The 72,089-nt window shown below is 35.8% G+C and overlaps 3 protein-coding genes and 2 long non-coding RNA genes across 5 annotated transcripts in view; 2 read left to right on the top strand and 3 right to left on the bottom strand.

Moving 5' to 3' along the window:
- The window catches only part of LOC139902528 (xyloglucan galactosyltransferase MUR3-like), a 1,605-nt gene extending 153 nt beyond the window's left edge, over window positions 1-1,452 (top strand). The window contains exon 1 of the mRNA XM_071885140.1: window positions 1-1,452. This exon is cut by the window's left edge and continues 153 nt beyond it. Coding sequence (XP_071741241.1) covers window positions 1-1,452 — 1,452 coding nt within the window.
- Window positions 1,453-13,735: 12,283 nt separating this feature from the next.
- Window positions 13,736-16,517, top strand: LOC139902529 (uncharacterized). Its single transcript, XM_071885141.1, has 4 exons — window positions 13,736-14,651; window positions 14,935-15,213; window positions 15,493-16,262; window positions 16,512-16,517. Exons 1-4 carry the CDS (start codon window positions 13,736-13,738, stop codon window positions 16,515-16,517), a joined length of 1,971 nt encoding a protein of 656 aa, XP_071741242.1.
- A 735-nt stretch (window positions 16,518-17,252) lies between these two features.
- On the bottom strand, window positions 17,253-18,333 carry LOC139899217 (uncharacterized). The gene is made up of 3 exons (XR_011777368.1): window positions 18,200-18,333; window positions 17,529-17,811; window positions 17,253-17,437 (listed from the first exon to the last, which is right to left on the bottom strand). It is a non-coding gene; the product is annotated as an uncharacterized lncRNA (long non-coding RNA).
- A 94-nt stretch (window positions 18,334-18,427) lies between these two features.
- Window positions 18,428-52,079, bottom strand: LOC139899218 (uncharacterized). Its single transcript, XR_011777369.1, has 3 exons — window positions 51,007-52,079; window positions 50,512-50,615; window positions 18,428-18,500 (listed from the first exon to the last, which is right to left on the bottom strand). It is a non-coding gene; the product is annotated as an uncharacterized lncRNA (long non-coding RNA).
- A 985-nt stretch (window positions 52,080-53,064) lies between these two features.
- Window positions 53,065-55,047, bottom strand: LOC139902530 (uncharacterized). The gene is made up of 2 exons (XM_071885142.1): window positions 54,337-55,047; window positions 53,065-53,649 (listed from the first exon to the last, which is right to left on the bottom strand). Exons 1-2 carry the CDS (start codon window positions 55,045-55,047, stop codon window positions 53,065-53,067), a joined length of 1,296 nt encoding a protein of 431 aa, XP_071741243.1.
- Window positions 55,048-72,089: the final 17,042 nt, after the last annotated feature.

The following is a 72,089-nucleotide window of genomic DNA, read 5'->3' on the forward strand; positions in this document are numbered from 1 at the left end:
TCTCGATCCGAAAACATGAAAACCGATAAGGTGTTTCCGTTCATGAAGGCAATGAAAAGTGCAGGGAATAAAAATGATCCATGTGGTGGAAAATATATTTATGTTTATGATCTTCCTTCAAGGTTTAATGATGATATGATGAAAGAATGTGGAAATATTAACAAATGGTTTGATATGTGTAAGTTTGTTAAGAATAATGGGCTTGGGCCCAAACTAGAAAGTAGTGATCTAGGTGTGTTTTCAGATAATGGTTGGTATGCCACAAATCAATTTACACTTGATGTTATTTTCAACAATCGAATGAAACAGTACGAATGCTTGACGAACGATTCGTCAATGGCTGCTGCAATTTTTGTCCCGTTTTACGCAGGGTTTGATGTTGCAAGGTATCTTTGGGGGTATAATATTTCTGTTAGAGACGCTGCGCCTCATGATCTTGTCGATTGGTTGCAAAAAAGAGACGAATGGAAGATAATGAACGGCCATGATCATTTTCTCGTTGGAGGACGAATCACTTGGGATTTTATAAGATTAACTGAAAACGAATCGGATTGGGGGAATAAGTTTTTGTTCTTACCGGCTGCAAGAAATATGTCGATGCTTCTTATTGAATCGAGCCCATGGCATTCAAACGATTTCGCTATTCCATATCCGACTTATTTTCATCCGTCTAAAGATTATGATGTTTTCGATTGGCAAGATAAAATGACGAAAATGGAGCGAAAATTGTTGTTTTGTTTCGCAGGTGCACCACGCCCAGGTAACCCTAAATCTATTAGATCACGTTTAATCAAGCAATGCAATAATTCACGTGTCGCGAAGTTACTAGAATGTGGAGTTGGGGAAACTAAGTGTCATTCGCCTAGCAGTATTATGAAAATGTTTCAAAGTTCGGTTTTTTGTTTACAACCTCAAGGTGATTCGTATGCACGAAGATCAGCTTTTGATTCGATTTTGGATGGTTGTATACCCGTATTCTTTCATCCAGGTTCTTTTTACACGCAATACACTTGGCATATACCGAAAAACTATACAAAATATTCGGTTTTTATTCCAGAGGATGATATTCGTAAGAATGTAAGTATAGAACAACGTTTAAGTCAAATTGATCCCGAGAAGGTTAACTTGATGAGAATGGAGGTTATAAATTTGATACCGAGATTGATATATGCTGATCCACGTTCCAAATTGGAGAGTTTAAAAGATGCATTTGATGTATCGGTGGAAGCAATTATCGACAAGGTGACGAAAATGAGACAAGATATGATTGATGGCCGCACGAATGATGAGTTTGTTGAAGAGCTTAGTTGGAAGTATTCGTTATTAGAGGAAGGCGAGTATTTAGGAGTTCACGAATGGGATCCGTTTTTCGCTAAAGAAAAACCGAACAATGGTGATGCAAGTTCGGATATGTTAACAGCAAACACAACAAAGAATACTACGATCAACTAGCAAAAAGATCAGCCTTAACAAACATGAATGGAGGTTAATTTGTGTATTTTTTATTTTATTTTATTTTTTAAAAATTTTTTATTATAGTTTTAGCTGTAGAATATTCATGATTATATTATATTCTTGAGTTATTTAGGGTTGATTTTGGGATATAAATTTACTTATACTCAGATAATTATGGTTCACAGTTCCCACTTGCATCAATTTATCTTCCAAATTTGAGAAGGTAAAAGATGAGAGTTTCAATGTTCACTTTTCTGGTTAACCAAGGAAACCCTCCTATGAATGAATACATTGGCTCCCCATAGAAGGTAAAACCTCGGGTAATCAAGCCTCCTGAGTGTAACATCCCGCCTTTTTCCGTTAAATTTATTTTTAACACCGTCTTTTTTTAAATAATACCTTTCGTTATTTAAATTCGTAGTTTCCGTTGACTAACGTTCATAATAATTCCGTCATTTAATTACAACATCTCTCGTTAACTTGCGTTTTAAAAATATTCGATCGGTTAAATCCCGCACCCGCTTTGAAACTCGAGGGACCGGAGTTGCCAAATGGGCAAACTAGTTGACTAGGTCAACTAGTCAACCCATTTTTCCACCATTCATTCATTCCATCATCTCCCTCATCTCTTTTCTCTCCATCTCAAGAACACACACACAAACCCATTCCATTCATTCATCATCTAAATTCAATCTTGGAAGCTCACAACAAATCCGATTACATATTTGGAATCCTCTCTTCATCCTCTACAATTTGATACCAACTTCATCTCGTTTGGGTAACATTTCTAAAACTCTAGATTTCTCTAAATTCGTGTTTTTGATTTGAAATGGTGTTAATTAGTGTCTATGGCTCGTGTCTAGCATGAATATATGATTTACTTGCTCGATTTGTTGTTTTGAGTAACTAGTTTGAACATTTGAAATGGGTTTGCTTAATCTTGCATTTTGGAAGATTAAATGTTGTTTGATTGTTAAAGTTCATGTTTTAATTGTGTTACTAGTATCACTAGCTTCGTTTTGATGCGTAGGTTGATTAAGAAAACTTCAAACACATGATTATTGATTTTTGTGAATTTTGGTTAGGGTTTGATAGACTTTGAAATGAACTTTTGATGCGTTGAATGCTTGTTAATGTTGTTAGTAAGTGTTTAGATGCATTGTATGCTTAATTACCTTCGGAACGGCATATCGTATGTGTAAATTGGATTCCCGAATCATAAAATACGTTTTACGAACTTGAAACTTTGAAAATAAACCCTTCTTGATCAATTGACGAGTTTTCGGTTATTGTAATTGATGTTTTTGCTTGTGAAAGGTAGTTAATTGTATTCCTTGTCAAAAGAGCTTTCCAATGATATAAGATGCGTATTCTAAGTGTTTACGGTTTGCGTTTTGTGCTAAATTGAATTTTGGATCAAGACTTGAACTTTTGAAACTGACCAGGCACCAGACCACGTTATTTGTCGCGGCGCGACACCTCTGGCCGCGGCGCGGCAATAGCCGTGTTTGGGTTCTGACCTACTTTGTCAAATTTCGAAAAATGTTTGCTATGCTACGCACCTCCGATTAACATGTAACTTGGCCAACATGCTCATATATGACTTCTAAGCTTAGAAAAATAGTTTGGGACCCGACCCGAACGTGTTGACTTTTTCGTTGACTTTGACCAAGTTTGACTTTTAGTCAAACTTAACAAAACACTTATACAATCGTTCTAATCTTATTTTATACTTGATTCTTGCATGAAACTTGACAACGTGATTCACATGCTATACTATTCGAGTCATAACGAGCCATAGGACTAATTGAACACATTTCACCCGACCTTGTGTCGTAACCGGTTAATTGACACAACTTACTTGTTTAGGTCAAGGCTAAGCAACTTTCATGCATACGTTACTTTGTGAAGTACTTTTATACTCGTGCACTCGAGGTGAGATCATAGTTCCACCTTTTCAACAACTTTTTATACTTTAAATTGTGGGCTGAGAAACATATACTTTGTCGCATTTTGTACTACTTACTTTTATACTTTGAACACAAGTACGATGAAACAAACATTCCACAGCGAGTTAGAACAAAAATCCTCAATTCGATTATCATTAGTTACACTTGCAGGGTGTAAGCGAGAACTTATATTGTGTGGCCATACGGGTTTGACAAACCCTCATTACGGACGGTTCGCTACCGTCTACGGATGAAATATATTTTCGAGAAACAGTGTATGTTCTAACACTATTGTGATGGGGTTCTATGGAAGGAAACGTTAAGTCTTGATAATTGGGTGCTCGCGAACAATACTTTTGGAATGCAAACGATTTTGAAAATCAACTATGGGAATACTAAATCTTGTGGTTCAAAAACAACGTTTACAAATACACCTATGATTTCACCAACGTTTTTCGTTGACAGTTTTCTATATGTTTCTCAGGTTCATACTCGGCTACTTGATACATGCTTCCGCACTCTTTGATTACTTGATTGGAGTCAACCATGCATGCATACGCTAGGGATAGCACTTTTGGATTCAAACTTTTGTTTACATACTTACGCTATTTATAGCAACTGTATTTTTAAACTAATTATGTCGCAAGTTATTTCATTTATACTTTATGACCTTTGTAAACTTAGACTTGTTGTCGAACGGTTTTGTAAACTAAACTTGCAAGTCTTGTACCTTTCAAATGAATGCGACATAATTTTGGTCAAACGAGTCTCATATAGGGACTACGACCACGCAACGGGACCTAAGTTAACGGCGCCGTCAATAACGGTTTTGGTCGGGTCGTTACAAGTGGTATCAGAGCGTTGGTTGTAGGGAACTAGGATATGCATTAGTGTGTCTGACAGAGTCGTTAGGACGCATTAGTGAATCTGGACTACAACCGGATAGTTAGCCATTGCATTCTGACATACATTTGCTATAGATAGCACTTACTTGACTACTTGTGCATTATACTTGAATCATTCTTAGGCAAACTTCTTAATGGTACCAAGTTTTCATCTTACGAACTCGTATTCCGCCACTTTTTGGTAACACACGTAAATTCATGATTCATACACGTATGGATGACGACGACTTCATTAGTCACACTTGTTCGGGAACTCTGTCTCCCGGATTGTTATTTGCCACCGTTTCAACTTACTATCGGTTTCCCACTGGTGTTTCTTACTATCTACTTTTTGGTGTTACTACCATCACTACTCTAGGTGAGTATCGTCATCAACATTTATCACTACGGTTGTGTACTATTCGTTATCATGATTCGTTACACTTCTCGTACCGAAATACATTATCGTTTGGCTTACACTGCATTGACGTGAACAATCATTTATACACTTCCCTCGGGAAACGCACCTTCAGAGTTGCACTAATTCTTTCGATTAAATACGAGTCATGTTGGTGATGTCACTAAGCTTTGTTCATTTTAAAACTTCACGATTACACGAACCTGAATCTATGGAGTGATGTGGGGATTGAGGTATGAGTTATCGTAATATAACGACACTCGATCAACGTGGTTATATTATGGTAAGTCATACCAAAGTTCTAATGACACGTGATGGTGGTTGGACTCGATCAACCTAATCACCACCATGTGCCATGTACATGACTTCATCCTTTCATGTTTGGACATCTGAAAACTCCGAAAGTACTGACAACAACCATACCGGGGACACACCTTCGAATATTGTCGAACCATATTTATGCTTCCGAATGAATGACGAATTCTTTCAACTTCAAACATACGTTATACATGAATACTATCTCGTCCTCGCACAGTCTTATTGATTAACTACAATTTACTCGTTATGCTCGCATCGAGGCGGAAACTTCTCTCGCCTTACACTCGTAATTCTGGTTCAGGAAATCTTTTATTTTAAATTATCAATGGAGAGAGACTCTTCACGTTATACTAGTATTCGCCTCGAGGGTGAATAGTCTCGACGAACGTATTTGGAAACCGATAAATCTTCCGCGGCGCGAAATTCTTGAGAAACAGAAACTTGTTCCAACAAGCATTTTCACGTCCTAACAAACTCTTTCAAATATACCTTAAAGAGATGTACTTCGTTTCGGATCGAGATCCTCGTTTCACTTCTAGATTTCGGAGTGCCTTACAAAAAGTCTCGGGACCACGCTTAACACATGAGTACAACACATCAACCACAACCCGACGGACCGAGCAAACATACGATTCAAACCTTGGAAACCGTAATACGAATTTGTGTTATCAACTTCAAATTTACTTGAGAAAAGTTTTTGCCTTTAACCAAATTCTCTTACAACGATGGTTATCATTCAAGTCTTAACGTCACACTTTTCGAGGACCAGTATAGCCGTAATTGTCGTTTTCTTAAATTGTTGAACCGAAGTAGGTGACAAGCGAACCACCGGACCCGAAATCATTCATGAAACAACCGGAAAATTTTTCAATTCCAAGAAAGGCTCAAGGCGGATCGTAGTCGCCAAAAGAACTATGCCGATGTTAGACGTGAACCTCTCGAATTCCAAGTGGGTAACCGCGTAACGTTAAAGTCGCACCTTGAAAAGGTGTAATCCGTTTCGGGAAACGTAGATAGCTAAATCCGCGATATTTTTAGTCCTTTTAAAATCCTGGGGCGTTTTGGACCCGTTACTAGCCGTTTAGATTTTTCAACTCATTCGAGTCTCCGTTCATCCTAAATTCTACGTATCAAACTTAAAGGCGTGTCTTGCGAAACAAGAACTTGTTATCCTCTTCGATGAACTTACTATCAACGATAAACTCCACCTCATAGGAGGACCGATTGAAACTATAAATCGTGAAACCAAACTTTAAACCAACGTAAAAACCCCGACTGTCAAAGTTCGTTGAAATGCCCAAGGAAGTACCTTCACTCATTCGTAGAATTGGCAACACAAGATCTCGAGGAAGAAACAACGACTACTACTTCCAACTAAATTTCGGGACGAAATTTCTTTTAAGGTGTAGGTAATGTAACATCCCGCCTTTTTCCGTTAAATTTATTTTTAACACCGTCTTTTTTTAAATAATACCTTTCGTTATTTAAATTCGTAGTTTCCGTTGACTAACGTTCATAATAATTCCGTCATTTAATTACAACATCTCTCGTTAACTTGCGTTTTAAAAATATTCGATCGGTTAAATCCCGCACCCGCTTTGAAACTCGAGGGACCGGAGTTGCCAAATGGGCAAACTAGTTGACTAGGTCAACTAGTCAACCCATTTTTCCACCATTCATTCATTCCATCATCTCCCTCATCTCTTTTCTCTCCATCTCAAGAACACACACACAAACCCATTCCATTCATTCATCATCTAAATTCAATCTTGGAAGCTCACAACAAATCCGATTACATATTTGGAATCCTCTCTTCATCCTCTACAATTTGATACCAACTTCATCTCGTTTGGGTAACATTTCTAAAACTCTAGATTTCTCTAAATTCGTGTTTTTGATTTGAAATGGTGTTAGTTAGTGTCTATGGCTCGTGTCTAGCATGAATATATGATTTACTTGCTCGATTTGTTGTTTTGAGTAACTAGTTTGAACATTTGAAATGGGTTTGCTTAATCTTGCATTTTGGAAGATTAAATGTTGTTTGATTGTTAAAGTTCATGTTTTAATTGTGTTACTAGTATCACTAGCTTCGTTTTGATGCGTAGGTTGATTAAGAAAACTTCAAACACATGATTATTGATTTTTGTGAATTTTGGTTAGGGTTTGATAGACTTTGAAATGAACTTTTGATGCGTTGAATGCTTGTTAATGTTGTTAGTAAGTGTTTAGATGCATTGTATGCTTAATTACCTTCGGAACGGCATATCGTATGTGTAAATTGGATTCCCGAATCATAAAATACGTTTTACGAACTTGAAACTTTGAAAATAAACCCTTCTTGATCAATTGACGAGTTTTCAGTTATTGTAATTGATGTTTTTACTTGTGAAAGGTAGTTAATTGTATTCCTTGTCAAAATAGCTTTCCAATGATATAAGATGCGTATTCTAAGTGTTTACGGTTTGCGTTTTGTGCTAAATTGAATTTTGGATCAAGACTTGAACTTTTGAAACTGACCAGGCACCAGACCACGTTATTTGTCGCGGCGCGACACCTCTGGCCGCGGCGCGGCAATAGCCGTGTTTGGGTTCTGACCTACTTTGTCAAATTTCGAAAAATGTTTGCTATGCTACGCACCTCCGATTAACATGTAACTTGGCCAACATGCTCATATATGACTTCTGAGCTTAGAAAAATAGTTTGGGACCCGACCCGAACGTGTTGACTTTTTCGTTGACTTTGACCAAGTTTGACTTTTAGTCAAACTTAACAAAACACTTATACAATCGTTCTAATCTTATTTTATACTTGATTCTTGCATGAAACTTGACAACGTGATTCACATGCTATACTATTCGAGTCATAACGAGCCATAGGACTAATTGAACACATTTCACCCGACCTTGTGTCGTAACCGGTTAATTGACACAACTTACTTGTTTAGGTCAAGGCTAAGCAACTTTCATGCATACGTTACTTTGTGAAGTACTTTTATACTCGTGCACTCGAGGTGAGATCATAGTTCCACCTTTTCAACAACTTCTTATACTTTAAATTGTGGGCTGAGAAACATATACTTTGTCGCATTTTGTACTACTTACTTTTATAATTTGAACACAAGTACGATGAAACAAACATTCCACAGCGAGTTAGAACAAAAATCCTCAATTCGATTATCATTAGTTACACTTGCAGGGTGTAAGCGAGAACTTATATTGTGTGGCCATACGGGTTTGACAAACCCTCATTACGGACGGTTCGCTACCGTCTACGGATGAAATATATTTTCGAGAAACAGTGTATGTTCTAACACTATTCTGATGGGGTTCTATGGAAGGAAACGTTAAGTCTTGATAATTGGGTGCTCGCGAACAATACTTTTGGAATGCAAACGATTTTGAAAATCAACTATGGGAATACTAAATCTTGTGGTTCAAAAACAACGTTTACAAATACACCTATGATTTCACCAACGTTTTTCGTTGACAGTTTTCTATATGTTTCTCAGGTTCATACTCGGCTACTTGATACATGCTTCCGCACTCTTTGATTACTTGATTGGAGTCAACCATGCATGCATACGCTAGGGATAGCACTTTTGGATTCAAACTTTTGTTTACATACTTACGCTATTTATAGCAACTGTATTTTTAAACTAATTATGTCGCAAGTTATTTCATTTATACTTTATGACCTTTGTAAACTTAGACTTGTTGTCGAACGGTTTTGTAAACTAAACTTGCAAGTCTTGTACCTTTCAAATGAATGCGACATAATTTTGGTCAAACGAGTCTCATATAGGGACTACGACCACGCAACGGGACCTAAGTTAACGGCGCCGTCAATAACGGTTTTGGTCGGGTCGTTACACTGAGCGCGAGATCTGGTACCGGGTGAATTGTGCATTATGCGCACCCTCTAGTCACACTCCCTTTTTGAACAATTTGGCATAGTCAGGAATTGAACCCGGGTGAATGGTTCCAATGTTCACTTTTCATTATATATATATATTTATTATTTATAATATTTAAATAAAAGTTTAGTTTTAAAAATTGAATATCAATTGTACGTTGTTATGTAGATGATTAGCTGATACAACCACTCGATTGTCTACTTCTAAATAAACGTAATTGATTGGTGTACGAACTAATAAAGATCTTTATATATGAGCTCTTTTACTGCTGGGGAGGCGAAAACATCAAATTTAACTTGCACTTTCAAAAAAAAACTAGTTTAAGATCCGGGAATTCGCGGGATTTTTTTAAGTGTTAAATCAAATTTCTATTTGTTCCATATATAGTACGTAGTATTTTATATAGTATTTGTTAGGTTGATTAGGAATCAAAACAATATTAGAAATAATGATGTATTAATATTGCAAAAACCAAATAACAGACATAGCACTTTTATTCATGTTTAAATCATTTTGATTAGTATAGTATTTAAGCTTGTGGTTGCAGGAGACGAAGTACCAATACCTGAAGTGTTAAGATTTGTTAAAAAAAAAAAAAATAAACATATAAGAAGTTTGTAGTATTAGACCACGAATCAAATAAAAAAAATATATGTTATTATTCTTCAGTAGTTTAACATATGTTGATTACCCGAGGTTTTACCTTCTATGGGGAAGCCAATATGCTCGTTCATAGGAGGGTTTCCTCACTTAAAAAAAAGCATTATTAATTCGAATTATATAGCTAAAAGATTATGCTAAGTAATAATCGAACCAATGCATACAGTCAAATCAAATAGTCATTATATAAATGTTAAAGATTATTGAAGCAAATCTATTTCTTATAAATGTTAAAGATTATTGAAGCAAATCTATTTCTTTTTTCTTTTAAACATTATAAGAGGTTATTAAAAATACTTGATGCTATAAGTCTATTGAAGATGTAGGCGCTGTTTGTTTTTGTGTGATTATATGATGCGCATTTTCTAAAATGTTTTGACCGAATTGATTGACCTGAAAAAAACATTAACATTAGTTACATATAGGAAGTCAAAACTATACATAAAAGTGAATGTTGTGGACACTTTTGAATTGCACAGGAAGGGACATAGTTAGGGAGCACATCACAGTAGTCGGTCATATGTGATATATTTTGACCACTTTTAACCTGCATTTTCTTGCATCATTTTCATATGTAAAACAATATGGTACTTGTCTATAAACGCATTGATGAAATACGCATACTAACATCTCATAAGAAAAGTTTTGCATATAGTCAATGGCGGAGCTTGAAGGAATACTTTGTGGGGGGGGGGGGGGGGGGGGGGGGGGGGGGGAGATTATCCAAGTGTAAATGAGTAAACGAATAATATTGAAACTACCCTAAAAGTAGGGTCTTAAGTTGTTCATTTGGGAAAAAGAGAGAATGGGGTGTGTGAGAGAGAATGTAAGGAGAGAGAGAGAAACAAAACTAGGTCATGGCGGAGCAAGTGAGATGCGAAATCGATACAACGGTAGACTTCAAGATCGGTTCACTAGGCTATTCGGAATCCATTTGACGTCGTTCATGTTTTTTAACTTCCCGGAAAGTTGGAAAGTGGAAGACTTATGGAAAACTTTCAAAGATTTCGGTGACATTAGGGATGTGTATCTGGTGGAAAAACGACTACGAAACGGGCATAGATTTGCCTTCGCAAGATTTGGAAATGTTCATTGTGTTGATCAACTCCTATTGGTACTAGAGAAGATCAAATTCAATGGAGCCTCAATAAGAATCTTCAAAGCAAAAGATAGGGTTGAGGTTATTAACCAAAACTTCCCCAACCTGAAATCAAAGACTGAAAACCGGCAACAGTTCCAACCCTATGGCAATGCATATAGAGATGACAGACAGTTTTGTGAAGTGGTGAGAAACCAAAAAGAAGACTTACGGGAGAAGTTAAATAAACAAAAAGATGGAGATCGTAGGGAAAAGCTTGGAAGACAAAGAAGTGTTAATGTGAAACCCAGAGAAGAAAGCGTGTTTTATACTGACGAAAGAACAATTGAAGTAAAAGAAAGGGTAAACAACCTCAACGAAAAATCTGTCATCTGTGAACTAAAAGATGTTGAAACATTCTTTACTTTTGAAGATCTGTGCAGAATTGAAGGGTTACAATACTCCTCTATTAATATTTGGGAGGAATGGAAGTGCTTGTTGTTCTCGATTCGTCTGAAACTGCTAGTAACCTTATCAGAAACGAACAACATGCAATTCACAAATGGTGCAAGTCTATACGCGTTCTTAATGAAAAGCACATGTCACCAGGAAAATTAGTTTGGGTTAACATTATGGGCATACCAGTAACCCTATGGAACGAAACAACGTTCAAAGACATCGCTGGTTGGTGGGGAAGAATTATCTCAATGGAAAACTGTAGTGTAGAAGAAGAAAATCAAAACCTACATACTGGTAGTGTCTTAGTTCATGTGCGAAATAACACTCTTAACATTAATGGTTGGGTCAAGTTAACGGATGATAATGGTGTTCACTATGTTAGTGTTAAAGAAGACTTATCCAGGGTGGTTCAATTCGAGTTTATTTCATGTGAAAAGCAGGATTATGCTAAAACGGAAAGTTCAAATTCAGACGACGAGTTTATTGATGATACTTTTGAAAATCCAGAGTATGAAGAAGAGGCACTTTTTAACCTAGACAAAGACGATGATCAGGTTCAGAAAGAAGATGAGCTGCAAAAATCCTTCAACACGCCGGTAAAAGAACAAAATTTCGGCAATAGTGATCGGAACGTTAGATCTCAGGCACGGGAGGATGAAGAATCGGTATGTGGGGACCTGGAAAATCTTTTCCATGAAAGTAATTATTATGTTCGCACTGAGAATAACAAAAGTCCACGCATAATGGCACAAAGTCCCAATAATTCTTTTAATGAAAGATCATGTTCCAATGCAATCCCTAATAATGATTGTGTTCCTAGAGTGGTTGAGTGTAATGTTCAAGATAACAAAGCTGATCCTAATTGCAATTTAAAAGAAGATGGGTCCACCAAAAAAGATACGGATCTCAATGAATTGGGCCATAATAAAAGTCCAGTTATACAAGACCCAATTGAGCCCAACAATCCTGAATTGACTATAAATGATGACTTTGAAGGGGTTCATGAAGAGTCAAAGAGCCCAACAATAGTCCAGGATAGTCTTAATGGGTCTGATGTTAATTCGGACTGTGAGAAAAATGAACCAAAAATTGAGAAATTCAGGAAGAAAGATAACAAGCCAATAAAACTTAAAGAAAAGAAAAAAACCCTTGAGAAACCTTCTGCGAAATCAAAGTCAAACTGTAACACAAAAAGAGAACCAAAAGGAAAGGGACATGGCGATACTCGAAGAGATCAAAATGAACAGAAACGAGACTGTTGTTGGTCTTCTATCCGGAGGTGGAAATCTTCCTCTAGAATGATGAACATCAAGAACACTGCGAGGAAAGTTAATCAAGATTCCAATCCAATTAGATCGAGATGCACCTCGTGTGCTCAATATGGCAGTCAACGGAGTAATTCCTCAGTCAAAGAAAGCTCGGATAGTAGAAACACTGTCTCAAAAGTCTCATTCGATGCCACATCAGGTTCTTACTTCCCAATTAATAATGATGAGCTACATGATTTTGGTTGTAAATTAGGGTTAAAGTGGCAGAAGAAACCATCTGCCCATTAATATGGTTGAATTGTCTTTCGTCTCCAATTCTTTTAATAATGAAGATAATTTCATATAACATACGTAGTTTTGGTGTCGGGATAGATAGCAAGTTTGGTCCTACAAAGAATTTGAACCCAAAAAAAAACCTTCGTTTTTAGCTCTACAAGAAACTAAACTACATCAGGTAGATAATAATTGGGTTTTTTTGTTGTGGGGTAATCCAGACTGCGAATTTATTCAACGTGAGATGGTTGGGAAATCGGGCGGGCAGTTGCTGATTTGGGATAAATAAGACTTTGAAGCTACTGATGTAATTAATGTTGAGCATGTAATTGGTACTAGGGGTAAGTGGAAGAGCAACGGTAAGTGTATTAACGTTTTGAATGTGTATGGCCCTCATGAGGATAGTAAGAAAAAGAAATTGTGGGATTCGCTGAGTAGTATATTGGATGATAATGAAGTATGGGTTTTATGTGGTGACTTCAATGAGGTCAGGGATGAAACGGAACGATTAAATTGTGAATTTGTCAAGAATAGAGTAAGATGGTTTAATGATTTCATTAGCTCTAATAACTTGATGGATATTCCAATGGGTGGTAGAACTTTTACACGTATTAGCGATGATGGAGTCAAGTATAGCAAGTTAGATCGATTCCTTGTTACTGGAAATTTTCATACCGTATGGAACAATCTGTCATCGATTGCACTGGATCGTACAAAATCAGATCACTGTCCGATTATGTTAAAGGATGGTGAAAAAGATTTTGGTCCCAAACCTGTGAAAATATTCGATGCATGGATACAAGATGAAGGGGCTGAAAAAATAATTAAAGATGCATGGCTCGAAAACAGTTCCATTGGGATCAGAAAAGATAGTAGGTTCATGAAGAAACTTAAATATGTCAAATCTTCATTACGTGTCTGGAGTGAAGAAAAATTCGGGAAGATAGATGCTGAAATAGAAAATCACAAAAACGCTGCTGATGCACTCGAATTAAAAGCTGAGCAGATACCGCTAAACGATTCTGAAGTTGCATAATGGAAAAATCAAAGGAAGCTATGGATGGAAAAGGACAGAATCAAATCGGGTATGTTGAGGCAAAAAGCACGGGTATGTTGGGCTCTAGAAGGGGATGAAAACACGAAATTTTTTCATTCACTTTTAAGGAATAAATATAATAAAAGTAATATTCGTGGTCTAAACATCAATGGCATTTGGAACGAGGATCCAAATGATATTAAAGCATCGGTTTTTGAACATTTCAAACACATTTATGAAGAAACCGATACACTTAGACCTTCCTTGGAAGATTTAAGTTATCCCTCCATTTCTGCTATTGAGGCAGAAGCTTTAGAAGTGCCCATTCTTGAAGATGAAATTCATGAAGCTATTTTAGAATGTGGTAGTTCGAAAGCCCCAGGGCCCGATGGTTTCAACATGCGGTTTTTCAAGAAATTTTGGGATATTATAAAAATACAATTGATTGAGGCAATTAATTGGTTCTGGGATACGGGTGAAATTTCAAAAGGATGTAACGCTTCTTTCGTCACATTGGTTCCTAAAAAATTGGTTCCGGGTGGTCTTGGTGATTTTCGACCTATTAGTTTGATTGGGAGTTATTACAAGATTGTGGCCAAGATTCTCTCGAATCGTCTTCAGAAAATTCTACCCTCACTAGTTAGTTCGGGAAAAAGTGCCTTTTTAAAAGGACGTTTTATTTTAGATGGGGTTTTAATTGCAAATGAGACGATTGATTATTTGAAAGCGAGCCGGAAGAAAGGTATAATTTTTAAAGTCGATTTTGAAAAGGCATTCGATAGTTTAAATTGGCAATTTTTATTCGAGGTTATGAAAAGTATGGGATTCGGGAGAAAATGGGTTAAGTGGATCGAATCATGTCTTAAATCGGCCTCAATCTCCGTCTTGGTTAATGGTTCACCTACAAATGAATTCGTCCTCGGCCGGGGTGTTCGTCAAGGTGATCCACTATCACCTTTTTTATTTATTATCGCGGCGGAAGGGTTAAATATTCTAACTAAGGCAGCAATTGAAAAACAACTATTTAAAGGGGTTGAAGTGGGTGAAAATAAAGTAATTATCTCACACTTGCAATATGTGGATGACACAATTTTCTTCGGAGAATGGAGTCGTTTGAATGCACTAAATTTGAGAAATTTACTTAAATGTTTTGAGCTATCTTCCGGATTAAAGGTAAATTTCCAAAAAAAGTTGTATTTATGGTGTTGGTATTGATTTCTTAGAAGTTAACCGTCTTGCAAGACATATTGGTTGTAATGGAGGTAAACTACCTTTTATATACCTCGGGTTAACTATTGGTTCGAAAATGACAAAGGTGAAAGATTGGAATCCTGTGATAGAAAAGTTTAAAGCTCGGTTATCAAGTTGGAAAATGCGTTCGTTATCGTTTGGAGGAAGGGTAGTTCTAATTAAATCGGTTCTTAATAGTCTTCCGTTGTATTACTTTTCGTTATTTCGCGCTCCGCCTAGTGTCTTAAAAATTCTTGAGAGTGTAAGGAGAGGTTTCTTTTAGGGCGGTTCGGGTTCGGGACAAAAAATATCTTGGGTTAAATGGGAAAATGTGATAAACTCTTTCGGGAACGGGGGGCTGAATTTTGGTTCCTTAAAAGGAAAAAATCTTGGTTTATTGGGCAAATGGTGGTGGAGGTTTAAAACCGAACCCAATTCCATTTGGGCAAATGTAATCCGTAGTATTTATGGGCCGTGTGGAGGTTTATTGGATGAAAATGCAAACTCCCATCCAATACCTTCAAGTACATGGCGTAATATTATTTCTGCAGGTCTCTCGTTAGAAGTTTTACAGGTTCCATTCAAAGGCTCTTTTATCAAGACAATTGGAGATGGCAACACTACACTCTTTTGGAAGGAACATTGGATCGGTAATGATAAACTGTGCAAGACATACCCGAGACTTTATCGACTGGAACTGGATCAGAATACATGTGTTAAACAACGTGTTCGTGCAAATGAGGAAGGCTTATCTTTTACGTGGAACTGGGCAAGAACTCCGTCAGGAAGAACCGAAGCTGAATTACACTCGATGCAGGAACTATTGGCGAGCTTTGATTTCAAAAACAACAAAAGTGATAATTGGAAGTGGGCCTTTGAATCAAGTGGGCTCTTCTCGGTCCGAAAACTTACTTCTTTGATCGACATCCATTTACTAGGTCAGTATGTTTCACAACCAGGAACAGTTCGTAATAACCTAGTGCCAAAAAAGGTTGAAGTTTTTATTTGGAGAGCTCTCAAAAAAAGGCTACCCGTTAAAATAGAACTTGACAAAAGGGGCATTGACTTGCACTCGGTTAGATGCCCTTTATGCGACGATGACTTAGAAACGGTAGAACATGCTCTCTATACGTGTAAAGAAGTGGAAGAAATTTGGATTCGTGTTTTTAAATGGTGGAATGTTAGTCCCTATGTATATTCAAATATTGCGAATATGCTAGGGGGAAGCAATTCACCCTTAATGTCAAAAGTTGGGGAACAATTGTGGCAAGCTATTAGATGGATTAGTGCGTATCTAATTTGGAAAAATCGGAATAATATGGTATTTCAAGGATAAAAACGGAATGCCCCGATGGCTCTAAGTGAGATACAAACTAAATCCTTCGAGTGGATTTCTACTAGATCGAGAAAGAAGGACTTGATATGGCTAACTTGGATCTCAAACCCAAGTTGCTACCTTAAGTTGTCATAGAAGTCGTTATGCTTTATAGGTTTGATTTTGTTCGTGTTCTGTTTCTAGGTTGCATGCTGTGCAACTAATTGTATTGCTTAGTTTTTTTTTTTTTTTTAGGTTTAGTGTCTCAGGCTGTTAGTCTACAATTTTGATCTATCGGCGCTTGTAACTTCGAGTTCGTTTTTAATAAAATTGCATTTCAAAAAAAAAAGTAGGATCTTATATTGCAATTAGGCAATAGAAAGGTAATGCTCGAAATTCCTTGTAGTCAATAATTTATTCACAAGGTGCCCAAGATAGCATCATAACTCACTCATATAGTCATATCTTATAGGTTTCTCCTTTCCCTATATGAGTGTTGCTCACAGATGTTTCTATACACTCTAAAACAACCTACCCTCCATCTAGCATGTCTGTACACACACGGGCAGGAAAAATTACACGAATACAACACATCATAACATATTTTATGTGGCTTCGGTGACATGATATGACCAAATAATAAACTCAGTTCTCATTATCGATAATTCATCTTCGTTTTGGGTAAAACTTCAAAATCAAGATCCTGTGCAATACCCATATCATAATCATGTTCATTAAAATGATTTCCTACTATAACAATTTAGAATTATATTTTTTACAAACATGTAACATACTCATATATTATTTAGCTAAATAATTATAATTATTTAATCTATTTAATATAAAGAATACTAACCTTTGACTTTAATTTAGAAAGTCCATATAAGCATCTTCAAGAAAAAAAGATAATCATCATCATTTTCTTCGTTGTGATTATTTCCTATTTTATATTATGAAGAAAACTATTACAACAATATATGTAGCATACTACTCCGTAATAATTGATGATACACTGCATAATCTATTAAAATTAAAATACAAGCTTGTGTTTGATAAGTAAATAGTTCATTAAGTTTCCGGGCTCTTCCTCAAGTATATTTTTTAACTCTTCATTAATCACCCAAAACTACTTTTCATCAACACATTCCTAGTGAATGGGATCTAAAGACATGCACTTGTGCCTATAAAAAACAAAATTAGTAGGTATATCCACTTTATATTATCACAAAAACTTAGTGTAAAGCTTTGCCATGCAGGATAACTCAAACGTACCTATTTTGTAAGCATAAAATATACTATTGGACATATAGATCATTAAGTCACTGAAGCTCCAATCGATTCCTCCTTTTGGCGTGGATTATATCAGAGACAGAGATACTGCAAATTCACCGGCAATCATCAGATAATGAAGTTTGGCTCAATATCATACGTGCAAACTTTTGCAATTATCAAGAATCTCCACCAAATAATGAGTTGTAAAATATCCGTATCAATGACTTTATCTATGTCGGATGCATTCTTTTATTTTCGCATAGAACCGCCCACAATTCATTACCTGTATTGAAATTTATAAGGTGAATAAAGTGGATATATTTCAAATTGCTATGTAATGATGAAGTAAAATATAACAATTCAATACACGTATCTAAGAAAACTAACAAAAAGAATTCGAATACAAATTTCAAACCGTAACAAAGATTACACTATGAATCTGCATTTTACCATAAAACTAAAACATTAACATGAACTCCTTATTAATGATCACAATATTGAAGTAAAATATACGTAGTATAAGATAAGCTGACAAAAGAAAATGTTAGAAAATTATATTATCTCACTTAACTATTATCTTTCCTATACTAATACTAAAGAACCTACTCAAATCAAGGCTGCCATCAAGAACATAAACTACTTTTGGGTTTTGAAAGAATAATGTAACTTACAGTATGGCACGGGTCTTGGAGTTCACCCCTCTACCGTTTGAACCCACCTTGATAAAAGTGTACATTCATTTTGAAGAAAAGATATCTGCATTGAAAATTAAAGAGATGTCAATCATGAAGAAGTGATAGTCCACTCTACAAATAAATTTTAAGTTAAATCATAAAAGTTGAAACCCGATCCTCAAAAATTGATGCAAGCATTATCAAGACACTAAAACAAGTTTGGCTTTCAATGGACCGTGGAAAGATAAGAAACAATTCTCATCATATATATTCTCGACTTAAAATTAGCAATTTATACCTTGTAAAGGGTGTAGGCTTCGGTCTAAAGTAATACAGCTGGCAATTACTTGGTGACCAAGTTAGGGAATGGCCAACCCTAATTTGTCTGGGCCGGCTATTAGGTTTAATTAGACTAGGGTTTGTCTTAAACCATGTCTATAAATACTCTCTCATTTGTACTTGTAATGTATCACCTACAAATTAATAATAATACTCTCTAGTTCCAAAGTGGATGTAGGTTTCACATCGAAACTGAACCACTATAATTCTTGTGTCGTGTTCTTTTGTTTCCTGCATTTATTATTCAGCTGCGTGTTTGTGATTGCTAGTCGATTAGGGTTACACTCTGATCTTTGCAGGTTCAAAGCATAACAATTGGTATCTAGAGCTTAGGTTCTAACCCTAGCCGATGGCAGATAACTGCTGCTGTTTTTTTTTTTTTGATCAGCCGTCATTAACAGCAGCTGCTGTTAGGATTAAGGTGCAGAAGCCACCCTTTTTTTCTGCAGCTGATCATAAGCCTGTTGCTGTCACAATTTAAGGTGCAGCCGTCACCTTCTTCACAGCTGATAAACACCAACAGATAGCACCTCTGCTACAGTTAATCACAGCTGCTACCGCCACCAATAGCAGCCCCTGTTGCTGTCAATTCAGCCCAATTACAGGTGTGTTTTTACTGCTGTTCCAGATCTGTTAAAGCCAAGTATAATGACAGAAGAAGGAAGGATCAAAATTGATAAGTTTGATGTGCAAGATTTTGGGTGGTGGAAGATGCAGGTTGAAGACTTGTTATGTCAGAAGGATTTGATCGATGCTCTGAGTGAAAATAAACCAGAAAAATTGAAAGACGACGAATGGAAGACAATTGAAAGGAAAGCCCTAGCTGTTTTCAGGCTCGCGCTGACAAAAAGTGTTGCTTTTAACATTTTGAACGAAACCACAACACATGGTTTGATGAAAACCTTAGCAAATATGTATGAGAAGCCGTCTGCTTCTAACAAGGTGTTTTTGATCAGACAGTTGGTAAACACCAGGTTGAAAGAAGGTGCTTCAGTAACAAACCATGTTAATAACTTCAACAATATTATCTCTCGGTTACTGTCAGTTGATATCAAGTTCGATGCCGAAGTTAAAGCTCTTCTATTATTATCTTCGTTACCTGAAAGCTGGTCAGGTTCAGTCACAGCTATCAGTAGATCCACAGAATCCTCAAAGCTCAAGTTTGAGGGCATTCATGATTTCATTCTTGGAGAAGATATAAGACCCCTTGTATCGGTCAATGTATAACGGCGTGGGAGGGTGAGGTGGAACCCAGCGCCTCCCCCAACCGCCGTATCGAGGCGTTGCTCATCAAAAAAATTGGGGCGTGGGTAGGGCAGCAACGGGGTAGGCGACGGAGTGGGTGGAGGGGATGATACACGTGGCTGTTTTTTATTGGCTTGGTGTGTAACAACCCTGCTTTTTCCGTTACTTCCGTTAACCTTCCGTTAGTTTATTTAAAGGCGATTATTTATTTTTTGTGCGTTTACGTGTAATAAATGCATATTTGATCTTTGGAGGGTTACAATAATTGATATGGGTTGATATTAATTCAAATAAATATTTCGGATAATGAAATACGATAAAAACGTTACGATTTTGATAACTGCTTTTTGAGCAACGAAACGCTCGGGGTTATTTTAATAATTAAATTATTAATTATTAACTTTTCAAAAATAATTAATTTATTGGGTTTTTAATAAATTAACGTTTGGTTGCGTTTAACGATCGGGTTAGCGTTCCGGGCCTTCGGTACGACTAAACGACACTTGAAACTAGTCACGATTACACGGAATTACAAAACACGAGCCCGAGAGTACCCCATGGGGCCCCATTCGGCTGACCACCCCCTCCCTACCCTTTTATGTCTAATTTTGATAACTAGGAGGACTTATGTGCAATTTAGGAGAACTAGGGTTAGTATAAATTAGAATGTTTAACAAAAATTAGGGAAACCCTCACACACAAAAAAGAAGTCGACTCCCTCCTCCCTCTGCTCCATTCGTCGACCATCATCACCATCATCACCATCACCATACCTTCAATTTTCAATTTTTGATCAAACCTCAAGAACAAACGTTGCAATTCTCGATCTCCTCTACGCGTTGGTATAATTCTTTTAGTGATCTAAGGTATATTTACATGAACCCTAATTTGTAAAATCTGATTTTTAATAGAGTTTCATAGTTATGTTGTCAATTGCTCAAGTCTATACGCGTACGTGTTAATTGTAATCATTATATTGATTGTTTGATGCGCTAGGTTTAAAAACGAATTTGTTTTTGCTTGATCAGAAAAATTAAGTTTTTCAAATGTTAATTATTATGTTATATTCAGATTCCTTGCGAAAAACTATTGAGTTTAGGCTTTGGATTCGCTCGATTTCGTTTCCGTATGATTAAGTTGTGTCAATTTGAATTATCGTTGTGTTTTTGTTGCTTGATCAGAAATCTGGTATTAATAGACAATGAATTGGCATGTGAAACTTATACCACTGGAAATATAATTTAAAAACACTCAATTTAGACTAGGATATCATGTCGTTTGCTTATGTATAGCCCGAGATATACTTGAATTAGTGTAAAAGTAGTTTTATACAGCACTTGCATGAAAATAACCTTGTATGATAAAATGTGTTAACTTCTGTGATTAAAGATTTACATATTTGAAATGTAGACAAAAAGTATTTCACTTTTCATGTAGATATCATGGCTAATTGTATCTAGATCTTCGGATAATCGCGTGCGAATGTGACTAACTAAATGGGAATCGAATCTGTAACTTGCTCGCTGTTTTGTACTATGTGGATTGTGTTTATTGCATGAGAATGTATGCTTCTGGAAAATGAAACTTAACATGCTATATGACTTATTGTTAGTTTATGTCAATCTCTGAAACCTTATGCATTGGGCACAATAGAGCCATACTTTATGTAAATTCTGATTTGAGCTGAAAACTGAATATTCAACTTGCACGAATAAATTGTACAAATTGGCTAAACAAAAGTTGCTATATTTTTTATATGTGTTACTATGACTTGTCTTTGAACTATAGCCACTGGTCTTGTATCAATTTCATGTTCCTAACTCCGGTTATAGCCAAAACGAAATCAGTGTGCGGTCAGAAACTGACTTGGCAAACCCCAAATGTATCCCTTCTGATTCCTGACTTTTAATTATCGTATGAGCCCCTGTCTGGACTTTTTGGAATCGATTTTAAGTATATTTATGATATGGAGTTTTCCATGTTTACGTGAATTTTGTATTATGATATATTGTGCTAAGTATGCTACGTGTTCATGAACTTTGTGCACAACGATAAACTGAAATTGTGAAAATGATTATTCATGACCTGAAACGTATTGTTTGACTTAGGTTTGACATGTTGACCAACATTTGACATGAACCTACTGATGTTGAATTTAGTTTACTACTTTGACCAAGTTTGACTTTCAGTTTGACTTCGGTTGACTTTGTTTGACTTGCATGATATAGTTGACTTTTACTTTGAAACGCGTCGAGTCTAGCAGTGGAGTCAGAATTTGTTTTAAAGAACATTAATTACCTTCGAATTTAAAACTTTTAATACTGTTTAAATACTGTTGGCTTGTGGTTACGATCACAACAGTGTTTCTATTTTGGGATTATTGACTTATGTTTTTGAAAGTCAACTTTTAATAAAATTAAATGCGATTGCTTTAAACGTCTCATATAGAGGGCGTAACTGTTAACTGTGGGACCTGGATTAATGCGCCGTCAGATGGAAATTTGGCGGGGTGTTATAGTTGGTATCAGAGCTAACGGTTCGTAGGGAAACTAGGACTTGCATTAGAGTGTCTGATATGGTCATTAGGACACCTTGAAGAGTCTAGACTACGACCATGACTTAGTCATTACATGAGTACTTTGTGACTAACGTTATTTACTTGGCTAATCTGTTCGTTTGTGTTCTTGCATTGTGAGCTAGATGTCACAGGATTCAGGAAACAGTAGCAACGACTCGAGTGTGGCTGAGGTGAATGCACCTGCTCCTGCCCCAGCACCAGCACCTGCTCCGCATCAGATACCCAATCATCCCGTGAACCTTTATGCATTGGATTTGATTCATACTAACCGCAACAGGGATGTAGTTGATCGTGTTAACGCTTTGAGTGAGATTGCTAGGACATACCCGCACCCCGATGATCTTGATAGGTTGGACGAAAGGGTCACATGTATAAATACTTATACGTATGAGGCCGAAGCGAGGTTCGTTGAGATGACGAGATTGATAGCAGCCTTGACTGCCAGGGTTGCTGCATTGGAGGCGGAATGTGATAGGCCGAGGAATGATGGACCTGCCTCCCGTACCCGACAGAAGAGGAAGTGAAGGGTCATTGACCATGAACTTCTTTTCCACCCACCATTATTTCTTTAATCGGTTATATAAGACTTACCGGGTGTTATAAACCGGGCTACTAGTACATTATGTTTATTGTTTGGATTACTACTTTTGGATATTGGTTTATCACTTATGGATTTTATTTATAATAATGGTGGTTTATGCTATTAATAACTATTATCTTTTATTGCACGCGGTATTATTCTATATTTAGTAACTTTGTATGACCTTAATACTTGTATTATGTTATACTACTACTATTGCCATTAATGTTACTACTTAGTGCTACTGCTACTACTACCACTAGTGTCACTACTACCACTAGTGTCACTACTACCACTACTATCACTGGTGACGCTACTAACACTATTATCACTACTAATACTACATACGCTACTTCTCACTACTAGCGAATCTTTTTGTACTATTATTTACTAGTCTTAAACACTCGTTGCTAGTATATTTTCATATATAGCGTTGTTTTGACACTGACCTAGTGTTTTTCTGTGTTGAAGATGCCTCTGAAGGAATCAACCGCCGCTCAAATCAGGAGAATGGTCGTCGATGGTATCGCGGCCGAAAGAGCTGAACTACTGAGAGAATTCAACAACGCTCGAAACAGTAATGATCGTGGTGGTTCGAGCAACACCAATGGGAACGACACTCAAGGCCGCAATGGATGTTCTTACAAAACGTTCACTAGTTGCAACCCGCATTCTTTCAACGGAACTGAGGGACCAGTTAGTCTCACTAGATGGTTTGAGAAGCTTGAGTCGGTTTTTCGCATTAGTGGGTGTAATGATAATAACCGGGTAGGTTTTGCTACGGGCACTCTGTCGGACAGTGCGCTCACCTGGTGGAACAACTATGCTCAGTCCCTGGGTCAAGATCAAGCTTATGCCCTACCTTGGGACACTCTGAAGTAAAGAATGATAGAGGAGTATTGTTCAAGAAATGAGATTAAGAAAATGGAACGCGAGTTCCGAGAGCTGAAGTTGGTAGGCAACGATCTCACCGCCTATAATAAGAGGTTCTTTGAGCTGGTGTTAATGTGTCCTGAAATGGTTACTCCTGAAAGGCATAAGGTGGAGCTGTACATCGAAGGTCTAAGTGAGAATATTCAAGGCGGAGTCACTACTTCCAAACCCGCAACGTGCAAAAAGCTATTGACATGGCTAGTTTGCTATTGGATCAGATTGCCCAGAGAGGGAAGGGCACTACAGTGAATGAGAATAAGTCAAACGATGGTAAGAGGAAGTGGAACGGTGGTCAGGACAAGAATTTTAATCAACAGCCGTTCAAGAAGCAAGATTCTTACCGCAACGACACTGGAATCACAGGAACTAACTCCGGGTATAAGGGCCAAAAGCCACAATGTCAGAAATGTGGCAAGCATCATATTAGAAATTGTTCTGTTCTAAATTGTGACCGTTGTAAGAAGTTTGGTCATTTGTCGAAGGATTGCAAGGTTAATCTCAACGGTAACAACAACAACACTACAAACAACGCGAACAATGCTAATAATGGTAAGAACTGTTATGGTTGTGGACAGCCGGGTCATTTCAAGAAGGACTGTCCTAAGAACAACAATGGGAATGCTCGAGGAAGGGCGTTCAACATCAATTCTGCGGAAGCTCGTGATGATCCAAAACTAGTCACGGGTACGTTTTCACTCGATGATCAACCTGTTTATGTTTTGTTTGATACTGGCGCTGATAGAAGTTTTATATCTAAGGATATTTGTCACAATGTTAAGAAATCTGTTTCTTCCTTAGATAATGTGTATTCCATAGAACTAGGGAATGGTAATTTGATGAGAGCCGATAAGATTTATCTTGATTGTACCTTGACGTTAGAAAGTAAGCCTTTTAGCATTGATGTGATACCTATTAAACTGGGAAGTTTTGACCTTGCGGTTGGAATGGACTGGTTAGCTGATAATAAAGCCGAGGTAGTCTGTGACCTAAAGGCTATTCGTATTCCTATTGCTGACGGTGAACCTATGATGATTTATGGTGAAAAGAATGGCTCGCAATTACATCTCATTAACTGCTTGAAAGTCCAGAAGTATGTGAGAAAGGGATGTATCGCGTTTATGGCTCACGTAAGCCAGATTGTACCTGAAGAAAGGAGACCCGAAGACGTTCCTGTAGTTAAGGAATTTCTTGAAGTTTTTCCGGAGGAATTTCCTGGTCTCCCACCGCATCGAGAAGTTGAGTTTCAGATAGACTTAGTGCCAGGAGCGGCACCGGTGGCACGCGCACCGCACAGACTTGCACCCCCAGAACTTCAAGAGTTGTCTAGTCAATTGCAAGAGTTGTTAGACAAGGAATTTATTCGACCGAGTTCTTCACCCTGGGAGCTCCAGTCTTGTTTGTTAAAAAGAAAGATGGGTCGATGAGATTGTGTATCGATTACAGAGAATTGAACAAGTTGACAATCAAGAATCGGTATCCGCTACCGAGGATTGATGACTTATTTGATCAGCTACAAGGATCTAGTTGTTATTCGAAGATTGATTTGAGATCCGGGTATCATCAATTGAGAGTCAAAGAAGCTGATGTCCCGAAGACAGCGTTTAGAACACGTTATGGACATTATGAGTTTACAGTGATGCCGTTTGGTTTGACGAACGCACCAGCAGTGTTCATGGATCTCATGAACCGTGTGTGTAAGCCATACCTAGATAAATTCTTCATCGTGTTTATTGATGATATATTGGTGTACTCCAAGAACAAAGAAGAGCACGAACAACATTTACGTTCGATTTTGACTATGCTTAGAGATGAGCAGTTGTATGCAAAGTTCTCTAAATGTGACTTTTAGTTACCAGAAGTACAATTTCTTGGCCATGTTGTAGGGGCCAATGGAATACAGGTCGATCCAGCAAAGATTGAGTCGGTTAAGAATTGGGAAACTCCAAAGACGCCAACTCAGGTTAGGCAATTTTTGGGTCTAGCTGGTTATTACCAGAGATTCATCGAAGGATTATCTAAGATCGCCCGACCATTGACCGCGTTGACTCATAAGGGCAAGAAGTATGAGTGGTCAGAACAGCAAGAGTCCGCATTTCAGTTGCTGAAAGAGAAGTTAACAACTGAACCAGTATTGTCTCTACCCGAGGGAAGTGAAGATTTTGTTGTTTATTGTGATGCCTCACGTCAAGGAATGGGTTGCGTGCTTTTGTAACGAAATAAAGTTATTGCTTATGGATCGCGACAGTTAAAGATTCACGAGCAGAACTACACTACACACGACCTTGAAATATGAGCTGTTGTCTTTGCACTTAAAATGTGGAGGCACTACCTGTATGGAACCAAATTTACTATCTTCACTGACCATAAGAGTTTACAGCACATATTCAATCAGAAACAACTCAACATGCAACAACGACGTTGGATGGAACTACTTAACGATTATAACTACGAACTTCAATACCATCCGGGCAAGGCGAATGTGGTGGCGGATGCTTTAAGTAGAAAAGAGCGAGAGAGACCTATTAGAGTTAAAGCTCTTAACATAGTTATCCGTACGAATCTCACATCACAAATCTGCGAAGCACAACAAGAAGCAGTGAAACAAGAAAATGTCGATGTTGAATTTCTCAGAGGAATGGATAAGAAATTTGACATCAAGGAGGATGGAACACGGTACTTTGCCAATCGAATCTGGGTACCAAAATTTGGTGGATTGAGAGAACTAGTGTTAGAGGAAGCACACAAGTCAAGGTACTCAATTCATCCAGGATCAGATAAAATGTACCAGGATTTAAAGGCATTCTATTGGAGGCCAAATTTGAAAGATGATATTGCTACCTATGCCGGTAAGTGCTTGACTTGCGCTAAAGTCAAGGCTGAGCATCAGAAGCCATCAGGATTATTAACTCAACCAGAGATTCCCCAGTGGAAGTGGGAAGGTATTACCATGGACTTCATCACGAAACTGCCGAGAACGGCGGGAGGTCACGATACTATTTGGGTTATCGTGGATCGTCTCACTAAGTCTGCACACTTTCTACCGATAAGAGAAACTGATAAAATGGAGAAGTTGGCTTAGATCTACATTAAGGAAGTCGTCTCTAGGCATGAAGTACGTATATCTATTATATCCGATCGCGACAGCAGATTCACTTCCAGATTTTGGCAGTCATTACAGAAAGCAATGGGGACTCGTTTAGATATGAGTACAACATATCACCCCCAGACAGACGGCCAAAGCGAACGAACTATTCAGACATTTGAGGACACGTTGAGGGCATGTGTCATTGATTTCGGTAACGGATGGGATAAGTATTTTCCACTAGCTGAGTTCTCATACAATAACAGCTACCATGCGAGCATTAAGGCTGCATCTTTCGAAGCACTGTACGGAAGGAAGTGTAGATCTCCCGTTTGTTGGAGCGAATTGGGGGATAGTCAGTTGACAGGCCCTGAGATTATTCAGGAGACAACTGAGAAAGTTCTAGAGATTCAGGAACGATTGAGAACGGCTCGAAGTCGTCAAAAGAGTTACGTCGATGTTAGACAGAAGGACATAGAATTCCAAGTTGGTGACAAAGTTATGCTTAAAGTATCACCTTGGAAGGGTGTTGTACGATTCGGGAAACGAGGTAAACTGAGTCCTAGATATGTTGGACCGTTTGAGATAACTGAAAGAGTTGGACCGGTAGCTTACAGATTGGAACTGCCACAAGCTCTCAGCGGTATACACGACGTTTTTCATGTATCCAATCTAAAGAAGTGCCTAGCAGAGGAGAATTTGATTATTCCTTTAGAGGAACTACGTATCGACGACAAACTTAATTTCATTGAGGAACCTGTCGAAATTTTGGGTCGTGAGGTCAAACAATTGAAACAAAGCAGAATTCCTATCGTTAAAGTTCGGTGGAACGCGAGAAGAGGACCAGAGTTCACGTGGGAGCGTGAAGACCAGATGAGACTGAAGTATCCACAACTTTTTCCCGAGGAAACTACTTCAGAGGATGATCACTAAAATTTCGGGACGAAATTTTTAATAACAGGTGGGTAATGTAACAACCCTGCTTTTTCCGTTAACCTTCCGTTAGTTTATTTAACGTCGATTATTTAACTTTTGTGCGTTTACGTGTAATAAATGTATATTTGATCTTAGGAGGGTTACAATAATTGATATGGGTTGATATTAATTCAAATAAATATTTCGGATAATGAAATACGATAAAAACGTTACGATTTTGATAACTGCTTTTTGAGCAATGAAACGCTCGGGGTTATTAATTATTAACTTTTCAAAAATAATTAATTTATTGGGTTTTTAATAAATTAACGTTTGGTTGCGTTTAACGATCGGGTTAGCGTTTCGGGCCTTCGGTACGACTAAACGACACTTGAAACGAGCCACGATTACACGGAATTGCAAAACACGAGCCCGAGAGTACCCCATGGGGCCCCATTTGGCCGACCACCCCCTCCCCACCCTTTTATGTCTAATTTTGATAACTAGGAGGACTTATGTGCAATTTAGGAGAACTAGGGTTAGTATAAATTAGAATGTTTAACAAAAATTAGGGAAACCCTCACACAAAAAGAAAGCAGTCGACTCCCTCCTCCCTCTGCTCCATTCGTCGACCATCATCACCATCACCATACCTTCAATTTTCAATTTTTGATCAAACCTCAAGAACAAACGTTGCAATTCTCGATCTCCTCTACGCGTTGGTATAATTCTTTTAGCGATCTAAGGTATATTTACATGAACCCTAATTTGTAAAATCTAATTTTTAATAGAGTTTCATAGTTATGTTGTCAATTGCTCAAGTCTATACGCATACGTGTTAATTGTAATCATTATATTGATTGTTTGATGCGCTAGGGTTTAAAAACGAATTTGTTTTTGCTTGATCAGAAAAATTAAGTTTTTCAAATGTTAATTATTATGTTATATTCATATTTCTTGAGAAAAACTATTGAGTTTAGGCTTTGGATTCGCTCGATTTCGTTTCCGTATGATTAAGTTGTGTCAATTTGAATTATCGTTGTGTTTTTGTTGCTTGATCAGAAACCTGGTATTGATAGACAATGAATTGGCATGTGAAACTTATAACACTGGAAATATAATTTAAAAACACTCAATTTAGACTAGGATATCATGTCGTTTGCTTATGTATAGCCCGAGATATACTTGAATTAGTGTAAAAGTAGTTTTATACAACACTTGCATGAAAATAACCTTGTATGATAAAATGTGTTAACTTCTGTGATTAAAGCTTTGCATATTTGAAATTTAGACAAAAATTACTTCACTTTTCATGTAGATATCATAGGCTAATTGTATCTAGATCTTAGGATAATCGCGTGCGAATGTGACTAACTAAATGGGAATCGAATCTGTAACTTGCTCACTGTTTTGTACTCTGTGGATTGTGTTTATTGCATGAGCATGTATTCTTCTGGAAAATGAAACTTAACATGATATATGACTTATTGTTAGTTTATTTCAATCTCTGAAATCTTATGCATTGGGCACAATAGAGCCATACTTTATGTAAATTCTGATTTGAGCTGAAAACTGAATATTCAAATTGCACGAATAAACTGTACAAATTGGCTTAACAAAAGTTACTAGATTTTTGATATATGTTACTATGACTTGTCTTTGAACTATAGCCACTGGTCTTGTATCAATTTCATGTTCCTAACTCCGGTTATAGCCAAAACGAAATCAGTGCGCGGTCAGAAACTGACTTGGCAAACCCCAAATGTATCCCTTCTGATTCCCGACTTTTAATTATCGTATGAGCCCCTGGCCAGACTTTTTGGAATCGATTTTAAGTATATTTATGATCTGGAGTTTTCCATGTTTACGTGAATTTTGTATTATGAGATATTGTGCTAAGTATGCTACGTGTTCATGAAATTTGTTCACAACGATAAACTGAAATTGTGATAATGATTATTCATGACCTGAAACGTATTGTTTGACTTAGGTTTGACATGTTGACCAACATTTGACATGAACCTACTGATGTTGACTTTAGTTGACTACTTTGACCAAGTTTGACTTTCGGTTTGACTTCGGTTGACTTTGTTTGACTTGCATGATATAGTTGACTTTTACTTTGAAACGCATCGAGTCAAGCAATAAGACAACGTATACTATGAAACCACCCTTATTTAAGATGCATATATTGACCAACCTAAATACGTATACATAGGTTGCATTATTCAGCTGTAGACCGTACAAGTTTTTGTCTGTCATCCAAGCTTATTCAAAGGTGAGTCTACAGTCCCGCTTTTTACATGTTTTCAGGGATGAGAATACACGCTGTTATACTTACTTTATCAAATGCTTTTGTATTGAGTGTACTGAGTTTGTTCACAAAGCCTCTAGCTTGAATACTTTTAATACCATCGGTGTAAGCACGATTTAGATGGACGGATCCGTTAGGTTGATAACCTCACCCGCTATAAAAACTGTGGTGTATTTATTTTGAACATTAGATACGTTCGAACAAGTGTACAACATTTTAGGAGGTAAAGGTGGGTATAGTGGCTTCTATACTCGGGTCATTGCTAGTATTCAGGTGCTCAGATTATGCAAACGTTAAAATCTCGTGGTTAAGGAAACTAAACTATTTTTCTGATAACTGTTTTTCAGATACTGTTACATTACTTTAAACCTGTAGATTCACCAACATTATTGTTTACCTGTTTTTGCGTGTTTTTATTCTCAGGTCCTTAAGAGGTAGGCTTCCGCTGTGTTTGCTGCATGTCTGGCCGTGGAGTCAGCATTTGTTTTAAAGAACATTATTTACCTTCGCATTTAAAACTTTTAATACTGTTTAAATACTGTTGTCTTGTGGTTACGATCACAACAGTGTTTTTATTTTGGGATTATTGACTTATGTTTTTGAAAGTCAACTTTTAATAAAATTAAATGCGATTGCTTTAAACGTCTCATATAGAGAGCGTAACTGTTAACTGTGGGACCTGAATTAACGCGCCGTCAGATGGAAATTTGGCGGGGTGTTATATGGTGGTTGGTGGTTGTACATATTTATATCATATCCGTTGCAATTTAATCAAACGGATATATATATATATATATATATATATATATATATATATATATATATATATATATATATATATATATATATATATATAAACACCACTACACTCTTCACAAACACACTTCTTCCTTACTTCTCCTACAATTCATATTTTTTTTATACAAAAATGTCTAATCCAAACACTCAATTCACTTTGCAAGATGATAATGAAGATCCTCGAACACCACTTAACCAGACCGGTTCGTTTTCAAATCTTATGGTGTTCGGTCGAACAAATACTCCCGGATTAGCATCCCCACCACTCCAAACACCTAGTCCTCAACAAATTGCCAATATGTCTAGAAATTTGTTCGGGTTCAATCAACCGTTACTTCCGCTAAATTTTGAACAACAACAACAATGAGCTCTTTTTCAACAACAACAACAACAACTTTATCAGATGCGTTCGCAAGAAACATCGGCCCAACAAATTCCAATCCAACGAATGTAATTGCGAGATGAAGAATCACAAGAACAACAACTTCAAGTTCGTCAATCTCAAACACGGGAAACGCGAAAACACCGTAAAAAAGATAAAGGTTATTATAATTATTATTATTATTATTATTATTATTATTATACCTACTGTTAGTTTAAGTATATATATTTATTATATAGTTTATATATATATATATATATATATATATATATATATATATATATATATATATATATATATATATATATATATATATATATATATATATATTACTTATTGTTATGATTATTATTATTATTATTGTTTTTATTAATAATATGTTTATAAAAATATATAGGGAAAGCGGTGGAAGGTACGTCGAGGAAACAAAAAATGTGGTCCCAACAAGAGATTTTGTGGTTGGCGAAATGTTTTTGTGATGCTTCGGAGAATCCAATTGTTGGTCGATCACAAAAGCAAAAAAGTTTTTGGGGCACGGTTATGGAAAAGTTTAATGAAAATGAAGAAGGTTGGGTACGTCATGAAGATTCGTTATCTTCAAAATGGAGAGATGTCAACAAGGCTTGTATGGAGTTTTTGCCTATCTTTAACGATATAAAGGATCATTGCCAAAGTGGAGCTAATGACGATGACGTTTACCACTCTGCGGAGCAATCATATTCTAGTCAATATGATAAACAATTTCCTCATAAGGAAGCATTTTTTTTCTTGAAAACACATCCAAAGTGGAATGTTCCTAATGATCCGGTTGCAAGAGCTCAAAAACATGTTGTCGATGTTGACGAGGTAGGGGAAAGTCAAGGAGATCCGGTAGGACTTTCCCAAGACTTTGAGGCGGAGTTGTTTGGGGACGTACCAATGACACGTCCAATGGGACGTGATAAAGCAAAGAAAGCCCAAAAGAAATCGGCTTCTTCGGACGCAGGAGCGTCATCTCGTGGTCGGAGTTCGAGTTCGTTAAGGGTGGACGAATTTTTGGACCAAATGTCTAATAAGGTCGTGGACAAGAAAAGTGCGATTGATAAATTTAATGAATTTTGTACTATGCAAACCGCACTTACATAATTTGATGTGTTGTGGAAATCTTTTAGAGATTTTGAGGACCCGGAGGACGTGATTCGTCTTCAAAATTATAAAAGGATGATTCGTGGCAAATTGAAGGATGACTTGAACATTGACAACATCCCGAACACCGATTAGTTTATGTTTGTTCGTCTTTAGTTTATGAATTTAATTTATGTACTTTTTTTAACTATTTAATTATGTATTTTTTTATTTATTAATGTAAGATGTCATTTTATTTATTCACATTATGTTACATTTTTTTTCTACTTATTAAATAAAACAAATTATTAAAACACAACAAAAATTAAAAATTAAATGTCACGTCAGCATTCAACTAACGCACCCACACCACCAACCCACATCACCACTCAGTGGCGAATACAGGAATTTTTTTTACCTGGGGCGAAAATTTTGTTAAAGGGTAGCAATTTTTTTTGGGCGAAATGTGGAGCTTTTGGGGCAAAACATAGAGGTTTTTGGACAAAATTTGGAGTTTTTTGAGCAAAATATGGAGGTTTTTGGCAAAATATGAAGATTTTAGGGGCAAAATATGAAGGTTTTAGGGCAAAATACAAACGATTCGGGGCAAAAAAATATTCCACCGGGGGCAAAATCGAAAATCCAAAATTTTTGCACTAAAAATTGAAAATCCACTGGGGGAGACTGCCCCCCCTTGCCCCTTAACATTTACGCCCCTGCCACCACTACTCCACACAACTAACCCACACGTCCTAGTCATCAAAAAAGTTCAAAAAGCAACCCACGCCCCAACCATTACAAATAGTCTAAGAAGAAAGAGCTCATGAGAACCATCAGGAAACTTGCTTAGCACAGAAGAGAGAGGTAGGAGAAAAGGCAGAAGTTACACCACTAGGGGCAGGTCAAAGTTAAGAAGAAGGAGTGTGTTGAGAACAAGGAATGATATTAAATGTTGGAATTGTCAGGAGACTGGGCATTTCCGAAACCAGTGCACTAAGCCAGTAACATCATTAAAGCCAAAGGAAGTTAATGTTGCAGCTACAACAGATGATTATGATAACGTCCTTGTTTGCTGCATTGAGAATACAATTGATGCTTGGGTTATGGATTCAGGAGCATCGTTTTATGCTACTCCAAGTCCACACTTGATGAAGAATCTACGAACAGGTAATCTTGGTAAAGTTCGTTTGGCTAATGATCATTGTCTTGATATTACAGAGATTGGAGATTTAGAGCTGAAGACCTCTTTGGGCACTAATTGGACCTTGGAAAATGTCCGAGTTATTCCTGGCCTAAAGAAGAAACTAATCTCTGTTGGACAGCTTGATGATCAAGGATATAGTGTGTTATTTGGTGAAGGTCAGTGGAAAGTAATAAATGGGAACTTAGTAATAGCCAAGGGTAAGAAGAAAGGCACTCTCTATATGGTAGAAGTTCCAGCTAATGAAGTAAATGCAGTTTCCAATGATCAAAGCTTAACCAGTGAGTGGCACCAACGTTTAGGTCACATGAGTGACAAAGGAATGAAAATGCTAGTGTCTAATGGTAAAATTCCTGGTCTAAAGAGAGTTGAATCAGACTTTTGCAAGTCATGTGTTCTAGGGAAGAAGAAGGTCACCTCTACAAAAGCAGGCAGAACTTTAAAGTCTCAGAAGTTGGAGCTAGTACACACGGATGTGTTCGGGCCTACTCCTGTTTCTTCATTGGGAGGAGCACGCTATTATGTTACTTTCATCGATGATTCAACACGCAAGGTATGGGTTTACTTTCTTAATAATAAATCTGATGTATTTAAAGCTTTTAAGAAATGGAAATCTGCTGTTGAATTATCTTCTGATTTGAAGGTAAAATGTTTGAAGTCGGATAATGGAGGAGAATAAATCAGCACCGAATTCGTTAACTATTGTGCTGATCATAGCATTCAGATGATCAAGACGGTTCCAGGTACTCCACAACAAAACGGAGTTGCAGAAAGAATGAATCGTACTTTAAATGAGAGAGCACGTAGCATGAGACTTAATTGTGGGCTACCAAAGACTCTATGGGCTGATGCAGTAAGCACTGCCGCTTATTTGATCAACCGTTCTCCATCAGCTCTGCTTGATTTCAAAATATCTGATATTGCTAAATTACATCATATATATCTCTCGCAATATCGTGAGAAATACTCTCGAATCAAGGATAGTTAAGGCGGTTCTACAAGCAATGCACGAAGGTATGTAAATTGTATCGAAAAGTGGTTTATAAAGAATTTTGATGATTTATGACCATTATATAAAGTTGTGATATCATCATGGTCGATCCCGATACAAGTTAGGGTCAAATTAGCGCTCTAAAAGGATAAAACAAGGCTTCAGATATGTTGGACTCCGTCCAAAATGATTGGAACTCCGTCCAAATGAAGGGAGAACATTAAAAAACGAGACAGTGAACCTTAGTTCATTTGGACGATGTCCAAGAAATTGGGACGCCGTCCAGTTCTTCACACCTGGACGCCGTCCAGGCCTTTACAACTGGACGCCATCCAGAGTCTTGGACGCCGTCCAGTATTAGGTTTCAGCCAACTTTTTGACTTTTGACCCACTTTACCCACTTTAAAAGAAGATGATTGATAGGCCAGTTTGGGAGATACGATTAGATACGAACCAGAGGAGTTAGAAGACGATTTTAGGAGCTATTTTGGAGAACTCCAAGCTCTTTGAAGAGACTTAAACATCCAAGAATCAAGATTCAACACCTTCTCCATTCAAGATTCATTCTCTAATAGGTTGATTTCTTGTTCTTAACAACGAATTCCACTTATCTCTTGATTGCTCTGTTGTTTGTTAATATGATTATTGGCTAAACTCTATAATGTTTGTCTAGATTAATAACTGAGGTATTGGATATAATCTTATGGATTGAATGTATTTTGTTTGATAATTTTAAGTTTGATTCAAGAACATGCTTATTGATGTTAAAAATCATTTGTAACTAGTTAATTGATATGTTGTTGATAAAGAGAACTCTTGTTGATTTATCATATTGATTTACAATCAGCTTGTCTTAGATTGATTGTTTACTAAACCGGACCAAGGGGGTAAATTAGACTCAATTGGTTAGACGATATAGGGATGAATTGTATGCAACGAACGTTTGTACAATTATTGATAACTATGAACATAGAAGTCAAGTTTCAAGCCTTAGAACTAGTTAAGTTACCTGATTACAAATACAAGAACTATAGTGAAAAGGGAACCCTTGATCTTGTAATTGTGTTTGCGTGTTTACTTAAGAGAACTCTTGGTGAACCTATTAGATAACTTACACACATAATCATTCAATCGGATTTTAACATCAAAACTTACATCCAATACCGAGGGTAAAAGATCTAGATGAACATTTCGTCTCTTTGATCTAAATCAAACTATCTTATTTGCTTTCTTTGTACTTGTTTTCATTATATAAAATTAAAAGACCAAAAATATTGTTTTTACTTTTAATCTTCTCTGATTTGGTTAATCGTTAAATAGTCACAAAAAAATAATATCTTGTACCTTTAAGTTTCATTTACTTAGTTAATCATAATATAGTTTCTAATTCTAGTTTGACTAATACAACTGTCTTTGGAACGATACACGGAATTTATCATTTACTATACTACTACACGATCGGGTACACTGCCCATTAGTGTGTAACAATCTTTAATCGGTATTTCTCCATACTATTTCATACAACAATTCATATACCACGTTTTGCACATCAAGTTTTTGGCGCCGCTGCCGGGGAAAGTTTGTGTCAAAATAGAATTATTAACTAATTTGTGATTAAGTAGTTTCTTAATTCTTTTTAAATTATTAATAGTCTTTGATTTTTAGACTTATAGAATCGGTGCGTTTAATAGTTTTGTTAGTTGTGTGATTGACAGATTTTAGGTTGCATATGCCACATACCCGAAGTTCAGATTCTCCATTACTTACACCGCTTACAGAACCTGATAGGAAGCTTGGTAGAATCCCAAAAGAAATACTTGAACTTTTTGAATCTTCATCAAAGCAAGAAACTTTTGATTCAGAATCAAGTACAACTAAGCCAAGAAATTCTCAATTTGGTGAATCCGTTCATCCTCTGAATTTTGAAATGGAAGGAGAGGCAAGACCGGTGGTACCAAGACAATCAGTGGCAGCCAAGATGAAGGCAACCCAAACCGGACAAGGAAGTGCAATTACTCAGACACCTGGTGAGGTAAAATTTGAAATAAAAGGACCTATTCTCCAAATGATTAACAACAGATGTCAATTTAGTGGTGGTCCGAATGAAGATGCAAACGAATATATTCGTCTTTTTCAAGAGATATGTCTTCTATTCAAGCTTCAACCGGACACTGATCAAGCCATACTTTTAAGACTTTTCCCGTGGACACTCCACGAGGAAGCACGAAGTTGGTTGGATTCATTGCCCGAGGCTACGATAGAAACTTGGGATGGTATGTTGGAAAAATTTCTTAAGAAATATTTTTCAGCTTCTAAGTCCGCGAGACTCCAACAAGAAATTACCCAATTTTGTCAAAAACCAATGGAAACCTTGTATGAAGCATGAAATCGATTTTCCAAAATGTTAAGAGGTTATCCAAACCATGGTTTGGATACCTTCCGAAAAGTTCAAATCTTTTACAAGGGTTGTGATGTTGCAACCCGAATTTCCATTGATCAAGCAGCAGGAGGTTCACTCATGGACAAAACTGAGCAAGACGCTTATGAGATAATCGAAAAGCAAGCCGAATATTCTCATGAGTGGCATCAAGAACGACCAATTACTTGTCATGCTCAAGTCCAAAGCGCCGGTGCTTATGATGACCTTAGTTCCCTAAGTGTGAAAATAGACGGTGTTGCTCGAAACATGGAAAAGATCACCAAGGAAATCCATAGTATGAAGGTAGGTTGTGAATACTGTGGTGGTCTCCATTTAGGAAAAGATTGTGATGCCGGTTTGACAATGGCTCAGAAAGAAGAAGTGGCATTCATAAGCCAAAGAAATAATAATCAATTTCAAGGAAGAGCCCAATTTAACCGAAACTTCAACAACCCCTACAACCCTCAAGGTCAAAATTCCAATTACCAACAAGGGTCAAGTAGTGGGTTCCAACAACAATCTCCGGGTTTTTATCAAAAACACCAACATGAAGAGAAAAAGTCAAATATGGAGAGTTTGTTGGAGAAGTTAATTGCATCGCAAACTCAACTTGTCACCAATATAAGCCAAATGAATGAGAAGAATGAGCAACAATTTAGAAACCAACAATCTTCCATTCAAGTATTGGAACAACAGATGAGTAATCTTGCTAAATTATTAAGCGAAAGAAAACCGGGGGAATTGCCAAGCAACACGCAATCTAATCCCCGAAACGAGCAAGCAAAAGCTATCACCACCCTTAGTGGAGTAACCTATGATCCACCAAGAATGCCAGAAGTCTCTGACTTTCGTGTTCCATTAATGAAAGAGAATGAACCAGATAGTGTAAATGAACCGGAGAAGGAGAAGGAGCCGAAAAATGTGGTTGAAAGTGTTGACAATAAGCACACAGACGGTCAAGAAGACACGGTGCGATTCAACCCGGTTGTTAAAGCGTATCAACCACCACTCCCATTCTCAAGAAAACAAAGATTGGAGAAGCTCGAGGAAGAAAAATCAAGATTCATGGAGCTCATCAAGATAGTTAACGTAAATTTACCTTTTATTGATGTTATTGCAGGAATGCCTAAATATGCTCGATTCTTGAAGGACATGCTCACCAACCGCAAGAAGATGGAAAGCGTTTCATCGGTCACTTTAAATGCTAGATGTTCAGCGCTGGTGTCCAACATACTTCCCGAAAAGCTTCAAGATCCGGGTTGTTTCACTATTCCATGTCTAATGGGTGACCTTGATTGTATGAGGGCATTAGCCGATTTAGGGGCTAGTATCAATTTGATGCCCTATTCGATTTACCTTAAATTAGCCCCTGGGGAACTCAAGACCACACGAATGGCTATTCAACTAGCTGATCGCTCTGTAAAATTCCCTCGAGGAATAATAGAGAATATGTTAGTTAAGACCGGGAATCTGATTTTTCCGGCAGACTTTGTGGTTTTAGACATAGAAGTTGATGACAGAATACCAATTATTTTGGGTTGACCATTTTTAAATACTGCTAGATGTATCATTGATGTTTATGACCAGTAGTTGACCGTTAGAATTGGTGAAGCTAGTGCGACTTTTGCAATTGACAAGTCATTAAAATATCCTGAATCTTTAGTTGATACTTGTTATTTTATGCAAAGCATAGATTCGCATTATGAGTTCTTGCAGGAATTTCCCGAATCGGATGAAACAGGTACATACGATTTGGCGAGTGGAGATGAAGAATTTCCTGAAGAAGAAATGGATGTGATGGCTACATTGATGGCAAATGGGTATGAACCAACTGAGGAGGAGTTAGAAAAACTGAACAAGGATAGCGAGTACCAGAGTAAACCCTCAATTGAGGAACCTCCAATTTTGGAGCTTAAGCCGCTCCCTGATCATCTTGAGTACGCTTTCCTTCAGGAGGATTCGAAGCTTCCGGTAATTATTTCCTCACTTCTTTCTAAACATGAAAAAGAACGTCTTGTTTCCTCGTTACAGGCCCACAAACCGGCAATTTCATGGAAAATTCATGATATAAAAGGAATTAGTCCTTCTTATTGCACTCACAAGATCTTAATGGAAGAAAATTCCAAACCAGTGGTGCAACGTCAAAGGAGGCTAAATCCTCATATGCAAGATGTTATCAAGAAGGAGATCATTAAATTGCTAGACGCATGTCTAATCTACCCAATCTAAGACAGTCCATGGATAAGCCCGGTCCATTGTGTTCCTAAAAAGGGTGGTATAACTGTTACCACCAATGACAAAGACGAGCTTATCACTACACGGACTGTTACGGGGTGGCGAGTTTGTATTGACTATCGTAAGTTAAACGATGCCACTAGAAAAGGCCATTTTTCGCTACCATTCATTGATCAAATGTTAGAGAGACTAGCGGGAAATAGCTTTTATTGTTTCCTAGATGGTTTTTCGGGGTACTTTCAAATTCCCATCTCCCCCGAGGATCAAGAAAAGACTACCTTCACGTGTCCCTATGACACCTTTTCATACCGTCGAATGCCCTTTGGTCTATGTAATGCTCCTGCAACATTCCAAAAGTGCATGATGGCCATTTTTCATGATATGATTGAAGAATGCATGGAAGTGTTCATGGATGATTTTTCATTCTTCGGTGACACTTTCGATTCATGCCTTCTAAATTTGGAGAAAATGCTAATAAGGTGTGAGAAATCGAACTTAGTGCTAAACTGGGAGAAATGCCACTTTATGGTTAAAGAAGGCATTTTCTTGGGGCACAAAATCTCAAATGTTGGTATTCAGGTGGATCCAGCAAAGGTTGACGTCATTGCCAACCTTCCACCTCCTTCAAATGTGAAGGGTGTGAGAAGTTTTCTTGGGCATGCCGGATTTTACCGGCGATTTATTAAGGATTTTTCAAAAATTGCAACGCCATTGAATAAACTTCTCGAAAAAGATGCACCCTTTGTTTTCACAAGTGAATGCACTAAGGCATTCAACATTTTAAAACAAAAACTTGTTAACACACCAATAATCATAGCTCCAAATTGGTCATTACCATTCGAGCTAATGTGCGATGCATCGGATTTTGTAGTTGGTTCAGTTTTAGGCCAACGGGTTGAGAAACGTTTTCAACCCATTTATTATGCAAGCAAGACTTTACAAGGAGGCCAATTGAACTACATAACAACAGAAAAAGAGCTCCTTGCTATCGTCTTTTCTTTTGATAAATTCCGATCATATCTTGTCCTATCGAAGACAATTGTCTTCACCGATCATTCGGCATTGAAATATCTTTTCTCTAAGCCGGATGGCAAACCTCGATTGCTAAGATGGGTATTGTTCTTGCAAGAATTTGACATCGAGATTAAGGACAAGAAAGTTGCCGAAAATCTCGCGGCTGACCATCTTTCTAGACTTGAAAATCCCAATCTTGAAGTACTCCATGAATCGAGTATTAAAGATGATTTTTCCAATGAATACCTCATGCGAGTAGAGAAGGTGGAAGACCCGTGGTATGTTGATTTCTCCAATTACACTGTTGGGGGGTACCTAGAAACCGGTTGGTCACATCAGAAAAGGAAGAAATTCTTTAGTGACCTAAAATACTATTTTTGGGAAGACCCTTATCTATTTAGGCGATGTGCGGATGGAGTTATTTGCAGGTGCGTTTCTGGGAATGAATGCACTCAAATTCTTCTTGATTGTCACCTTGGTCCAACGGGTGGGCACTTTGGTCCCCAAATCACTGAGAGGAAAGTTTATGAGGCCGGTTTCTATTGGCCTACAATATTCAAAGATGCCTACACTATTTGTAAGGCTTGTGATGCGTGCCAACGGACCGGTCAAATCACTAAACGGGATGAAATGCCTCAACAAAGCATCCAAGTATGCGAGGTGTTCGATGTGTGGGGAATTGACTTTATGGGGCCCTTTCCAAAGTCTCATTCTTATCTCTACATACTTGTTGCCATAGACTATGTTTCAAAATGGGCGGAGGCAAAACCTCTCCCAACAAATGATGGCCGAGTTGTAGTAACCTTTTTGATGGAACTTTTCTCAAGGTTTGGCACACCTAAAGCCCTTATCAGTGACCGGGGCACCCACTTTTGCAATAAGTAATTGGAAAAGTTTTTGAAACGTTATGGAGTCATCCATAAAATTTCAACATCTTATCATCCCCAAACAAGTGGGCAGGTGGAGAATACCAATTGATCTTTAAAACGCATACTTGAAAAGACCGTTGGTGCAAATCCAAAAGAGTGGTCTGTTAAGTTAAATGATGCATTGTGGGCTTTTCGTACGGCCTACAAAACACCTATTGGAACCACTCCTTTCCAAATGGTATACGGGAAAGCATGCCATCTCCCTTTGGAGATTGAACACAAAGCGCATTGGGCGCTAAGGGCATGTAATTTGGATTACAAGGAGGCGGGTCGGTTACGTTTGACCCAATTGAATGAATTAGACGAGTTGAGGCTTGAAGCCTATGACAACTCTCTAATCTATAAAGAAAAGACCAAACAATGGCACGATAAGCGATTGAAAAATCCAAAAGAATTCATGGAAGGAGATCGTGTCCTTGTTTACAATGCCCGTTTTAAGTTATCATCAGGAAAACTCAAGTCCCGATGGTCGGGACCATTTGTTGTTAGAAGAGTGTACCCTTATGGTACAATTGAAGTGGTGAACTGGAAGGCCGACATTTTTAAAGTGAATGGACACCGGGTAAAGCACTATGTTGATGGTCCCCTGGAAATCGAAGATGAGGTTATCCTCAACTTCGAGAAGAAAGCTTAAATCAAAATGGGGATGAGTTGGGTGAACGACTCGTTAAAAAAAGGGTTCACGAGTGTAAATATTATGAATTGTGTGTACGATTTTTTTTATTTTGTGAAAAATGATATACGTTGGGATTTTTAACTTACGAGTGTCGAAAAATTTGATCAGAACTTTTTATTACGTTTGGACGCCTTCCAAAAATACTGGACGCCGTCCCATTCTTAACAACTGGACGCCGTCCCACTCTTCACAACTGGACGCCGTCCAAAAATTAGGACGCCGTCCAGACGGCCTGACCCAGAAAAAAAATAAACGCGTTTTAAGGCTTATCCACCCCAATTTTCAACCACAAAACACACTCCTCTCTATTTTTCTCTCCCACAAACGAACCAACTTTCAAAAACCCTAATTTCTTCTTTCAATTTCGTGATTTCTTTCTTCAAATCCAAGCTTGAATCATGTTTTCTAGGGTATTGCTACTCCCTTTTCACACTTTTCTTTCTGGATTACTTGATTTGTATGCTTATATGTATGATTTGGTGAAAGATAAGTGTGAGGTGTTTGATTTGCCTGATTTTTGCTTAGATTAACATGCCTTAGTTGTTTAATTACCCATTATGTCTTGATTTTGCAATAATTACATGTTTAATGGGTATGTTCATGAATCTAGGGTTTGTAGTGATTAAATGCGAAATTAGGGCTTTTACTTTAGACTTTTGGGTTTGTTTGTGATGATTATGAAGATTGTGAATGCTTACTATGTTGATGGTGTTAATGATGTCAAAATGGCCGGGTCATAAATTGAATTTTCTTGAATTTCTAGCATGCTTTGAATTGTAATGATTCTTATGAAAGATGTATGCTTGATTTTCACATGTTTAGGCCTATTGAAGTGGATTGATGGTATGGCATGCTATAATGTAGCTGCGTTATGGAAAGATAATGGTCATTTTGAACTAAATTGTGATACTTGTGCTATGATTGTAATGGATATAATTTGCATACAAATTTTACATGTTATGACCTAGATTTACGAACGCAACATGCTTGAGTCCTAAGTTGATGCTTAATTGTAAATTTTGCGATCCATATTTTTGAAAGTGTATTTGCGAGCTTATGTTGACTTTGATTAAATATTTTGAGACATATGCTTTTGCTTATATGAATCACAATGCTTATGAACTTTGAATGGAATGACTAATTTCCCTTGCTACTCGGTTATGTTTTTAGCTAACACTAACACAACGGTTTCTATATTCTTTTGGTTTGGTGTTATTGTGTTTTGCAGGGACAATCTAGCCGAGGTGGACAACCGAAAAGAGGCAGAACATCAAGAAACGTTCCACCACCACCACCACCACAACAACATTATACATCATCTTCCGAAGGAGAAGAGGAGGACCAAAATGATCCTCAAGTTTGGTTAAGACAAATTCAGAATGACGAAGATTACGCAGAGACTTTTAATAGGATAAACAGTACGCCAATAAATGCCACGTGGTATTTTATTTGGGCCCCATTGGATGAGGCGGGTTTGCACGCCCATGTTTCCCGCCTATTAGCCATTCCCTACAATAGGATAATTTCCTACACATGGGAGCACGTTTTTAGCATTCGCGAACCAATTTATCCGGTGTTATTAAAGGAATTTTACTCAACTTTAAGGTTTAATAACGTGCGTGATCCTTTGTCAAATGAATTTCTTCGGTTTCGACTAGGGGGTGTAGATAGAGGGTTAAGCAGAGTTGGGTTATGTAGAGTGTTGGGCATTTTTGAGGAGCTTAACGACAACCAATTGAGAATTTACTTGACAACTTCCGATTATCATGGTAGAGTTCCCTTTAATGAGATAGGTTTTTGGCGAAGAATTTGTGGGCCGAATACATCTAGGCCATTTAAATCAAGTAGGCACCGGTATAATGAAATTGCAAGCCCCGATGATAGACTTCTTCATCGACTTATCGCATGCACTTTCAATGCGAGAGTCGAGGGAAATGAAAAGGTTAAAACGTTAGATCTATGGATAATGGATCAAATAAAACGGGGTTGCTATACGAATATTCCGGGGATGATAGGCAACTATTTTCTAGCCATCGCCACTGAGACGCGGAGAGAAAAGCCTCTTCTTGAGGGCCACTATATCACGAGGATTGCTCGTCACTTTAACATAGATTTCAGCCGATTGATGGAGTGTGATCACTCCATGAAAGCTATAAAGAAAGTTTCTTATGTAAATGCTGATATTCTTATGTACGACAGAAATAGGCGTTTAGTGCCTTTCGTCGCAGGTGGAGCAAGTGGTAGTGGAGCGAATGTTCAACAGGAACAACAAGAGGAAGAGGAAGCAGAAATGGAAGCTCAAACTAATGTTCAGGATCAAGGGCCTTGGAATCCATCCCAAACTAGTTGGGCTAATTTGGTTAACAGTGTGAACAATGTGAGATTGAGTCCGAATGAGCAGAGGACTCATAATGATCGTATGTGGGAAACTATGCAGAGAATGGAACAATGCCAGATTGCTCAAGTACATGATCAGGGGTGGAACAGTTATGGTATTGATTGGAATAACCATAACACCGAGTTATTTTATTCCAACCCCGATCAGTATTATGGGACAACACGCCTGACACCCACATACTACACTGATCCTGAAAACCCACCTCCTCATTACCCAATTTATGATTCTAACGCTGCGATGCAGGATGCCAGGAACAGGTTTGAGCAAAAATACCCGCAGGGACGCCAAAGCAGAGATGGCTCAGGAAATTACTTTTGGCCGTACGATAACTGAAGGCCTGCGTACCTATTATCATTTTGTTACATTACTTTGAGACTATTTATTTATTTCTTGTGGTGTGTTTTTAAACAATGTTTGGTTTGTAATATTAACTAATTTGAAAATGGTTGTGGTTGTAGAAACACCATTATTTTTAGTATTATTTGTTTGGTTTGTTATTTTGTGCAGCGTGATTGAACTTCAAAGACTGGCATTAAGTTCAGCAACATTTGATATTATGATGTATGTTTGATGCTAATCGCAGAGTGGACTATGCTCTTATGCTGGCAGTAAGTTCAGCGGCATCCGTCTACATGTTCCACGATTTACAGGTTAAAAATTTTAAAATTTCTACAATCACCCTATCACTTTGCCCTCTAAATTTAATCCTTTTTCTGATTTCATGCAATGAGGGCCTTGCATGATCTCAAGTGTGGGGTGGGAGATAGAAATTTATCGGGAATTCGTTTTACAAAAATTAAGGCGTTTATGATTAAATTTTTCAAATTTTCAGGTAGCCTAAAAAACGAAAATTGTCCAAAAACCATGTTACATACATTGTGTTCTAAAAACTAGAAAAGAAATGTTGAGTTATGTTTTAAATTATTAATAGTCTTTGAAGTTGCACTATCATTCAATTATTTGGATGAAAATCCTACTAGTTTAGTAAAGCTAACTTGTAGGTCACTTGTACTAAAACGAGTGTAAACCGTGAGAGAGCGGTGATTGCATAGCTTGGTCGGAAACCGGACCTCGTGCCAGATCAAAAACCTAAGGGCGGTTTTCATTGTTCAGAACCGGGGTAATGCATGCGCTCGACCACTTTGTATAACCCATAGGAGTAAAGTCTCCCAATCGACACACTTGCTGATTTATTTCTGAAGTTGTAGTCCAGACCAGTTGTAGGGTGACGAAAAATCTTGAAAAGTCATTGCTAACATCGACTGGAAATCTACCAGGCCTCAACATCAAACAGGGAAACTGGTAGTCAGACTTATCTCGATGAGGGAGATCTGTCTTGTCAAATGGGGAGCGCACCATGATACACAAAATATCTGTGATTGATCAGATCCTCAGTAGATAACCTCCGGAAAGGTAAAATATCAGCTTTTAAGACTGATGAGCCTCAATCTTCATGATTGATTTAACGGATTAGATGATTACCTCATGATTATCAATGATATCCGGACGTAATGTTTATCCTCCTAAGCACATTATTTTCTTACCAACATCTCGTGATGTTAGGTACTGTGGGAGGGATTGGCTTGACCAATAGCGGGAAACCCGCACTCATTTTTCAAAATTCAGAAAATTCGACAAAATCGGAAAATGTGCCTAGTGTAAAAACTAGCACTACATTTTCAAAAACATAAAACATTTTCATAAGATCCTGATTTCCGTAGGATCAAATTTTTTTTCGGACACTTGACTCTAATCTCCCAAAAATGTGTGCGTGTGTTCTCATTGTGTATATAGTGTGAGTGTGATTCCAATATAGGTGTGTTGTACTTAAAGCGGGTGTTTCATATAGCGTGAGTTGCGTTTCAAGTAAACGTGTGTATTTCGTATGCTTCGAATGATTGGTGTGATGTGTGTACTCTATGTTGTGTAAGTGTGTTTGATATTGTTCTACTTTGTAAGAAAGATTTGCTTGAGGACAAGCAAGGTTTAAGTGTGGGGTGTTTTGATATTGCTAAATTACATCATATATATCTCTCGCAATATCGTGAGAAATACTCTCGAATCAAGGATAGTTAAGGCGGTTTCTACAAGCAATGCACGAAGGTATGTAAATTGTATCGGAAAGTGGTTTATAAAGAATTTTGATGATTTATGACCATTATATAAAGTTGTGATATCATCATGGTCGATCCCGATACAAGTTAGAGTCAAATTAGCGCTCTAAAATGATAAAACAAGGCTTCAGATATGCTGGACTCCGTCCAAATTAAGGGAGAACATTAAAAAACGAGACAGTGAACCTAGTTCATTTGGACGCCGTCCAAGAAATTGGGACGCCGTCCAGTTCTTCACACATGGGCACCGTCCAAGAAATGGAACGCCGTCCAGGCCTTTACAACTGGACGCCATCCAGAGTCTTGGACGTCGTCCAGTAGTAGGTTTCAGCCGACTTTTTGACTTTTGACCCACTTTACCCACTTTAAAAGAAGATGATTGATAGGCCAGTTTGGGAGATACGAACCAGAGGATTTAGACGACGATTTTAGGAGCTATTTTGGAGAATTCCAAGCTCTTTGAAGAGGCTTAAACATCCAAGAATCAAGATTCAACACCTTCTCCATTCAAGATTCATTCTCTAATAGGTTGATTTCTTGTTCTTAACAATGAATTCCACTTATCTCTTGATTGCTCTGTTGTTTGTTAATATGATTATTGGCTAAACTCTATAATGTTTGTCTAGATTAATAACTGAGGTATTGGATGTAATCTTATGGATTGAATGTATTTTGTTTGATAGTTTTAAGTTTGATTCAAGAACATGCTTATTGATGTTAAAAATCATTTGTAACTAGTTAATTGATATGTTGTTGATAAAGAGAACTCTTGTTGATTTATCATATTGATTTACAATCAGCTTGTCTTAGATTGATTGTTTACTAAACCGGACTAAGGGGGTAAATTAGATTCAACTGGTTAGACGATATAGGGATGAATTGTATGCAACGAACGTTTGTACAAATATTGATAACTATGAACATAGAAGTCAAGTTTCCAGCCTTAGAACTAGTTAAGTTATCCGATTACAAATACAAGAACTATAGTGAAAAGGGAACCCTTGATCTTGTAATTGTGTTTGCGTGTTTACTTAAGAGAACTCTTGGTGAACCTGTTAGATAACTTACACACATAATCATTCAATCGGGTTTTAATATCAAAACTTACATCCAATACCGAGGGTAAAAGATCTAGATGAACATTTCGTCTCTTTGATCTAAATCAAACTATCTTATTTGCTTTCTTTGCACTTGTTTTCATTATATAAAATTAAAAGACCAAAAATATTGTTTTTACTTTTAATCTTCTCTGATTTGGTTAATCGTTAAATAGTCACAAAAAAATAATATCTTGTACCTTTAAGTTTCATTTACTTAGTTAATCATAATATAGTTTCTAATTCTAGTTTGACTAATACAACTGTCTTTGGAACGATACACGGAATTTATCATTTACTATACTACTACACGATCGGGTACACTGCCCGTTAGTGTGTAACAATCTTTAATCGGTATTTCTCCATACTATTGAATACAACAATTCATATACTACGTTTTGCACATCAATACCCGAAGAAGAATGGAGAGGTAAAGCAATCAGTTATGAGCATCTAAAAATCTTTGGGTGCAGTGCATATGATATTAATAAAGACGGTGACAAACTTGATGTAAAAGCAAAGAAGTACGTGTTCATTGGTTATGGGAGAAGTGACATGGGTTATAGGTTATGGGATAACAAAGGAAAAAACGTTATCAGAAGTAAACATGCCACCTTCAATGAAGCAGAATTTTACAAGGATTTCAACTCAACACCAAAAGAAAAAGAATCAGTTGAATTTGAGGTTGACACAGAGACAACTAGAGAGGATGAAAGGGAAACCCCAGAGTATGAAACTGAAGTTCCAGTGGGAGTTCCTAACAGTGAAAGCTCGGATTCTGATCACGAGCAGACTTCTGAAAGTGGGAGCTCAGATTCTGATGATGAGAAGCCCCCACAGCCCCCACCACAAACTGACCAGTCCAACTGGGTCAGGAGATCTACACGAGTCACAAGACAGCCAGAGAGGTTTTGTCCAACAGTTAACTATCTTCTTTTGACAGAAAATGGGGAACCATAAAGTTATTCTGAGGCAATGAAGGTGAAAGATTCGTTCCAGTGGGAGCAGGCTATGAAAAACGAGATGAAATCTTTATTGAAAAATCAAGCTTGGAAGTTGACCAAGTTACCACTAGGAAAAAGGGTCTTACAGAATAAATGGGTTTTCAGAGTCAAAGATGAAGCGGATGGTTTTAAACGATACAAAGCAAGATTAGTTGTCAAAGGATTTCAACAAAAGAAAGGAGTCGACTATGCTGAAAATTTTTCTCCAGTAGTGAAGATGACGACTATCAGATTAGTTCTAAGTATGGTGGCAACCGAGAAGTTACACTTAGAACAGTTGGATGATAAAACAGCCTTTCTGCATGGCAACATTGAAGAAGACATTTATATGTCTCAACCAGAGGGGTTTTGTGTCAAAGGAAAGGAGAATCTTGTGTGTAATCTAAAGAGAAGCTTGTATGGTATGAAACAAGCTCCCAGACAGTGGTACTTGAAATTTGATAATTTCATGGAGAAGACGGGATTCGTGAGAAGTTCTACAGATCATTGTTGTTATTTGAAGAAGTTCAAGAGCTCCTATATTATATTGCTTCTTTATGTCAATGATATGTTAATTGCAGGCTCTGATATGGTTGAAATACGCAATTTGAAGAAGCAATTAGCTAAAGAATTTGAAATGAAGGATCTCGGGCCAGCTAAGCAGATTCTTGGTATGAGTATATGCAGGAACAAAGATGGGTCAGTTTCTTTATCTCAAGAAAAGTATATTCATAAGGTTCTTGAAAAGTTCAGAATGAATGGTGAGTCTACAAAGCCAAGAAACACACCGTTGGGAAGTCATCTAAAGCTTTCTAAACATCAGTCTCCTAAAACAGAAGTAGAAAAAGCAGAAATGGCTAAGGTTCCTTATGCATCTGCCGTGGGTAGTCTAATGTACGTTATGGTGTGTACAAGACCTGATATAGCACTTGCAGTTGGGATGGTTAGTCGCTTTATGTCAGCTCCAGGGAAAGAACATTGGGAAGCAGTGAAGTGGATACTGCGGTATTTAAAGGGTACTTCCAAAGTTGGGTTATGTTTCAAGGGCAGGGATACTGCTCTCAGGGTTATTCTGATGCAGATCTGGGTAGATGCAATAATACCTTCTAGAGCACCACCGGGTATGTATTCACTATAGGAGGAACGACAGTGAGTTGGATGGCTAGGATTCAAAAGAGCGTGGCTCTATCTACTACTGAAGCAGAATACATGGCTTTGACTGAAGCCAGTACAGAACTAGTATGGTTGAAGACATTCATGAAAGAACTGGGTAGCAAACAGACAGAATTTGTCTTATATTGTGATAATGAGAGCGCAATCAAGTTAGCGAAGAATCCAGTCTATCATGCTAAGACGAAGCACATTGGCATGAAATATCAATTTATCAGAGAACGGATACAACAATGGAACATTTAATCTGAAGAGCATTCCAGGTTCAAAGAATCCGGCAGATATGTTCACCAAACCAGTAACGCTGGATAAGTTGAAGCTGTGCATAGCTTCAACTGGCCTTCAGGAACATTGAAGAGAAGGCAGGAACTAGAGAGAGATGAGAAGATCAAAGTCTTGCATTGCAGAAGTACAAGAGTGCAGATCGATTGTATTCGAAGCCTCCAAGTGTGAGATTGTAAAGGGTGTAGGCTTCGGTCTAAAGAAATACGGCTGGCAATTACTTGGTGACTAAGTTAGGGAATGGCCAACCCTAATTTGTCTGGGCCGGCTATTAGGTTTAATTAGACTAGGGTTTGTCTTAAACCTTGTCTATAAATACTCTCTCATTTGTACTTGTAATGTATCACCTCCAAATTAATAATAATACTCTCTAGTTCCAAAGTGGATGTAGGTTTCACATCGAAACTGAACCACTATAATTCTTGTGTCGTGTTCTTTTATTTCCTGCGTTTATTATTCAGCTGTGTGTTTGTGATTGCTAGTCGATTAGGGTTACACTCTGATCTTTGCAGGTTCAAAGCATAACATACCTCTCATCATAGGATTGCAACCTTATCATCCAGCTTTTGACACTTCAGCGTTGAAATAATGTAATCATTTGTAACTGCAATATTGGTGTTAAGATAGTCAATTCCTGGTGCTAAAAAACGTTAGTTGTGTTCCCTTCTCAAAGCTAATTCAACCACCACGAATTAAATTTGTTTGCCTATTTTAACATCTACAATTAGTTTTGATGAAAAAACATATCCACCCAAAAAAGAAAATTACATCGGAGTCAACATTTTATTTAAAAACTTAAGTAATTTGAGCCAACTCTATACATTGTTTCAACACTTTCTTCAATGGCGAGAATAAGAATTCATGGCCTTAAATAATTTTAGCCCACCTGAAATCTCACTACCTTTTCTATTAGTCAGAGAAGGTCTACCTTTTTTAACAAAATAATAATAAAACTACAAGTTTAAAAGGAAGGATTTTGGTTGTCTTGGATTTGTTTAATCAATAAAAAGGCATTTTAAACTTACAATGTGTAGCACACGTACAGGTTTGAATGTCGAATTTGTTAATGCTTTCAAAGCCTCTGCTTAGCTGATTGAATACATGCAGAACAACATGGCATAATTGTATCTGCAAAAGATAGATATATACATACAAAATCCAGACTCACCAAACTCATAGCACTTTAGATCAGAACTACTTATGAAACCACCAACCCCACCACCACCTCTTTCTCCTCCTCCTCTTTAGTTGTGAGACATTTCTACTCTCCAACCATTCTTACCTTGATCGGTGAATAAGAAAAATGTGGATCTTGAGATAAAATCATCATTTTTATACTGTATGGTACTACTAATTGACTTTTAAGTACATTAGATAACTATAAGTCATCCTGAACTCTATTTGAACCGTTAACTAAACCGCTCATTTTGTCACATTTACTTATCATCAGTTTACTCCATTGAGTCTGTACGATGCACAATTGTTAAAAATAGTCACAAAAAAAAAACTAATTATTAGTATCTCAAATAAGTAGCGTAGTTCAATTATAAGGTGTATTACCAATGTAAATGAGCAAACATGCCCGATAGAGTATTGACATTGTCAATGGTGACTCACTGACTTGTTCACCTTGGTAAAACAAAAATTAAAAGTTCTATAAGTTAATTTGCATAAATAAGTCGAAAACATACAATATTCATCATGTCAACAAATGTATGAGCAACCCAGGTACAATAAAGAAAATCATTAGCATAAATATAACTATGGGAATTGACTGGACCTTTTCGCTGGGCCGCCTCTGTTCCTCTTTGAATAATTCAGACCATTATAACTAAAATGACATGCTTCAATATAGTTACCATAATCTAATTTGAGTATTGGATAAAAAGATATGATGTTAATAAATTGCAATTCAATTTGTGTTGAGATTTTCATCGAACACTTGGTGGACACGAGTTGAATATATGTGTTTTTTAGTATGCACATATTAAATAACAGAAAAAATCAAAACATAGCTTATTGCGCTCTCTCAGTTTGCGATTTAGATGTAGATGAATCATCAAATGATTTTTGATCTTGATGATTGTAGTGTGTTTTATTGAGAGAATTAGGGTTGTTCTAGATGCAGATGAACGATGATACGATTTTTGATCTTGATGATTATAGTGAGTTTTTTTGTTGTTGAGAGAATTAGGGTTGTATTCTTGCTCCTAAACTGAATGGTTTGAAATTCACGGGACCCTAATTTTTGTTATTGACACTGCCCATTTTTTCATTGTGAATGGTAATTTAGTCCAATTAGTGATAAGTATTTAGATTATGAGGTCATAATGTTGTGTTGGAGATTTTAATGGTCTTGATTAAGGGGAAATTTATCAATTAACAGTTAAGATTAATAGTTAGAATATATGATGATCAATTCTTATGTTTGTTATTATATATAGTATAGATATAGAAATTAAAAGTTAATATAGGTATTTGATAAGAAAATGAAGAATTCTACGTTAGTCTTACGTTATGGAACTTATTACATTTCCTAGAAGTCAACATAACCTTTTAATTTTATTTTTTTACTTTAGATTTAAACTAGATTTTATCATACTAACCAAATGCATCTTTAGTCCTAACACCTAGCATTTTTCTTTTTGTATGTAATCTTGTCTTTATACAAACCAGAGGTATTAGCTACTTCGTATTAATCTTTTTTCTTTCACTATTTCTATTATCACTAAAATGAAACTGTTATTAATTGATAAAGTAATTGTATGAATGAATATGATCGATTTCAATATTGATTTTGATAATCTGAATTGTATTCAAGTGTGTACAAGGTAAATGTTTTTATACACAAGTATCCTAACAGCTAATTCTATGTTTGGGATGGTTCCAATACACTTTTGGAACCCCCATTACAATAAAGGAAAAAGGTTGAGAATGCTGCTGTTAGACCCGTTAATCTTGGCATCTAGTAGGCCCTTGTTGCTTTTATCCGAAAAGGGAAATGATGAATTTATACTCTGATCCCAATAGGTCAAATAACCTAAAAATGGTTATTTGACTTGGTAACCTTTTTCTGCTACACTCTAACAATCCCCCTCAAGTTGAATAGTGGGGTTTCCGATATTCAACTTGCCAAGAACTTCACTGAAAAGTCTTCCGTTGACAGATTTCGTGAGGATGTCGGCGAGCTGATCTTCTGATCTGATTGATCGTAAAGAAATTATTTCTGCATCCAACTTTTCTCTGATAAAGTGTCTATCCACTTCAACATGTTTTGTTCGATCATGTTGAACTGGATTTTCTGAGATGGCGATTGCTGCTTCATTATCGCAGAGGATCTGAATAGCTTCTTTTGGAGGGAATCCTATTTCTGTCAAGAGTTTTCGAATCCATAAAGCTTCCACCACTCCCTTTGCGATTCCTCTAAATTCTGATTCAGCACTTGATAAGGAAACGACCTTCTGTTTCTTACTTTTCCATGCAACTAAGTTTCCTCCAACTATTGTGAAGAACCCTGAAGTTGATCGTCTATCTCCTTTCTCTCCAGCCCAACTTGCATCCGTATAAACTTGTGCTTCAAGGTGCCCATTCTTTTTAAATACAACTCCATCACTTGCTGTTTTCTTTAAGTATCTGATGATCCTCATTACAGCATCCATATGGTGAACCTGTGGTTGATGCATAAACTGGCTCACAACTCCAACTGCATGTGCTATATCTGGTCGAGTGTGAGCAAGATAGATGAGTTTTCCCACCATCCTTTGGTATTGCCCTTTGTCAGCAAGATCAACTTCGTCTTTCATATATAACTTTTGGTTTGGAATCATTGGAGTATCAGCTGGTTTGCAATCAATCATACCTGTTTCTGCAAGAAAATCAAGAACATACTTCTTTTGACAGATAAATATTCCCTGTTGGGATCGTAATACCTCAATCCCCAAAAAATACTTAAGTCTGCCTAAGTCTTTCATTTCAAATTCTTTAAATAAGTTCATTTTTAAGTTAGAAATTTCTTCTTTATCATTTCCTGTTATTATCATATCATCAACATAAATTATTAAAAATGTAATTAACTTTCCTTTTCGTTTAAAGAAGAGAGTATGATCCGAGTTACTTTGTTTGAAATCGTATTTTTTCATAAATAATGTAAATCTCCCAAACCAAGCCCATGGGGATTGTTTTAACCCATATAAAGCCTTTTTAAGTCGACACACTTCCCTGTTTTTGAAGTTGTCAGTGAATCCCGGTGGTGCTTCCATATAGACTTCTTCCTTTAATTCGCCATGTAGAAAAGCATTCTTCACATCAAATTGGTGAAGTGGCCAATCTTCATTTGAAGCGATAGATAAGAGAACTCTAATGGTATCAATCTTTGCAACTGGCGAGAAGGTTTCAGAGTAATCAATACCGTATGTCTGAGTGTACCCTTTTGCAACCAGTCGAGCTTTGTATCTTTCTATAGTCTCATCTGGTTTATATTTTATTGTAAACACCCATCGACATCCCACTGGTTTCTTTCCTTGAGGCATGACACATTTTTCCCACGTGTTATTATCATTCAAGGCTTTCATTTCAACCTCCATTGCGTTTTTCCAGTTTATTGATTTTAGAGCTTGTTCAACGGAGGTTGGAATATTTTTGGAGTAGATCGCGGAGTTAAATTTATGAGCTTCTTTTGACAGATTTCCCTGTGCTATATTAGCTATAGGATATCTGGATCTTTGCGCTTCTTTTTCTGGTGAGTATCGTTTAGGTGGAACACCTCTATTGACTCTTTGAGGTAGGACATATTGTTGTGTGGTTTCATCGGAACATGTGTCATTTTGTGCCTCATGGGTTTGATGTTCATTGTTCAAGGAGATTTCAATAGTTTCATGGTTTGGTGGGATAGTTTCTGTGGGTTCATGGTCTCGTGTTGGCTCGGGGTTCAGTGTTGGAGTTTGTATAGGTTCGGGGTTTTGTGTTGGAGTTTGTATAGGTTCGGGGTTTTGTGTTGGCTCGGGTTCTTGTGTTTGAGGTGGTTCATGGTTTTGTGTTTGAGGTATTTGATGTGGAATCCATGTCATCCAACTGAGAGTGTCATTACTTTCATTCTCCCCCTCACTCGTGAGTTGGGAATTTTGGTAAAAATATTCAGTTTCAACAAAATCACAGTTCATTGTAGTAAAAACGTGACGCCTTTTGGGACTGTAACACCGATATCCTTTTTGGTTTATTCCATAGCCAACCATGACACATTTTTCCGCACATGGATCTAGTTTGTTACGCTCATGTTTTGGAATATGGACGAAGACCGAGCACCCAAATATCCGAGGTTCAATGCTAAATGAAGTTGAAAGGGTATGGAATTGGGAAAGCGTATCTTTAGGGGTTTTTGTGCCCAAAACCTTAGTAGGTAACCGGTTGATAAGATAGGTAGCGGAAGCAAGGGCTTCGGGCCAAAAACTTTTCGGAGCCTTGGATTCAATTAATAAAGCTCTTGTCATTTCTAAAAGTAGTCGATTCTTGCGTTCGGCTACGCCATTTTGCTCAGGGGTGTGAGCACACGAGGTTTGATGAATAATCGCATTATTTTCGCAAAAAGATTTCATTGATGAGTTTACAAACTCACCCCCATTATCGGATCTTATCATTTGTATGTTTTTATTAAATTGGGTTTGAACCATTTTATAAAAGTGAGAAAATTTCTCAAAAACTTCTGATTTGTGGGTTAGAAAATAAATCCAAGTCATTCGGGTATGATCGTCAATAAATAAGACAAAATATCGAAAAATTTTCCCCCCAACAACCGGTGCAGGACCCCACACATCAGAGTGGATTAAAGCAAAAGGAATTTCTTTCCTCGTGTTACTAGGTTTAAACGTATTTCGGTGACTTTTAGCCAAAATACAAGTTTCACAATTTAACGTAACATTGGATGGAAAAAGACTTGGGAATAAAGAGTGTATGTATCCGGCAGATGGGTGACCTAACCTCCTATGCCATAACCAAGCTTCCCTCGTAGGTGTTCTGTGAGCAAGCATCACGGTACCTTGTTGGGTTACTTCGTTCACATAGTACAACCCACCCCGTTCGGTACCACGCCCAATAATCATCCCAGTCCTAATATCTTGAAGGATACAAAAGGTAGGGTGTAATAAGACAGAACAATTTAGTTCCTTTGTAACGTGACTAACAGATAACAGTTTATGAGACAAGGTTGGAATATATAAACAATTAGATAAGTTCATAGTCGGAGTAATTTCAATTTTTCCACCCCCTTCAACTTGTACAACACTACCATTGGCCGTTTGAATTTTACTAACCCGAGGTTTTGATTGAGCATAAAAATCAGATTTTTCAAAACTCATGGTGTGGGTAGCACCACAATCAAAAATCTATTCGTTACTCTTAATGTTATTTGAAACAGTATTGGCTTTTCCGGTAAAACAAGGTTTACTTAAATTTTTATTTTCAAGATTAACGGAGTTTTGGACCTTTTTAAAATCGTAAGACTTTTGGGCCTGATTTTGTTTTGGGCCAGAAAAAGTATTTTTAATAGACCCATTAATATCCAGTCCATTAGTGTGTTTATCATGATTTGGCCCAATTATATCTTTTTCTTTAAAAATTGGCCCACATGTTGTGTAACCTTTTGACTGGTCCTTTAGATTGGTTATGAGTTGTACATCTGTACCAACTTCATCACATGTGTCCCTTGGTACATGTATATGTCGTTTCCCAAGAGATATAGAATCTCCGTGTTCATTTTCTCCAATCTTTTGATTATCTTTCCTGGTCACGGTTTTATTATCCCAACATATACCTTTCTCTTTATCAGAGAGAGTTTTGTTATCCAAAAATCTCACTTTTTCTTTATCAATTGAAGATATAATTGTGATATCCTCATCAGATTTAGATCGTGAAAAGGGATGGGTGTTATTTTCATCAGTTGTAGATCGAACACAGGGTTTTCTTATCCCCTTCTGTGTTCTTGATCGATTGGGGTTGTCCCCTTTCAATCTGGTCGATTGAGGCCTGGATTGAGGTATGGGTTCTAATTTTTCTTCTTCTTTTATCAGATCTTGTAAGCCTTTGAACCGATTATCATCAATTAATTCAAAGTGATTAGGGTTTACCCCAATTACTTTGTTTGATTTGAGAACTTTATTAGGGTTTGAAGATGTAATCTTCACCCATTTGGTCGATTTTTGAGGTAAATTAAAGTTTGAGATACCTCTTGTCAGATTCTGAGATGTTTTGGATAAGCCGTTGTCGGTAACCCCATGGTGGCCGCCGGTGGTCTCCATTGTCATCACAACCCTGCTTTGTTTCTCCTTGTTCCACCATTTGGGATAACCAATGAGCTTGAAGCATTGTATCACTGTATGATGTAACATACCACAGTACACGCAGTTTAACGGCTGTGGTGGTTTCTGGTGGTTAATTTTGATTGTTTCTGTTTCGGCAATGATTAAAGGCTTGCAGAGAACTTCAAGGTAACTCCTTTCATTATGAGCTGAGCTGCCGTCTAAGATTGACATGGCAGCTTGGATTAATTCTGGGCTACCGTCAATCTTAGACATGGTAGCTATACTCGTGGTAGATGATTGAGCCATAAAACGATTATCTTGATCGAACGATCGATACCGTTAGCTCTGATACCATGTTATTAATTGATAAAGTAATTGTATGAATGAATATGATCGATTTCAATATTGATTTTGATAATCTGAATTGTATTCAAGTGTGTACAAGGTAAATGTTTTTATACACAAGTATCCTAACAGCTAATTCTATGTTTGGGATGGTTCCAATACACTTTTGGAACCCTCATTACAATAAAGGAAAAAGGTTGAGAATGCTGCTGTTAATGCTGCTGTTAGACCCGTTAATCTTGGCATCTAGTAGGCCCTTGTTGCTTTTATCCGAAAAGGAAAATGATGAATTTATACTCTGATCCCAATAGGTCAAATAACCTAAAAATGGTTATTTGACTTGGTAACCTTTTTCTGCTACACTCTAACAGAAACAAAAATGAATTGATTTGATTACTAACATAGCAATATATGAGAGCTTTGTACACCACCACACAGTGGCGGAACTTGATGTTTATCATTAGGAGGGCGAAAATACGAGCATACAAAAAATTTCTGATTAGGAGGGCAAAAATTCAGACTCCTAGTTTTATATCACAAACAAATTTACAAGGCTTCAATTAAAATTAACGAGAAAAAATTCGGCCCGCGCATTGCTGCGGGTGTGTTTGGATATACGAGGTTAGTGCCTAGTATACCTAATGGCATGCACGCTTCTAACGTTTTATAAAAGTAATGTTGAGCGTGAACAGAGGGGGAAAATTGCGTAGAGAAAAGTTTGAGTTGTTTATTATGTGTATATATGCATGAAAGATAGCCCAAAATGGTTGGCGTTTTTTAAAAACGTCCATTTCGCGTATAGTTAGGTTGCGTTGTGTTTATAAAATTATTTCGAGTTTAATGGTGATAGAGGTGAGAAATAACTCGTGGCGAATACAAAGATAAGCTCCGTCTAAGATGTCAGCGCATTTAGCATTTTTTTATAAGCGTCCGTTTTGAGCGTAGTTATTTGCGTTTTATTCGTAAAATTATTTCGAGTTTAATGGTGATGGCGGTGGAAAGTAACTCGAGAGGAATAAAAAGATAAAATCCGTGTAAGTTTTTGGTGGGGTTTCGTTAATTTGTTTTTAATTAAATAATAGAGTTATACTTTAAGCCTCTTAAGGTCGCGTATTATTACATATTACACCTAGAAAGAGGGGGTGAAAGTGAAAATTTGGTGTTGTATTTGTTGTTGTCGTTTGAAAAATTGGAGGAGGCCAAAACGACCAAATTTTGCTCTCCTTTTAGTATATAGGATTATTAATATTAATATTAATTAATAATAATTAATAATTAATAATATAATTATTTAATAAATAATAATAATAATAATAGTAATTAATAATTTAAAAATAAAAAAAAAAGGATTTACTCCTTACGAGGCTTACATAGACGCTGATTGTTTGACCGGTGGCCCAAATACACCAATATAGCTTTGAACGCCGCAAAGTCTATTAAAAATTGACGATGTGCTTTTTTTAAATGGGCTGAATTTGTCGCAAAAGTCATTTGCAAGATGCATCTTTCTTTTGCGAATTGCGAAAGCATTTTAGAAAAAATTATCACGATCAAAAATTAATCATAATGAAACAAATTATATAATTCTAATAGTTTTTAGACACACACACACACACACACACACACACACACACATATATATATATATATATATATATATATATATATATATATATATATATATATATATATATATATATATATATATATATATATATATATATATATATATATATATATATATATATATATATATGTATATATATGTATATGGGTAGGATCAATGGGGAAGTAACCAATCGGGGGAAGCAAAAAAAAAATTTCGTTTTTTTGGAATTTTTTTTTCCGGCATCAAGATCACACGAAAATATGAACATTTAGAAGAGACACTTCGTGATGAATGTTATTATTTGGGCGGGAAAACGATCGACAAAAATAATATTCAAGATAATATTGTTCGTGAAGAATATGAACGTTTTCTTTTTCATGTTTTGTGAAGTAAAATTTAGCTCGATTTAGAGTTTAGGGTTTGGTGTTTTGGGTTTATTCCATAAACCCAAAACTTTTAGGGTTTAGGGTTTGGTGTTTTGGGTTTATTCCATAAACCCAAAACACCAAACCCTAAACCCTAAACTCTAAACCGTTCGTGTTAAAAACTCGATCTAAATTCAAAATCTAAACCCTAAACCCTAAATTTCTAAACCCTAATATCTAAACCCTATAATCCCTAATATCTAAATCCTAATATCTAAACCCCAATAGCTAAAATCTCAACATACGCTCGAAAAACACGATAATTGTTATATATTACTTCTTTGAGCGTTTTCCCGCCAAAATAAAAACATTTATCACAAAGTGTCTCTACTAAATGTTCATATTTTTATCCCATCTATAATGTTCGTGAATAAAGTTTTTCAAAAAACGAAAAAAAAAAAATTTTGCTTCTCCCCGCTTCCCTCCGATTGGTTACTTCCCTCTTGATCCTACTATATATATATATATATATATATATATATATATATATATATATATATATATATATATATATATATATAACAAAACAGAAAAACAAAAAAATATAAGTACATTTAGACCCATTGTAAAATACTTTTATTCAAAGGATTTTGTGTATTCAAAACTGTGTAATTAATACCATGGCAACTGATATATTATATTTTTAAAATATATATCTATACTTTCTATTATATTGCTAAAATGATGATGTCATTATTAGACTAATTTCTTTTTAAGAAAAAATCAAAAAGAAAAAGTAAAAAATCTAAGCATGGTGGGTGATGTCATTAATCTAAATAATTTTGAATTAAAATTAAATCTTACTAATTAATTATTATTATTAAATCTTATTAATAATTATTAAAATTATTAAAATTAAATTATTTTAAATTATTTTAATTAATTATTTTGAATTGAGTACGAGAACCGGTACAAAAGCTAGCTAGAAGGAAACCAATTCTACATTTATATTTTAATTTACACTTTTAAAATAAAATGACAACCAATATTATCTCTTATGATTGGATGTGGATTGTTTAATATGCATTTTAGGTGTTTGATGAAATGTTCAGCTGGCGAGTTTCTTAGTTGGACTATTTGGTTCCACGGGTCATTAAACTAAATAACTTAAGCATTACATTAACTTAATACCTAAAACATATCATTAAACTGTTTCGTTTAAACAAACCGTAGTTTTACGGGTCATTTCACTAGTGTTAAATTATATGTGTAATATAACAATATTGTAAAACAAGCTTGCCTTTCAAAAAAAAAAAAAAAAACAATATTGTAAAACAAAAATATCGTTCATGGTAGCTAATATAATGATTTCAACTGTGTACATGTGATGTAATACTCCAACCTGGCCACCTTCCTATTTATATTTGTACCAGTATAATTTACTAAGATTCAAAAACATTTTCACTAAATATAATTAAACTTCTCATTTTATTCTTATTTATTACTCTTAATCATTCATTTTTTCAATAAATTCAGTAAAATTTACCTCAAGTATAATGGGAAAAATTGATATTTATTAACATATTTTAAATTCAAGAAAATTTATTGGGGGCATTGAAAATGGAATCGAGAGAGTATATTATTTTTTGTATTAATAATAATAATAATAATAATAATAATAATAATAATAATAATAATAATAATAATAATAATAATAATTGCTATTAAATTTTATAATTGTAATAATTAATCATGTATAAGATACCATATCATATCATCTCATATTAAATTAAAAGTTCATCTTCTTCCTTAAAATCATATCAATTCATTACACACTTCATTTCTGATCTTGACTATCCATGGAAAAATCTATATCATAATATCTCAAGAGCTTTGTATATGTTTATTAGGCTTACTTTGGTCCCTCTTATGGTTTTACGTACTTTATTACCATTTTGATGTTCACAAATCCATACTTTGTGTTAATCATCAAATAATCACCTCAAAAACAACTATTAGTATTCAAACAGAAAACCGTATGAACAACAAAATCATATAAACATTTAGTTATTAATTCTGGTGCTTCTAATTTTGATAAACCCTTGTCTGATATTACCAAGTATCAACAATTGATTGGTAAGCTAATCTATCTCACCGTGACAAGACGTGATATATCCTTTTCTGTTCAATGTCTTAGTATATGCATAAACTTTTGCAGCCTCATTTAAAAATTGCTTTAAGAATTCTCAAATATTTTTAAAAATCTACTGGTAAAGGAGTTGTATTTGTAAATCTGATTATATTACTCTTTCTCTTATGTGAATGCTGACTGGGGCAAATGTTTGAGCTCGAGAAAATCTGTAACTGGCTTCTCCATTTTTTTTTTCCTATAATTTCTTGATATTTTAGAAAAGTAAAAAGCAAGTCAGTGTATCAAGATCATCTACAGAGTCTAAATACAGGGCTATTGCTTCTACTACTTATGAAATAATATGGATTCTAAAGATTTTAGATGATCTTAATATTAAAATCTTTTACCTGATGATTTACACTGATTTACACTGTGATAATAGATCTGCTATTCAACTAGCAGCTAATCCTGTTTTTCATAAAAGAATTAAACATTTTGAAATTGTCTTACATGTTGTTACTTGTTAGAGAAAAAATGCAATTCTGGTATTATTAAAATTGTTAATATCCAGGTGGATGAACAAATTGCTAATATTTTTACTAAAAGGCTGGGAATTGCTCAACATTCATATCTTTGTAAGAAACTTGGTTTAATTGATCTCTGTCAGGCTTAGATTGAGGGGATGTTAAAATTAATGATCAATCTTAAGCCTGGAATATGTTTATATCTTTTGCTTATGGTATGATAGTGTGCTTTGTAGGTTTATGTTGATTGTTAAGAAAAAGGATGTTTGGAGCATAACTTGCTAACTATGGAGGGCTAATGTTGACATCTTTGCATACTTGGTGCTCAAGGAGTTGAGTTTGCTGTTTGGAGGGGTCTTTGTGTCATTTTTGCGTTTATATATATATATATATATATATATATATATATATATATATATATATATATATATATATATATATATATATATATATATATATGTGATGACCCGAAAATTTTTGACTAAATTTAAACTTAATCTTTAATGTTTCCGATACGATAAGCAAAGTCTATGAAGTTGAATCTCAAAATTTTGAACTATTCAATTACCCTTCGATTGTTTTAAATGATTCGCAAACCATTATATGTAAATAGATACATATATATACTATAACTTGAAAACGTAACAACATTTTAATAGTTTAATACCGTACATTAAACTTATTGGTTTAAATATTTATTTGAATATATATGATAAGTTGGAATATTAATTGTATGAATAAATTGCGACGTATATTTAAAATGTGTTTATGAATGTTGAAAATATATATTAACTTGGTCATAAAACGATTTGTTATTATATATTAACAAATAGCGAGACAATGATTTATAGAAGTAAATGACCAAAACACTCGAAAGTTTAAGATACACTTTAAATGATATAGTTTATTGATAATTTAAGACTATATTTTGACAAATGTACGAGTCACAAAACGTAAATTGCGAGTTTTCTAAGCGTACGAAAATGCGTTCGAGAAACTGGAACCGGGACATAAGTCGAGTGACAACGTACGAGTCATCGGAACGAAAATTATAAGTCAACTATGCATGTGAATATAATATAATATATAATTAATTATATAAATTAAATATATTATATATATTATATAAAATTATGTCGACAAACAAAAAGTTAAAAGTTTGTGAGCTGGATCAGAGGGCCATGCGATCGCATGGCCTTGAAGCACAAATCCCATGCGATCGCATGGGGTACTTTTTCAGAAAAGGTTCTATAAATTGCTCAGTTTTCACACTTCTTTCTCTAAATTATATATTACTCCGTATTTATTTTATTATTATTATTATTATTATTATTATTATTATTATTATTATTATTATTATTATTATTATTATTATTATTATTATTATTAAGATTAATATTATTATTAATCTTATTATTATTAATATTATTAATTAGTATTATACATAAAATACTACGACGAGGTTATGAGCGTGTCACTTTCAAAAATGGGTTTTTGAGCGGGATAAAGTTAAGGAAATTATGGGTTATAGCTATGGAGGTTATGGGTAATGTTCATGGGTATTATTTACAAGTCAAACCTACTGTTATCATCTATGTTGCGTCTACGTACTTTTCTGCAATATTGAATCACAATATTGATACGTAAGCATTTATATTTTATCTTTTATACATTAATTGTGTATCCATGTCTAGTGCTCGAGTATATATATTTATACATGTTTGTATGCTAAATTTCGTCGTTAAACAGTTTATAATGAATCACGAATTAAATACATATATTACTGGTAAAAGGTATATGATATACATGTTTTCGGAAAGCTGGCGAAAAAACAATAACTTTTCATTTAGACACCGAATAGTTTCGATGAACGGATTAAAAGATATGATCAACTGAATTATGATTGACGTTAATTGAAATTGCTTTTGAATCTGCAATTAAGATTTAAACAACTTGTTTACGAGATTGATAAAGTGAACTTTTAAATATTACCAACCGAGTAAATGACTCCTTATATAAGGTATGTCTCGTTTTGTTGAACTATTGTCAAAATTGACTTTTTGAAACGACTTTGGATAACTTTTGTATGTCAATATCGAGCATTAGGATTATGATACACTATGACCTGACCTAGCTTGATAGACATTTATTGACCAACATATGTTCTCTAGGTTGAGATCTACGGTTATTTGGTAATCCGAGTTTCAGTCACATTTTGATGAATGACTTTATATGCTGCTAAGGTGAGTTTCATTTGCTTCCTTTTTAATTGCTTTTGCAATCTATATTTTTGGGCTGAGAATACATGCAATTTATTTTAAACGCAATGGATACAAGTACATACTAAATTCTACACTGAGTTTAAACCGAAAATCCCTTAGCTTTGGTAACTAGTAACTGCCAGTTATAAGAACTGGTGGGCGCGAGTAGTAGTATATGGATCCATAGGGCTTGATATCCACGTCCGAGCTAGAGCACTAGCCTTTTAACGGACGTATGCTATTTGAGAAGCGTACACGTTGGTTTGCGTGTATTATTAAGATGATTATACAAAGGGTACAAATTATATATACGTTAAGTTTAGTTACCAGGGTGCTCAATTTCGTAGAATATTTTGATAAACGTTTCTGGATGAAACAACTGAAATCTTGTGATCCACCTTTATATACAGATTATGCGAAACACTAAAACTATGAACTCACCAACCTTTGTGTTGACACTTGTTAGCATGTTTATTCTCAGGTTCCCTAGAAGTCTTCCGCTGTTTGCTTATATGATAGACAAGCTATGTGCATGGAGTCTTACATGGCATATTTTTCAAGAAAACGTTGCATTCACCAAATCATCACCATGTATCTTATTTTGACTGCATTGTCAACGGAAGTACTGTTGTAAAACTATTATTTACGGTGATTGTCTATATGTAGAAATCATCAGATGTCGAAAACCTTTGATTTAAATATTCATATATGGTTTGCCTTTTCAAAAGAATGCAATGTTTATAAAACGTATCATATAGAGGTCAAATACCTCGTAATGAAATCGATGAATGACGTGTTCGTCCATATGGATTTGGAGCGATCGTCACAGTTGGTATCAGAGCGTTGGTCCTAGCGAACCAGGTCTTGCATGAGTGTGTCTAACTGATAGTTGTTAGGATGCATTAGTAAGTCTGGACTTCGACCGTGTGTGCATGTCAAAAGTTTTGCTTATCATTTCTTGTCGAAAATTACATGCTTATCATTCCTAGTCTAGACACGTTTTACTGCATTGATTGCATGAATAGTGTATAGACAAAATTCATATCTTAGCGTATCTGTTACTGTAAACTTTTCCTGACATCTTCCGAAAATTTCTCCGTGATTTATGGAATTTGGTATTATATATACATATGTAAATTATGTATTAAAGAATACCAAACTAAATTCTATAATCTAATTCATATCAAAAATCATCTCCCTAATTATAGAAGATGGATCCCGTATCTAGTTCAAATTCCTTAAATTCCGACAGTTATTCCGATATGGATATTCACATGAACTCCGAAGACAGTGTAACCGGAATGGATCAACCAATTAGCCATCATCTATTCTGGATGAATTGGGGATGGGTTCGTAGCTTACTTAGTCATTGGAGACAAGAATAAGGCGATCTCTTCCATCCACCACATTGCCCTCTTGGCGAAGAACCTGAAGCACTTACCGGCGAACCTGTCCGTAATACCATTTTCTCTCTCATTTCCAGAGTATCTAGTCATGATTATATACTATCTCACATTCTAAATCTTATTCGTCCGCTCGTCCGAACCACCGATCATCCCGGTATAATAGAAGAAGTCAACGAGCTTCGCGCTCGGGTAGTGGCTTTGGAGAATATGGTGCGAAGGTTACAAACACCAGCAGCAGCACCAGCAGCATAACCAGTACCACCATCATCAACAACAACAGTACCATTACCACCATCAACAACCACATCCGCATCCCACACCTCAATATCACATCTAAAAACTGTACTTCAGATATCAACATCATACGCACCGTAGATACCAAGGAGTGTTAACAACAATAAATGATGAAGTACTGATTCATAACTTCATCGAAGAAATATTCTACGGTGATTATGTAATCTCTAAAATCTTAGAGATTATTTATCCCAGTTCTAACCGTAAATCAGATAAATAGAAGGAAGAATAGAAACCCTGACAAGAATGATGCGTAAGGTACAAGCTAGACTTGTTTTACCAACAGCATCAATAGTATCCTTAGCCTCACCAGCACAGTTAGTGCTGTCAACATCATTAGAATCATCAGCACCTCTAACATCACAAGCTCCGCCAGTTCAAGAAAGCACCGTGGATATTATTACAAGTCAACAACGCGTATATTTGTATCAACGAGTTATGAAATATTAACTCATTCCATCTGAAGAATTTATATGTATATCTTATATATATAAATTTTAAAACCATCGTAAATCTTTTCGTACTAAGCAATTCTGTATGAATTGAAAAAGGGTAAATATTACTCGGTTAAATTCATATTATTAATATGCTATGATGTACATCCTTCGTTAACAACTTAACCTTCGTTAACTAAAATCTCTGTTTCAACTTAATGAATTCCATTTCATAATAAACCAAGTGTATTATTCAATTACATAATTGATTTTACATTTTCATTTTCGATGTACTCGAAACTTTCCAGAAAACATCATCTGTGCCTTGTAAGGTTCACAAAGATTCCACAAGCATCAACATCCTTCACCGAAAAATAAGAATAAATAATGAAGTATCGATTACATTAGCGAAATACTCCGCAAAGATTATGTAATCTTTAATGTTTTAGAGATTAATCATTTCTAAGTCAAGCCGAAAATCAAATGAGCTTAATATGATATTAACACATTAACTCTGTATTACATCTGAAGAAAATATACATACATATATTTTCATATGGACGGTAATAAAAGTTCGTTTGTACAAAGTATTAATTGTGAAATCTTTAACGGGTAGGTAATACTCGGGAAATATATAAGTTCACAATTAATATGTTACACTGTACATTCTTCAACTTTGATTCAAAAATTATTAACAATGCTCATAACGATATACAATCGTTTTCATATAAATTCAATTACATATTCTGATATTGACGGATCAGAATCCAAGTCATAACTCTGAATCGGTGACATCATTCTTAGATCTCTACATCTTTCAAAGCTATACTTTGACTTCAAAACTGTGCAAGATCCTTTAATGTTGTTAATACCGAAAATAATATTGAAATTCTTTTCAAGATATCAATTTTCATCACACTTCCAACCAGTCAACTTCGACTTTTCAGATTAACTTTATTGTAACCTTGACATATACGTTCTTGTTACAAGGGAACCTTTCATGTCCCACCACATTAGCAGTAAATTTACCAACAACTTCATTGATCCTTGACCTTCCGAAAAATCCTTATACTCATTGAAACCCTATCATGTACTCATCTACATCTTCTAACGATAATTGCCATACCAACTACCGGGAATTAGCAATCAGTATTTCGAATTTCGCAGCAATTCTACGCCAACATTTATATATAAACATATAATGTCTATCTCCTAGACTTATTTACTCCGAATGTGAAGTTTCTGAAAAACACCTTAAACTACGAACTAGTTCTCGAAATCTTGAAAAATGCTGATGAAGCAGCAAAAACTGTAAACGACCTTAACAGTAAAAAGTTTGATGATAAAGGATAGTGTGCTGGCAAAGCTCAGAAAAAGAGAAAGCTTGGAACTGGAAAACGGATTGAGCAAAGTATGAAAGAGGCTGTGGATAAATCCCAAGGACGAAACCTGTCTTCAAAGAATCCAAATGATTCAGTATCTGCTGAAGCCATTAACGAATACCTTGCTTCCGAATCTAAACCCTTGCGGACAATATTCTTCATCATCCTCTGATATTAGAAATTCTAAGATATCATCGTATCTTTCATTATAAATATCCTCCATATTTCTAGAGATAATTCCATAATCATTCTTATCGAAAATCAATTTTCTCCTTACGATATCTGTGTTACACCATAAAAGAAACTATTTTAGTTTCTAAATTCTGAAACTTTCAAGTTTAAAATATAAATGTTTTGAAGTAATGTTAGGAATTGAAGCATGAGTTAGTATAATATAATGACACTTGATCAACGTGATTATATTACAGTAAGTCATGCTGAGTTTCTAATGGAACGTGATAAAGGTTCACAGATCATACCCTCATCATGAACCATGTTACATAACTCTTTCATTCTATATAATCTCTAAAAATATCAAGAAAATATTTTCTTAATGATTCGGTCTTTTTTGAGGTATTCTGGTAATTTGACAAGTCAGATTGTGCTATTACCATTTCTTTCTTAGAACATTAGTTATGTTCATCTGAAACTTCATACCTACGAATTCTGGACCATTATCCGCTTGACTTAAGGTCGGGAAGAGAAAACGAAAGCATGAAGCTCCGAAATACAATAGAGAATATAAAGCCCGATAACAACCCCGAAATTACAAACCGTGTATATCAATGCGTATAGCAATATAAAGACACAGGAGAATGAAAAACACTATAACCCCAAGGTAATAGTAGAAGAAAATAACTTCCTCTGGTGGCAGATGAAAAAGAAGAATGAAGGATACGATAGCCAGGAAAATATCAAGAATCAGAACTGGATTAAGCATTTTCACAATCTATTGGGATGTATGAAATAAGAAAGAAGATTATAGGAGTGTTGAAAATAAATGAAACGGAAGAGGTCAATTTATAGCAAAATATCAGACATAGCAATCGAGGCAGATACGCATTTAATCAAAGAAAATCCTAATTTCTGCAAATTCCGAAGAATCAAATCTTATTTAGATTATGAAGATTTTCTATTCCTTAAATTCCGGAAATCAATCGTAACTACGTCAAAAGTTAAGACGAATCTCTATTCTTTCATTTCACTCTATTACGATAACTTCTCTCATACACTTCGAGTAATTGGATTGTTTTATCCATATTATTCAACGGTGATAAAAATTCTATTTATCAACACATATTCGTCATGAAAACATTTTTATTGTTAGCCATGACGACCTCACTCAAATTTCGGGACGAAATTTCTTTAACGGGGAGGTACTGTGATGACCCGAAAATTTTTGACTAAATTTAAACTTAATCTTTAATGTTTCCGACACGATAAGCAAAGTCTATGAAGTTGAATCTCAAAATTTTGAACTATTTAATTACCCTTCGATTGTTTTAAATGATTCGCAAACCATTATATGTAAATAGATACATATATATACTATAACTTGAAAACGTAACAACATTTTAATAGTTTAATACCGTACATTAAACTTATTGGTTTAAATATTTATTTGAATATATATGATAAGTTGGAATATTAATTGTATGAATAAATTGCGACGTATATTTAAAACGTGTTTATGAATGTTGAAAATATATATTAACTTGGTCATAAAACGATTTGTTATTATATATCAACAAATAGCGAGACAATGATTTATAGAAGTAAATGACCAAAACACTCGAAAGTTTAAGATACACTTTAAATGATATAGTTTATTGATAATTTAAGACTATATTTTGACAAATGTACGAGTCACAAAACGTAAATTGCGAGTTTTCTAAGCGTACGAAAATGCGTTCGAGAAACTGGAACCGGGACATAAGTCGAGTGACAACGTACGAGTCATCGGAACGAAAATTATAAGTCAACTATGCATGTGAATATAATATAATATATAATTAATTATATAAATTAAATATATTATATATATTATATAAAATTATGTCGACAAACAAAAAGTTAAAAGTTTGTGAGCTGGATCAGAGGGCCATGCGATCGCATGGCCTTGAAGCACAAATCCCATGCGATCGCATGGGGTACTTTTTCAGAAAAGGTTCTATAAATTGCTCAGTTTTCACACTTCTTTCTCTAAATTATATATTACTCCGTATTTATTTTATTTATTATTATTATTATTATTATTATTATTATTATTATTATTATTATTATTATTATTAAGATTAATATTATTATTAATCTTATTATTATTAATATTATTAATTAGTATTATACATAAAATACTACGACGAGGTTATGAGCGTGTCACTTTCAAAAATGGGTTTTTGAGCGGGATAAAGTTAAGGAAATTATGGGTTATAGCTATGGAGGTTATGGGTAATGTTCATGGGTATTATTTACAAGTCAAACCTACTGTTATCATCTATGTTGCGTCTACGTACTTTTCTGCAATATTGAATCACAATATTGATACGTAAGCATTTATATTTTATCTTTTATACATTAATTGTGTATCCATGTCTAGTGCTCGAGTATATATATTTATACATGTTTGTATGCTAAATTTCGTCGTTAAACAGTTTATAATGAATCACGAATTAAATACATATATTACTGGTAAAAGGTATATGATATACATGTTTTCGGAAAGCTGGCGAAAAAACAATAACTTTTCATTTAGACACCGAATAGTTTCGATGAACGGATTAAAAGATATGATCAACTGAATTATGATTGACGTTAATTGAAATTGCTTTTGAATCTGCAATTAAGATTTAAACAACTTGTTTACGAGATTGATAAAGTGAACTTTTAAATATTACCAACCGAGTAAATGACTACTTATATAAGGTATGTCTCGTTTTGTTGAACTATTGTCAAAATTGACTTTTTGAAACGACTTTGGATAACTTTTGTATGTCAATATCGAGCATTAGGATTATGATACACTATGACCTGACCTAGCTTGATAGACATTTATTGACCAACATATGTTCTCTAGGTTGAGATCTACGGTTATTTGGTAATCCGAGTTTCAGTCACATTTTGATGAATGACTTTATATGCTGCTAAGGTGAGTTTCATTTGCTTCCTTTTTAATTGCTTTTGCAATCTATATTTTTGGGCTGAGAATACATGCAATTTATTTTAAACGCAATGGATACAAGTACATACTAAATTCTACACTGAGTTTAAACCGAAAATCCCTTAGCTTTGGTAACTAGTAACTGCCAGTTATAAGAACTGGTGGGCGCGAGTAGTAGTATATGGATCCATAGGGCTTGATATCCACGTCCGAGCTAGAGCACTAGCCTTTTAACGGACGTATGCTATTTGAGAAGCGTACACGTTGGTTTGCGTGTATTATTAAGATGATTATACAAAGGGTACAAATTATATATACGTTAAGTTTAGTTACCAGGGTGCTCAATTTCGTAGAATATTTTGATAAACGTTTCTGGATGAAACAACTGAAATCTTGTGATCCACCTTTATATACAGATTATGCGAAACACTAAAACTATGAACTCACCAACATTTGTGTTGACACTTGTTAGCATGTTTATTCTCAGGTTCCCTAGAAGTCTTCCGCTGTTTGCTTATATGATAGACAAGCTATGTGCATGGAGTCTTACATGGCATATTTTTCAAGAAAACGTTGCATTCACCAAATCATCACCATCTATCTTATTTTGACTGCATTGTCAACGAAAGTACTGTTGTAAAACTATTATTTACGGTGATTGTCTATATGTAGAAATCATCAGATGTCGAAAACCTTTGATTTAAATATTCATATATGGTTTGCCTTTTCAAAAGAATGCAATGTTTATAAAACGTATCATATAGAGGTCAAATACCTCGCAATGAAATCGATGAATGACGTGTTCGTCCATATGGATTTGGAGCGATCGTCACAATATATATATATATATATATATATATATATATATATATATATATATATATATATATATATATATATATATATAT

The sequence above is a fragment of the Rutidosis leptorrhynchoides genome, chromosome 3 (genome assembly GCF_046630445.1).
Source record: "Rutidosis leptorrhynchoides isolate AG116_Rl617_1_P2 chromosome 3, CSIRO_AGI_Rlap_v1, whole genome shotgun sequence".
In the NCBI taxonomy this organism is placed as follows: domain Eukaryota; kingdom Viridiplantae; phylum Streptophyta; class Magnoliopsida; order Asterales; family Asteraceae; genus Rutidosis; species Rutidosis leptorrhynchoides.

Excerpts from the sequence above, each read along its gene's own strand:
- LOC139902529 (XM_071885141.1), top strand. The coding sequence starts at position 13,736 with ATGGAAAAGGACAGAATCAAATCGGGTATGTTGAGGCAAAAAGCACGG. Across the intron at positions 14,652-14,934 it reads CGGCCGGGGTGTTCGTCAAG|AAGTTAACCGTCTTGCAAGA; the intron begins GTGATCCACTAT and ends TTGATTTCTTAG. Across the intron at positions 15,214-15,492 it reads TCTTGAGAGTGTAAGGAGAG|GTCTCTCGTTAGAAGTTTTA; the intron begins GTTTCTTTTAGG and ends TTATTTCTGCAG.
- LOC139902530 (XM_071885142.1), bottom strand. The coding sequence starts at position 55,047 with ATGACATGGATTCCACATCAAATACCTCAAACACAAAACCATGAACCA. Across the intron at positions 53,650-54,336 it reads CAAAGATTGATACCATTAGA|GTTCACCATATGGATGCTGT; the intron begins GTTCTCTTATCT and ends CATCAACCACAG.